A 72089-nucleotide genomic window follows, 5' to 3' on the forward strand; every position below is an offset into this window, starting at 1 on the left:
TCAGTTCAGGGGTATCACGGGCATTTCGCGTGTCGGGATTTCACAGGAGGTGGGAGTTTTCGCGCGCATTGTAATTTTGGAATAGCAAGGCGCGGGTTGAGATGGAGGGAGTTGTCGGAGCAGAACGAGGCAAAGATATATCTTAAATATTTCAGGCTAACAAGGCGCGGGTTGAAATTTCCGGACAAGCCTAACGTGTACTGTACCAAATCAATTCGCACTACAAATGTCATTCAAAACTTTGAATTCATGTTATGTTCAATTAAAATATTTCGCTACGTGTATAATGCATGCAACCTAGTACTCAAATGAACGTTTTAGTGCATTCCAAACGTATATACTACCGCTTCAATATGAACTAAATTTTAATTCGTTTCTCTATTTGAATAAGATCTACAACAATGATTGTTGTGAAGTCAAAGCATTTGAATTCGTTTCTCTGTTTTAATAAGATCTACAATCGTCATTATTGTCAAGTTAAACCATCGTTTGTGTATTATCTTCACAGCACACCACATGATTAGTCTCGAGTTACATATGAACTATGTGTACTATATGAACTCGAACTCGATTTTTTGAATCCATTTTATGTTGATTTTAAATCATAGTACATTTCAAGCTCTAGCTAGATCTTCACAAACTAAACCATGTCTCGTATGTATAATGTGTTTATCACATTATGTATGGTGCCCCGCCCCCTACGCCTACAAGTATTTAGATGTGAGTTGCAAACACCACACATTACCACAAATTCAAATATAATGTGAGAATGTTCAATATATAGTATTGTTTAGATTGTTCGATATTTAGTTGTAAGCTGCAAACGCCACACATTATCACAAATTCAAATAAAATGTGAGATTGTTCGATGTATAGTATGGTTTATATTGTTCGACATTTAGTTGTGAGTTGCAAACGCCATGCATTATCACATTATGGTATAACATGTGCAAAACCACAACACGTGTATCACCACTATATTCATGCATGCATATGTTTAAAACACTATGATCTCCTATTCAAATATATGAATCCACTTTCATATCAAATTATGATCTTTGTTAGTCTCTTACACCCACACAATCCTCTAACCTTTGTAGCTACCACTAACTTTCTCTCGTGCATGCACACGCCCTCCTCGCCCTCCCCCCCTCAGCATTCTATCCATCGCGCACATTCATTTTTTCTTTCTTTAGGTCGTTCTCCCACAGTCTCCACAACTCATTTCCAACACACACCGATCGATAAACCTCTCCAGCGATGTCTGCCTACAACATACACACGCACCTTCAATCTCCTCCTTTATGTGTCCTTGCCTCGTGTCTCTCATACGGTCCCACACACGTGTAAACTCTCGCCCCTCTTTTCATCGATCTCACAACCGCACACTCCTCCCCCTATCTAGCTAGTAGCTGGGCCTTTCGCACCACCTCCTAGCTCCATTCTCTCTGTCTATCCGTCTCGCCGGGCCTTATTTGCCTCTAACAAATGGGCGTACACCGACCGATCTCCCGCTATACATATAGCTAGCTAGGTCCTTATAACTCGTTTTTCCCCACGCGTCGATCGATCTACCTCATTAGTTATGTCTCTCCCTTCCTCCGACAAACAACAATTGATCTACCGATCTAGTTAGGTTTGCTTACCAAACACATGGTTCCCCTTCATCATCCATGATGTGTCCCGACAGATCTATCACGCACAGGCACACACAGAAACACATCCCCACTCTTATTGATAATATTGCAGTTCCACCCTCAGTTTGTCTAGTAGGCCTCTCCCACCATCTTCGAGAAGCAACTCCATCACCCATCCAGCATTCTACCCCTCTCCCTCTCTCTCTCTCTCCTCTCTCTCTCTCTGTCCCATCCTATTTCCCGTCCTTCAGTTATGTATGGATGTCGACTGATCTCCCTCAAGACATAGCTGGGTCTCTCCTTCTCAACACATATACGAGTCGTCCTACCTCTATAGTTAGGCCTCTGCCTACCCCTCCCCCCACCCCCTCCCACACACACACCGATACATCGAGCGCTCTAGTCATGTCTCCCTGCCACACACAAACTTGACCTGTGCCCTCTGACATTCCGGTAGCTAGGTCAGTCGCCCTATATCTTTGACTTGCACACACACACACACACAATTTCGATGGCTCTCTTCATCGATCTCGCACCCACCCACTTGATCCTCTCTTCGACTCTATCGATATCTATGACCCCTCCCTCTCTTCTCGTGGATCGCCCGACCCTCTATATATGATATGGATAGGCCTCCATTTCACACACATTGCATGCAAAATTTTGTTTGAGATGTCATCGACACATATTCCCACAAATACATTCACGAATCAACCTCCCCCTGTCAAGCGGTTTTCGAACATGCGTTTGAAGCGAGCAAGGCATTCTTTCACCATTGCGGAAGAATGGGTGTAGATGACATCGAACTCATCGCCGGTGATGGTTCTAATGTTGTACTCACCGCCGGTGATGGTTCTAATGTTGTACTCACCGCCGACCATGGAGATTTGGGACGCCATGGATTTGGGAGGAGGGTTAGGATTAGTGGAGCTGCCGTGATGTGAAATGAAGGGACGACTGGGAGCGAACTGGTGTAAGGTACTGTACTAGTAGAAGATGGGGACGAGTAGGGCGTGCGAACGGCATGGGGTTGCTGGCTTGCCCGGTGGATAAACGGCTGCAAGCCCCCAAAGAGTTCTCGAGAACTATGCGGGACCCACTAGATGTCATGTCTACTAGACCCATATCGTAGGCCTGACGGTATAGCTTCTGCCTGTTCGCACGCCATGCCGGCTTGTGTGTAACTTCAATTAATTTTGTCAACCGTCGCGCCTCCCACGACCTTCGCCTCCCTTGCGCGGTCGTGCCCTTTGAGACTTCGACCGGCTATAAATGAGCAATTTTTTTGCCTACTCCGCATGCATGATACTCCCTCTGGTCCTTTTTACTTCCGTCAACCATTTATGCTAAAAATATCAATATCTACAATACTGATTATAATGAGTATAAGAACTACTACTAACCCAAATAAGCACCTCCTGTGGGTTAGATTGTTTTTGGGTTAGTTGAGTTCAAACTAACCCAAACTAACTCTAACACATGGATCCAAACAGGGCCAAGGTTAGCTATTAGAGTACTACTACCTCCCTTCTAGTTTAAAGGGCTCGATTCAAAAATTTCACCTACTCTTAGCAAGATAGAGGCGGTGGAATAGTTTTTGTAGTTCTTCACAAAAAAATGAGTTTACCAATGCATGCATGAACACTAGTTACTCTAACCCCCCTCTCTTCTTTAATTCTTTGCCACATCAGCATGTTTGCTATTCCCGTGTGCATCATACCAGCTAAGATACCACAATTATGGCCAGCCTTAATCATCACATGCAATAATTTAGTGCACCTTGAAATATGAACATGTGTGGGGCGTGTATGTTGTTAATGACTTGAGACTATACCTAGCCCGGCATGCAAGATGAGACTTATTATGCACCATTCCCCATACCTGCAGGAGGCCCGTTCGTCTCCAAATCTTTTCCTCTCCATGTGTGGAAACAATATGCCTGCCAGACTCTCCTTCTCCCTCCGGCAGTCCCACCACTCCACCCCGTGTGGAAAAAATCTGCATGCATGACTCTTCTCCCCCCGCGCTCGTCCCATCCGTTGTGACCAGCAATATTTTCACCCCTTCCCTTCCCCGTAATTTACTCCAACAAATATGCCCACGTAGCTGTTACTTAACTGCAGGTGCATTGGGTCACTGACATATGGGCCCAACAGGGGTCTGGCCCACATGTCAGTGACGCAACTGGACCTGTAGTTAAGTCAGTGCAGCTCAGTCCATATCTTACGTAGGTGTGCCATTGCTCGCTATAAATACTGTGCCTCCCACGACATCACTATCTCCTCCCCCTCACGTTCACGTTCATCGCTATCTCCCCCTCCCTCTCACGTCGACCACCATGACATCGCCCCTCCCAAGCCCTAGGCGCCCCTCGCTGCACCACGCGGACGGTATGCGTCGTCGTTCCATTCCTTGCTGCCACTAGTCGAGGAGGACGCGTCGGTGCTCCGCTCCTCGCCGTGACGCGTCGAGGTGGACGCGTCGCCGTTCCGTTCCTCGCCGCCACTAGTCGAGGAGGACGCGTCGGCGTTCCGCTCCTCGCCGCGACGCGACACGTCGCCATTTCGTTCCTCACCGCCACTAGTGGAGGAGGACGCATCGGCGTTCCGCTCCTTGCCGCGACGCGTCGAGGTGGACGCGTTGGCGTTCCAAATCTCGCGAGCACGCGCGTCGGAGGACGCGTCGGCTCCTCGCTACAAGGAGAACGTCGCACCGCCCGCCGAGCCCCCCAGCCTTGAGGAGCTTTGGAAATAAATGGGTGTCGCCTTGTGGGAGGCTTTGCCTCCAGCAGAGCGCGCCAAAATAGAGGCAGAGAAGAAGGCCGAGGAAGAGAATCGCACCGCGGAACAAGCTGCCTGGGAGGCCTATGTCGCGTCCGAGAGAGTCAGGCAATTGGCTCTTTGGCAGAAGGCTCATGCGAGGGCCGTGAGGGTGGCGGAGGACGCCCGTGCCGACGCCCTGAGTGCAGTCGGGCCCAAGCGCCTCATCTACGCTTGGCGGTACGTGGACCAGGTGCACGCTTCCAGCGAGGAGTACATGTTGGCGCTGGATCACCACACCGGTGAGATCGCGCTCGCCCGCTGGCAAGCCGCCAATCAGCACCTCGCGAGTTGCGAGGCTGAGGAAGAGGCGATTGTGTCGGCGCGCTGGGAAACGGCCGCGCACCAGGGCACTCATGGCGCACCGCAAGCGCTCATGCGAGCGTCATGGCTTTTAGGAGGAGTATAATTTTTGTTTCGTAAGGCGATCTCATTAGTTTTGGGACGCAAATGATAAATCCCGACCGTTCAGGAATTATTAGCGTCCTTAATTAAGTATGTAAAAGGGAAAGTTTGGAAACCTTCTGTATTCGTACGCATTTTGCAAGTACGTGCATATAGCACAAACTTTACTATATACTATCGCACTACACGTCTCTCTCTATATATGCTTGCAGACTGTGCTACTCCCTCCGTCCAGGTCAATAAGTCATCTTTGGTTGTGCACCGTGACCAAGAAGGAGGGAAGACTTATACACCTAGACGGAGGGAGTACTACTATTACTTATGTACGTGCAAATGCACGTTTTAACATTACGATGTGGTTTTTGTAAAAATTGAAAAATAGCACTAGTCAAGCTTGTGAAACGATTAAATGCAAAACAAATGCAAAATTGCTCATTTGATTGTTTACTTTTAGCTTCCTTCTCTGTGGTTATTTCTCTGTCGTACTTTGTACGGAGTATCTCACTGGTCGGAAAGGCATGCAAATTCCCAAACCGCTTCCTACACCCTGTATCGAATTTTTTGCCTAACAAGTTGTGCCGTGCAACTGGAATTCCAACTTGAGTACTACTACTACTAGTAGGAGTACCAGGGGCCAGTTCTTTTAGGCTTCTAGATTAGTAATCCCATAACTACTACCGCCGTCCTGGTTTATTGGTCCCCATTGTAATCTGTGTCAAAATTTGAACATAAATTTAACTAATGAAATGTTAGTGCATGTCACATGCACTAACATTTTATCAGTTAAATCTTTGGTCAAAATTTAGCACAAATTACAATGGCGAGGAATAAACGAGGACGGAGGTACTACTAGTAGTAGTTTAGAAGCCCAAATAAATGAGTGAGGTGCCTTAATGTTAGTCTCCACTATGACTAGTCTTATGGGAAAAGTTGGGGAAGCCGCCAAAAGAACTGGCCCTAGGAGTAGTAGCTAGGGATACTAGGAGTAGTAGCTAGGGATCGAGTGTTCGAGATGAACTGGAGAAAGTAAATGCAGAGAGATGAAATGCGAAAAAAACGGAGGGATGTGATGGTTGCTTGTCCGTTTATTTTACCAGGCCACTTATTACTGGGAGTGGTTGGGTTTTGTGATATGACGGCTTTACTACCACGCCACGAGCGGGGTGAGACTCCCGTGCAGCGCCTCCCTCTACACTAGTACTACTACATCGGTCGTGGTTTATCCCCCATTGAATTTGACTAAAGATTTAACTGACAAAATGTTAGTGCATGTCAACAAAAACAATATCGTTGGATTCGTATTTGAACATAGTTTTCAATGATACTCCTATAATTTTAGGTGACATGCATCATCATTTATCGTACTATATATAATGTTAGTTCAATTTTTGGTCGTACTAATCTATAGTAAGGTGCCCGAGCGTTGCCCGGAAGAGTGAAATGCATTGATCGGGGAGTTATTTATTTTGACAAAGGATGTGGGGGTCATCTCATGTGTAACGGGTATCAATAGGTTTGTTCGGATATTATTTCATCTCTAGATCTCACAAACATCCGGGTGAAATAGATAAAAAAGTATCTTTTGCAAACAAAAGCGTTCAACTGTTCAACCTGCATCCAAAACTTGTGAAGAAATAACTCTTATTGTGCTTTGCAAGAAATGGTTCATCACAAGTCTTTCACCAGTACCGTAGTAAAAATTCATACACGGAAGATTCTAGACTAAACCATAAATGAATACACTTTTATTCATGCGTGATACTCCAATAGAGCAGCGGATTACATTGAGCGAAGACTAATGATCAACATTTAACTTGATAATGGAGATGTCCAGGTGAACCTCCTTGGAGTCCCCGTGCACATCGTTGGGGGTCAAATAATACCGCGCGTCTTCCATGTCCACATCGGCGGGAAGGTCCCAGCTCGGCAGAGTCCAAGTCAGCTTGACGTAGCCACTGTCACCGCCCACGTACCTCCGAGGGGTAGTAATAGTGAGCACGCACCCGTACATCGGCCTCGTGTCAGTGTCAACGTCAGCGGCGTCGCGCCTAATGCAAACTACAGAGATGTGACAGCGGCCTGCGCGGGCCTCGCCAATGGCCACGATCAAGAGGAAGACGCTGCCGTCCTCCTCCGAGACTAGCAGGCAGCGCTGATCCTCCAGCGACTCCTGCACGGTGAACGGGTAGCACGTCTCGTACTTGATGTTATTCGCCAAGGGCCAGTAGTGATTGCCGCACGCCTGCGTTAGGTGATGCACGATGTCTGCCGGCGAGCCCCAAAACGGCACTGGGCACTCATAGCAGTAGACGAAGGGCTCCTTGGAGGCATCGACCAGGCCGTCCATGAAACGGGAGTGGCTGTAGGGGACGTTCCGCCAGTTGAATATATGAGCAAGTTACTACGAGATTTACTACAAAATAAATCATGACGACTATAACAGAGATTAAACTAATCATGCGGACTAGTATAGTAGATGAACAGATCGAATCTAGGACACAGACTAGAAACATGAATTCTACCACGATTTCGAATAGGAAGGACAGAAACACATACGATGCAACGGGAGCAACACCATTGGCGTTGAGGTTGTCACCCATGTCGTTGAGTAAGAGGTTGCCGAGGTCGGGGAAGAAGTCGTCGTCGGTGAAGTCGTCGCTGCTAGCATTCGCGAGAGTGCGCTCCCCAAATTTCAACAGCGCCCGCCGAATGGAGCACAGGAGGGAGTGGCTGTAGGGGACGTTGCGGCCGCCGAATGGAGCACAGGAGTAGCCCGCGAAGCAGTAGCTGGTGCTCCTCTCTAGTCTCTATTCTTATCTCTACTACTCTTCTTTGTTTTTTATAATATACTAGTTGTAGTTGTCAAATCGAATAGTACTGCGCCGTCCACTGCACGCCCGGCTGAACACACCTCCTCGCCTCCATCAAACCCCTCCGCTAAACCCGCATCCAAACCGAGAAACCTACTCCAGCCCGCGGGAGGAAATTTGCCGGTTGCAGTTGGAGAATAATAGAGTCACGTCCAATCCATTTGAGTTAATTGCGTGTATGATTCTACCTCTATAAAAAGTTAATTGCATCCTTAATCTTGTATTCTAAGTACTCTGTGGGTTCCACTGTCAGTACAGTGTACATGACTTGCAGGCTGGCTACAGATTCGTACAGAAAGTTAAAAAGAAACAAATCCATGACTTGCAGGATTGGAGTTAGCACCGATGGCGGTTCGTAGTCGTTCCACGCTCGGGCATTGAAGTTTGTAACTATTTTAGATTAGAACATACTACTCCTCTGGTGCTAGTAGTAGAGCAGAGTCCTACTCCACTACTACTCTACTCAAGCAAGTTAGGGCATAGTAGCAGGTACTGTAGGGAGTACCAGTACTGTGATCACTCAAGCAAGTTGTCTGACTTCGATATGACCCTACGCTGCTGGTATGTGTCTCGTAAGTCAAGCGGCGTGCTGTAGTCATCATCACCTGTCCACTTCCCGCAGCACATATTCGCTTCTCCATCTTTGTCCGCTCTTCCATCCCCGCTAAGGCGCCTCCCCCCCTCGTCCAATCTTCCATCCCCGCTAAGGCGCCTCCCCCTGGTCCGAAACCCAAGCACTAACAATTGCAGAACCGAGCAGCGTCCGCTGAAAGAGTGGCTGGAATTCGCTCCCCACAGAGGTAATCAAGCTCATTGTTTCGCGTGTGGACAATCTCAGTACCATGCCGCTCGCCGCGTGCTCGTCGGGGCTGTACCGTTTTCTCAAAGCCCTCAGGCCGGAGCTTTTTAAGCCAGCTCCTTGCTTGCTGATGACGCCTGGTCTTCAGAAACGGCGTGTCACGCAGCATAACGATCGTAGGGTCGCGAGCATCAACCCCCTTGACTGCGATCCGATCCCCGTCACCCTCAACTACATTAACGATATGTACTGGGTCGGCATGAACATGTCTTGGATGATGCTCGTCGACGGTCGCGGCAGCTGGATGCTCGTGGAGGTCTACACCCGGCAATTGATCCCCCTTCCTTCGATTAACACTGCACTGCTTCGGCACCGCGGCCCAGAATACTCGGAATCTTACAGTAGCCAACATGATACCAAGTTTGATTTGCTAAAGGTTGTAATCTGCCAAGTGCCCACAAGATCTGCGAATTATAAAGACTTCAGGCTAATTGCGTTCTTCAACCGCGGTCTCGCCTATCTGACAGGTCACTACGGTAAGTGGATAAATCTGCACGTCCATCGCAGGATCATACATCCTCCATGGTTCTCTGATGCCATTGAACACAAGGGCTTCATTTACGCTGTCGACTCCTTCTATGGCTGGACGTATTGCTGGCCTACTCCAGTCATCGCTACAAACGGCCGTTACAGCAGTATGTTACTTTCCTATGATATCATGATGGCTTGCTTATATTACTGTCAACATTTGCTGAAAAAATATTCATGCTCATAACATGCTGTTCTTAAGATTGACTACATCAAGAGCCCTTTTTTATTTGACTCCAACTTTTTTTTGAGGGTTATTTGACTCCAACTTGATATGATGTTGTAGGCCGCCTGGTGTCCCTACCCTTCCTAATCCCAGAACCTTTCAAAGAAAAGCGGCATGGCAGTTGCAGGTGGTTCCTGGCTCGATCAGACGACGGCGAACGATTGATGATCGTTCGCACGTACCGGACGTGTTGTTTCGCGGAATACAATCACAGTCACTGCAAGGTCTTTGAGCAGGATCCCAGCTTCTCTGGGCCTTCAGGAATTTTTGACTGGAGGTTGGTAAGTAGCCTTGGTACACGCTCTCTGTTTGTCGGACTGAATTATCCGATTAACCAGGAGATAACCGACGGCAAGGATCATGATGGCAGCGCGGTTTCGTTCATCAGGCAAAACTGTGTGTACACAGCGTACCATGCGTCTCTGCATGCACCATACCCTGATATGTGCCGCCACGCTCTGCAGCCCAAAGTAGGAGAGAGGGTCGCAAGTATCAGACTTCGACCTGCTGGCTGGAGTTTCCCCCGTCAGGCACCCATCTGGTTCAAGCCGTCAGCCAATCTCCACAGCTTAATAAATAGTAACGTCTAACTGAGCCAGTTAGTTAGATGCGTACACTTGGTGTAGTAGGATCTTTATTTAGTTTGATGCATACACTTGTTCTTTTTTGGTAGCCCTTTTGTAATGATGGCTGATGTTTGGTTTGGAAGAGAGAGCTGCGTCTTCACTCTTCTGGCCTGCTTACTGCTTCTGTTGCACCCCCAGCCCTGGTTGCTGCTGCTGCTGTTTTCAATGTACAATCAGTAGTATATTTCGTCTGTTGGTTGAATAAATGTGTTGTTAGAACGACAAACACAATGTTTTGGAAGTCGTTGCACGGTTCGATCCTTTAGTGCCCCGTACCGTACGTAGCGCATACTATTTTTCGTACGGAACACATTTTCCACTTGTTGATAACATGCAGTCCACTGATGAAGGCCCAATAGAGAAGCCCATAATTAACTGGAAGGGAGGCTCTCACATGAATCCGGCCTAGGTACATGCTCATGGTCCCCTAAACATAAATAAGTAAATAAATAAATAAAGCTAAATGCTCATGCACCAGTTCTTTAAATTCACGATTTAACAGGAGGATATTATTTCCTATGATAGTGTCGTTACATTCAGTCGATATTATTCTTCGGCAAAGATAGCGACCAGTCTTCTTTCTCCCAGCATTTTCTTCCTGCAACCAGCGAACACATGCAAATCGTAGTCAACGTCGTAAATAGATCTGGTTCATTTTTATTTTTCAATAAGAATGTCCAACCCAGCCCAGCACATTGGCGACAACACTTTATCCTCCGCCTTGGTGCGCTCGCCGCGGCGCCGCCGTCCGGCCCTGTCAACATAGTTTTTTTTCGAAACAGTCCCTGTCAACATAGTGAATCGGGAGAGAAATGTAGTTGTGAGTATGACAGTACGGACCCACCAGGTCCACTCCCGAACACAAGCAAGCGCCTCTTTTACTACTCAGATGAACCCCTCGTTTTTTACTCTAATCCACCCTGCTGATATCTGGGACCCACATCATTTTCAACGTATAGTCAATTAACGACAGAATTGCACAACTTTTTTTAGTAGTAATTCGGAGGAGCAGGCTATAAACTGGGTTGTGCGGTCTCTGTGGCCCGTCTAACAACATGACCAGCCCAGCAGTTTTTTCTTTGGGAAAATAGGTAGCCCAGTATTTCTTTTTGAAGAATACCCAAGCTAGGCCTATTTGTTTTCTCTGACTTACTGGGCTGCAAATCTTTCAAGACGAGGAGGGATGCATTTCGGCCTGGCCAAAGAGTATGGTCAGTGTCTGTTAAAAGTAATATCAAAAGGGGTTGAAAATTCCAAAAAAATTATAGCAAATGGGATATTAGTTTCTTTTTTGTTTTTGTTCTTCACTGATATCTTATACGTATTTCATTGGATTTAACATGACATAGTACTAATTTATTTTAAATTTGTTTTAGTATGGCTACTAATTTTTGGATTAAGAATATTTTGTTCCCCAGCAAAAATTTGTGAATTTTCAAAATTTCCCACATATTTAGTTAATTTTTTTAACCCTGGTACTGACCAGAAAATGGGCAACAATTCTAAAAATGGAAAACGGGCTGCAATAAATTCCATATGAATTAGAAATGAGTAAAAATTATAAAAATAATAGCAAATGGGCTGTACACGCCACAGATTTCGAGGCTGACTTGTTTACGCAAGGCTTTGTCAGTCAACACACGATTCTAGCAGCAGTGACTGTTGGATGTTCATCCAACGGCCGACGTGCTTCTTCAATCTCTGATCTTCCTGCTCCAGCCGCCTAAACTAGCGCCGACGGGACTGCCTGCTCCCTCCTATTGTGGCTCGCTGTGATGCCGCGCAGGCTTCCCCAGCCCACCCTACTCCCTCTGCTGGCCTGGCCGCACGCAATCAACTGCATCCACTGCCGCGTCTTCCCTGGCTCCGCGTTGTCCCCTTCCTAGGCCTCGCCGTTGTCCACCGACTTGGTGCTCTCGGCGCGGCGTGGTCAATGTGGTCAACGACCGACTTCCATCGGAAGAGTACTGTACGTGGAGAGGCTGACAGCTGGGTCCACGGCCACAGCCCAGTTTTTTTGTGATTTGCCAAGTAAGTCGCTTTGTCAGGCCTATTGGGCTACAAATCTTTCAAGACGAGGAGAGCTTTCATTCGGATGGCCGAGAAAATGGCCTATCAGTAATGAGAAATGGGCTTTACATTTTTAAAACACATCAAACCGGCAATTAGTTTCAAATTTCTTTTTTTCATTTCGAGATTTTAAATTGCATTGATTTTTATGCGTGGACAATTTGTTGGATTTTATATTGATATATATTTATTTTTTAAATCAGTTTGGACGTGACTCGAAATTTCGGGATTAAAAACAGTTTGGACCGCACCGAAATATGCAAAATTTCGTATAAATTTTTAACCGTGGCCACAATATGGGCTGTAATGCTAACAAAAAGAAATGGGCTCCAAAAAAACCTTAAGAATTAGCAAATGGGCTGTAAATTATTAGAAATAATGGCAGATGGGTTGTATGGTGTTTTCCACAGATTTGAGGCTTTCCTAAAAAAAGGTTGACGCACAAGCAGTGACTGTTGGATGTCCATCCAACGGCCGTCGTGCTTCTTCAATCTCTGCTCTTCCTGCTCCAGCCGATCAAACAAGCGCCGGCGGGACTGCCTGCTCTCTCCTCCCCGCGGCCGGCTGTGCTGCCACGCAGGCCTCACCGCCCTACCATACTCCCATCGCTGGCCTAGCCATCCCTCTACTCACCCACACCTGCTGTTATTCTCCGACGACGGCAGACGAACCAGTAAACCCTCGTACAGTCGTACTCCCCTCCACATGGGAAACAACTGCTGAGTCTTCCATGCTCTGTGTCATTCCCTTCCTAGGCCTCACTGTTGATGTCTACTACGCAACCTTCTTGTTGTAGACGTTGTTGGGCCTCCAAGTGCAGAGGTTTGTTGGACAGTAGCAAATTTCCCTCAAGTGGATGACCTAAGGTTTATCAATCTGTGGGAGGCGTAGGTTGAAGATGGTCTCTCTCAAACAACCCTGCAACCAAATAACAAAGAGTCTCTTGTGTCTCCAACACACCCAATACAATGGTAAATTGTATAGGTGCACTAGTTCGGTGAAGAGATGGTAATACAAGTGTAATATGGATGGTAGATATAGGTTTTTGTAATCTGAAATTATAAAAATAGCAAGGTAACTAATGAAAAAAGTGAGCGTAAACGGTATTGCAATGATAGGAAACAAGGCCTAGGGTTCATACTTTCACTAGTGCAAGTTCTCTCAACAATAATAACATAATTGGATCATATAACTATCCCTCAACATGCAACAAAGAGTCACTCGAAAGTCACTAATAGCAGAGAACAAACGAAGAGATTATGGTAGGGTACGAAACCACCTCAAAGTTATCCTTTCTGATCGATCTATTCAAGAGTCCGTAGTAAAATAACACGAAGCTATTCTTTCCGTTCAATCTATCATATAGTTCGTACTAGAATAACACCTTAAGACACAAATCAACCAAAACCCTAATGTCACCTCAAGTATCCGTGGGTATGATTATACGATATGCATCACACAATCTCAGATTCATCTATTCAACCAACACAAAGTACTTCAAAGAGTGCCCCAAAGTTTCTACCGGAGAGTCAAGACGAAAACGTGTGCCAACCCCTATGCATAGGTTCATTGGCGGAACCCGCAAGTTGATCACCAAGACATACATCAAGTGGATCACGTGATATCCCATTGTCACCACAGATAAGCACATGCAAGACATACATCAAATGTTCTCAAATCCTTAAAGACTCAATCCGATAAGATAACTTCAAAGGGAAAGCTCAATCCATTACAAGAGAGTAGAGGGGGAGAAACATCATAAGATCCAACTATAATAGCAAAGCTCGCGATACATCAATATCGTATCACCTCAAGAACACGAGAGAGAGAGAGAGAGAGAGAGAGAGAAAGATCAAACACATAGTTGCTGGTACATACCCTCAGCCCCGAGGGTGAACTACTCCCTCCTCGTCATGGAGAGCGCCGGGATGATGAAGATGGCCACCGGTGAGGGATCCCCCCTCCGGCAGGGCGCCGGAACAGGGTTCCGATTGGTATTTGGTGGCTATAGAGGCTTGCGGCGGCGGAACACCCGATCTATTTTGTTCGTTCCCCGATGGTTTTAGGGTATATGGATATATATATAGGCGAAAGAAGTCGGTCAGGGGAGCCACGAGGGGCCCACGAGGGTGGAGGGCGCGCCTGGGGGGTAGGCGCGCCCCCTGCCTCGTGCTCTCCTTGTTGATTCCTTGACGTGTACTCCAAGTCTCCTTGATTGCTTCCGTTCCAAAAATAACTCACCCGAAGGTTTCATTCCGTTTGGATTCCGTTTGATATTCCTTTTCTTCGAAACACTGAAACAAGGAAAAAAACAGGAACTGGCACTGGGCTCTGGGTTAATAGGTTAGTCCTAAAAATAATATAAAAGTGTAAAATAAAGCCCATTAAACATCCAAAAGAGATAATATAATAGCATGGAACAATCAAAAATTATAGATACATTGGAGACGTATCAGCATCCCCAAGCTTAATTCCTACTCATCCTCGAGTAGGTAAATGATAAAAACAGAATTTTTGATGTGGAATGCTACCTAACATATTTATCGATGATATCTTCTTTATTGTGGCAAGAATATTCAGATCCGTAAGATTCAAAACAAAAGTTTAATATTGACATGAAAACAATAATACTTCAAGCATACTAACAAAGCAATCATGTCTTCTCAAAATAACATGGCCAAAGAAAGCTATCCCTACAAAATCATATAGTCTGGCTATGCTCTATCTTCATCACACAAAATATTTAAATCATGCACAACCCCGATGACAAGCCAAGCAATTGTTTCATACTTTTGATGTTCTCAAATTTTTTCAATCTTCATGCAATACATGAGCGTGAGCCATGGACATAGCACTATAGGTGGAATAGAATGGTGGTTGTGGAGAAGACAAAAAGGAGAAGATAGTCTCACATTAACTAGGCGTATCAACGGGCTATGGAGATGCCCATCAATAGATATCAATGTGAGTGAGTAGGGATTGCCATGCAACGGATGCACTAGAGCTATAAGTGTATGAAAGCTCAACAAAAGAAACTAAGTGGGTGTGCATCCAACTTGCTTGCTCACGAAGACCTAGGGCAATTTGAGGAAGCCCGTCATTGGAATATGCAAGCCAAGTTCTATAATGAAAGATTCCCACTAGTGTATGAAAGTGACAACATAGGAGACTCTCTATCATGAAGATCATAGTGCTACTTTGAAGCACAAGTGTGGTAAAAGGATAGTAGCATTGTCCCTTCTCTCTTTTTCTCTCATTTTTTTATTTGGGCCTTTTCTCTTTTTTATGGCCTCTCTCTCTCTTTTTTTAGTCCGGAGTCTCATCCTGGCTTGTGGGGGAACCATAGTCTCCATCATCCTTTCCTCACTGGGACAATGCTCTAATAATGATGATCATCACACTTTTATTTACTTACAACTCAAGAATTACAACTTGATACTTAGAACAAAATATGACTCTATGTGAATGCCTCCGGCGGTGTACCGGGATGTGCAATGACTCACGAGTGACATGTATGAAAGAATTATGAATGGTGGCTTTGCCACAAATACAATGTCAACTACATGATCAAGCAAAGCAATATGACAATGATGGAGCGTGTCATAATAAATGGAATGGTGGAAAGTTGCATGGCAATATATCTCGGAATGGCTATGGAAATGCCACAATAGGTAGGTATGGTGGCTGTTTTGAGGAAGGTATATGGTGGGTGTATGATACCGGTGAAAGGTGCGCGGTATTAAAGAGGCTAGCAATGGTGGAAGGGTGAGAGTGCGTATAATCCATGGACTCAACATTAGTCATAAAGAACTCATAGACTTATTGCAAAAATCTATTAGTTATCGAAACAAAGTACTACACGCATGCTCCTAGGGGGATAGATTGGTAGGAAAAGACCATTGCTCGTCCCCGACCGCCACTCTTAAGGAAGACAATCAATAAATAAATCATGCTCCGACTTCATCACATAACAGTTCACCATACGTGCATGCTACGGGAATCACAAACTTTAACACAAGTATCTCTCAAATTCACAACTACTCCACTAGCATGACTCTAATATCACCATCTTCATATCTCAAAACAATCATAAAGAATCAAACTTCTCATATGTAGCGACCCGACCCGGTAAGAGTCGAAGTCTTTGTGCTTACCGTGCTAGTCCCTGGATCGACTTGCTAGAACACACAGTACTCGATAAAATAACAGAAATAACACACATCTCTTTATTACATCGATAGTCCAGGAGCAATACATTTATTACAAAATAGGGCATAGAGCCAATAAGCAAATACTGCGGAAGCAAAGTAGTAAATGAGTCCAACTCCACGAGCAAGGTTGAGTGTAGAACATCGACCTATCGCACCTTAATCCTCGTCGGATATATCTTCAACGTGATAAGTTGCAGCCATATAGGTCAGTACATTGAATGTACTGGCAAGTCACATCATAAGAGTAAAGAACCTACTTGTACATGCAATTTGGCTGGTGGAAAGCTCTAGTTTAGTTTTTGCATAAAGCTAGTTTTTCCCTATTAGAAAAGATGTTATTCTACTACTACACATTTGCATAGGATGAGTTGGCAAATCCAACTTCATCCGTTCCCAAGTTTCATTTAAAACCCAACTGTTTAATTAAAGGTGAGGAGATTTCCCGACATTTTCACTACTAGATGCTCAACTTGTCCGTAACCCGGGACACGGCTAATCGATTAGGTTGACACTCTGCAGAGGTTGCGCACTTTTCCCCACAAGACTCGACCACCTCCATGATCGGAAGATCGAGACATAGTCTTTCAAAAATGTTCCCCCTTAACCCATGGATAGGCCGGTACACCTACATCATTCTACATCTGCTAGCCCATCCCGGAAGGGGTCACACTAATTACTCAACTAAGCCAGAGCCCATATTGGCTTATGGCTGCACATGTAAGCTTCTAGACATGAGAATACGATTGATCTCTTTGAGCCTGAGCGGACGGTCCACTAGTTTGGCTTGTGGCTGCACACGTAAGCTTCTAGACATGAGAATACGATTGATCTCTTTGAGCCTGAGCGGATGGTCCACTAGTGGTGCACCACCATGGATTTCCCATGCGTGCCCCACTGTACTTCGCCACCATTCCAACAAGTTTCCGCCCAGGTAGTTCATTAATTATCTTAGGTCCTATTTACTACATTGTCACTCATACTTTACAATGATCACTCCCCAATCCACGTCTACTTAGCGAAGCAACATAATGTAAAACGATGGCGACAATGTGGTAAGGTTCAAACCTACCTCAATGAACTACTGGGTGTAAGCATAGTCATACGGCATTAATTCGTACCATGCAGTCCTACCGCAAAGAACTAAGTGTGTAATAAAAACATAGGTAATGAAACATGATCAAGATGCAACTTGCCTTGGTACTGCTGGTTGAATTCTAAAGACTGATAATATTCTGCTTCGCACTCCGCGCAATTTATCGCAAAGAAGATAAACAAACATAAGCAAACATTTCAGAGAACCAAGAAGAACATGCAAAGCAAGAAGTCTCGTAAAAACCAAATGAACAAACAACACACTTAACTTGCACGAAAATATTCTAAGTGCAAAACAACATAGGTCTATGGTTCAAGAAGTGATGTGAACTATAGCGCATACTATGCATACTAGTAAAAATATTAATGGGCAGATCCTAGTGTGTGAAAATTATTGTGACAAAGGTCCAGGTGATAGGGTTTGGCTACGGTGACAGAATGCAAAAAGAATCAACTTAATCGGAGCTTCGGTTTGGGAGATATGGCCATTTGAAGTTCGAATTCGAATCTGAATAAATTCAAATTTGAATCTGACAAAAGTTTGCAAACAGGATACCACTGGATAGATCTAAACATGACGAAGAATTTGCAGCTGGTTTCATCGAGTTTGGATCTACGAGTAAAAAGTTGTGGCTACGCGAAGTTCAGGGACTAATCTGCTAATTACAGGGACTAAACAGAGAAGAAAACTATCGCAACCAAGTCCCTGGCCACGTGGCGGCTCGTGGCTGGCCGAGCAGCGTCCGCTGCGGACGCTATACGGTGAACGGCCGCTAAATAAGAAAAACAATGGCGGCGGCTAACTATAAAGAAAAACCGACGCTCGGTTTAAATAAAACCGCACGGTCTAAGGGAACCGTGGTTAACCGCGTACCTCTTCGCAAAAAAAATGAACCTAATCTAATCTGGGCCGCCCATGGTAGATCGAACGGGTGAGGGTGGGGTGGTGGCTCACAGTGGGTGGTGGTGGTGGCCGGCGACGATGAAGACGGCGGCGCGGCGTCGGTGATGGAGGGGGCGGCGGCTGCGGTGGTCCTCGTCGACGGGGAGGTGCGGCGCGTCGAGGGCGTCGGGAAGGTGATGTCGGCGTGCGTCGGCAGTGTCTGGACGGGGCGGCGCGAAGACGGCGGGGCTCGGTGCTCCGGCGTCGACGGTGCGGCGGCTCCGACGGGACCTAGGGGCAAAAATCGTGTCAAACGAATGCGCCTCGGCGAGCTGAGAAAATTTATAGAAAAGTGAGGGTCGGAGTGGTCTACGGGCGACGAAATGCTCTGGCGAGTGGCGCGGCTCCGGCGAGATGCGAACGGGCAGCGCGGCGGCTGTGAGCGGCGTGGGAAGAAGCGGGGCGGCGAGTATGGAAGAGGGGGTCGAGGGGCTTTTATAGGCGAGGGAAGAGGGCTCGGGGTCGACGGATAAGCATTATCCGAGCGCGAGGCGGCCGGCGGGTGCAGGCGGCGACGCGCTGATGTTTATCCCGCGCGGTGCGGGAGGTTAGGGACGGGCTAATGTGCGGGGCCCGCCTGGCAGTGGCAGCGAAAGGAGGCGAGCGAGGGCGAGCGCGGGCGGTCGACCAGTGCGGAAGGTTTCGGGCGCGCGGGTGGCCTTGGGCCGAAAATGGCCGGTGGGCTGGCTGGCCTGGCGCGGCTGGCTGAGCACGTGCGTCCCTGGCCAAACTGGTTTCGGTCCAGGCGGGTGAGTGCATGCGTGCGTGCGTGTTTTTTTTAAACCGAACACTAAAGTGGCCCTAAATAATTCAAATGAATTAATAAAAACACCACAATAATTTCTAAAATAACTATACAATATTTAGAGCCTAATGAACATTAACTTAAGAACAGAACATTTTGAAAATATTTTCCTAGTGCAATTAATGCACTTTTTGCAAATAAAATAAATACCAATAAACTCCAAAACTTCAAATAATATTCAAAATAAAATTTCCCACTCTTTTATAAGTTTGAGGAAGTCATCTTATCCCCTCTCATTTGTTTTTCTTGAGTGGAAAAATAGTATTTGAATATTTTAAAAACTCCAAAATGCAAAGAAATATGATATGCATTGAATTATTCTATTAACATCCAAATTTAATAAAAATTGGGATGTTACATCATAGTATTCAATGCACTTTATATGAAAGTTTTTATTATATCCCTCTTGAATGCCCATCATATTAGGACTAGTTTCATAACCAAAGCAAATTACCATGCTGTTTAAGACTCTCAAAATAATATAAGTGAAGCATGAGAGTTCAATAGTTTCTATAAAACAAGACCACCGCCGTGCTCTAAAAAGATATAAGTGAAGCACTAGAGCAAATGGCAAACTACTCCAAAAGATGTAAGTGGAGATCAATGAGTAGTTGAATAATTATGCAACTATGTGAAGACTCCCTAGCATTTAAGAATTTCAGATCTTGGTATTTTATTCAAACAGCAAGCAAAACAAAAGAAAATAAAATGACGCTCCAAGCAAAACACATATCATGTGGTCGATAAAAATATAGCTCCAAGTAAAGTTACTGATGAACGAAGACAAAAGAGGGGATGCCATCCGGGGCATCCCCAAGCTTAGGCTCTTGGTTATCCTTTAATATTACCTTGGGGTTCCTTGGGCATCCCCAAGCTTAGGCTCTTGCCACTCCTCATTCCATAGTCCATCGAATCTTTACCCAAAACTTGAAAACTTCACAACACAAAACTTAACAGAAGATCTCGTGAGCTCCGTTAGCGAAAGAAAACAAAACACCACTTCAAGGTACTGTAATGAACTCATTATTTATTTGTATTGGTGTTAAATCTACTGTATTCCAACTTCTCTATGGTTTATAAACTATTTTACTAGCCATAGATTCATCAAAATAAGCAAACAACACACGAAAAACAGAATCTGTCAAAAACAGAACAGTCTGTAGTAATCTGTAACTAACGCAAACTTATGGAACTCAAAAAATTCTACCAAAATAGGAAGACCTAGATGATTTGATTATTGATATGCTGCAATTGGAATCAGTATTTTATCACGTTCTGGTGATTTTAAACAATTGTTTTCGTGAACAGAAAGTTTCTGGAATTTTCAGCAAGAACAAATAACTATCATCCAAGAAGATCCTATAGGTCTTACTTGGCACAAACACTAATTAACACATAAAACCACATCTTACAAGAGCCTAGATATATTATTTATTCCTAAATAGAACCAAAAAGCAAGAAACTAAAATAAAGTTGGGTTGCCTCCCAACAAGCGCTAACGTTTAACGCCCCTAGCTAGGCATGATGATTTCAATGATGCTCACATAAAAGATAAGAATTGAAGCATAAAGAGAGCATCATGAAGAATATGACTAGCACATTTAAGTCTAACCCACTTCCTATGCATAGGGATTTTGTGAGCAAACAACTTATGGGAACAATAATCAACTAGCATAGGAAGGTAAAACAAGCATAACTTCAAAATTTTCAACACATAGAGAGGAAACTTGATATTATTGCAATTCCTACAAGCATATATTCCTCCCTCATAATAATTTTCAGTAGCATCATGAATGAATTGAACAATATAACCAGCACCTAAAGCATTCTTTTCATGATCTATTTGCATAGAAATTTTATTACTCTCCACATAAGCAAAATTCTTCTCTTTCAGGATAGTGGGAGTATCATAAGAGACTCGAATACTATAAATTGTTTCCACATTAAAAGAGTAATATTCAGAAAAAGGGTAATCATAACCATGGCAAGTTTTATAAATATAATCATCACTACTTTTTATAGCATAAGTTTCAACACAATAATCATCATAAGTAGCAACTTTGTTCTCATGATAATAAATTTGCATATCAAAACTTGGGAGACTAAAAATATCATCTCCATTAAACGTAGCATCCCCAAGCTTGGGACAAACATTAATTGCAGAAAATATATTCTGAAAAACATCATCTTCATCAAACATAGCATCCCCAAGCTTGGGCCTTTTCATATCATAAGCATAATCACTCTCATCATTAATAGTATGGATAGCACCAATAGTATAGCAATTATCATCATCACAATGAGTAATAGGAGCAACATCATTTGGGAGGGATACCTTTCTACCTTTGCTCCTCTGTCTTTTCTTTTTCTTCTTCACATCATGTGTGGGTTTAACCCTCTTTATTGAGCTCCTTATTAATGAGATTGGTTGGATAGAAGACTCCTCCTCGTTACCCGATTCATCATAAGAAATAATAGGAGGATATTGGGAAGTTTCTTCCCTGTCATTAGTATTCTCTTCACCTTCTATTTGCTTTCTTTTCTTTATGTAATTGGCAATATAAGGATTTTCAATGCAATTCACTGCACAATACATATAAATTTCTTCTAGATCAAAATCAAGAAGTTTATCACGGGCAAATACTGGAAGATAGTTAGTAATACGTTTCATTTCTTCATAGCGCATAAGCAAACTAAGTTCATTATGATGTGCAAGGGAAATCAAGTCATCACAATTTTTTGGAAACGATTAGATCATGAAACAATTTGCATTGGATAGTTAAATGACCACGTTCATTGCAAAGTTCATAAGTACGGCTAAGAAAATTTAAATTTTCACCACAAACATCTAGCCTTTCTTGCAACCATTTAGTTTCTAAATACTTATGCCTCATGCAAAATCTATTTTCCCTAATTGGTGTGTACTTGCAAACTCTATGCACTCCACAAAAGTCGACATGCTTATAAGAGACATTTTCATCATGACTAGTGCAATCATCATTAGTACTATGGATATTCAAGGAGTTCATACTAACAACATTGCAATCATGCTCACCATTCAAAGATTTAGTGCCAAACATTTTAATGCATTCCTCTTCTAACACTTTGGCACAATTTTCCTTTCCATCATAGTCACGAAAGATATTAAAAAGATGAAGCGTATGAGACAAAATCAATTCCATTTTTTTGTAGTTTTCTTTTATAATATAAACTAGTGATAAAACAAGAAACTAAAAGATTCGATTGCAAGATCTAAAGATATACCTTCAAGCACTCACCTCCCCAGCAACGGCGCCAGAAAAGAGCTTGATGTCTACTACGCAACCTTCTTCTTGTAGACATTGTTGGGCCTCCAAGTGCAGAGGTTTGTAGGACAGTAGCAAATTTCCCTCAAGTGGGTGACCTAAGGTTTATCAATCCGTGGGAGGCATAGGTTGAAGATGGTCTCTCTCAAACAACCCTGCAACCAAATAACAAAGAGTCTCTTGTGTCCCCAACACACCCAATACAATGGTAAATTGTATAGGTGCACTAGTTCGACAAAGAGATGGTAATACAAGTGCAATATGGATGGTAGATATAGGATTTTGTAATCTGAAATTATAAAAATAGCAAGGTAACTAATGATAAAAGTGAGCATAAACGGTATTGCAATGATAGGAAACAAGGCCTAGGGTTCATACTTTCACTAGTGCAAGTTCTCTCAACAATAATAACATAATTGGATCATATAACTATCCCTCAACATGCAACAAAGAGTCGCTCCAAAGTCACTAATAGCGGAGAACAAACGAAGAGATTATGGTAGGGTACGAAACCACCTCAAAGTTATCCTTTCTGATCGATCTATTCAAGAGTCCGTAGTAAAATAACACGAAGCTATTCTTTCCGTTCAATCTATCATAGAGTCCGTACTAGAATAACACCTTAAGACACAAATCAACCAAAACCCTAATGTCACCTAGATACTCCAATGTCACCTCAAGTATCTGTGGGTATGATTATACGATATGCATCACACAATCTCAGATTCATCTATTCAACCAACACAAAGTACTTCAAAGAGTGCCCCAAAGTTTCTACCGGAGAGTCAAGACGAAAACGTGTGCCAACCCCTATGCATAGGTTCATGGGCGGAACCCGCAAGTTGATCACCAAAACATACATCAAGTGGATCACGTGATATCCCATTGTCACCACAGATAAGCACATGCAAGACATACATCAAGTGTTCTCAAATCCTTAAAGACTCAATCCGATAAGATAACTTCAAATGGAAAACTCAATCCATTACAAGAGAGTAGAGGGGGAGAAACATCATAAGATCCAACTATAATAGCAAAGCTCGCGATACATCAAGATCGTATCACCTCAAGAACATGAGAGAGAGAGAGATCAAACACATAGCTACTGGTACATACCCTCAGCCCCGAGGGTGAACTACTCCCACCTCTTCATGGAGAGCGCCAGGATGATGAAGATGTCCACCGGTGAGGGATCCCCCCTCCGGAAGGGTGCCGGAACAGGGTCCCGATTGGTTTTTGGTGGCTACAGAGGCTTGCGGCGGCGGAAATCCCGATCTATTCTGTTCCCCGATGGTTTTAGGGTATATGGATATATATAGGCGAAAGAAGTCGGTCAGGGGAGCCACGAGGGGGCCATGAGGGTGGAGGGCGCGCCTGGGGGGGTAGGCGCGCCCCCCTGCTTCGTTCTCTCCTCGTTGATTTCCTGACGTGTACTCCAAGTCTCCTGGATTGCTTCCGTTCCAAAAATAACTCTCCCGAAGGTTTCATTCCGTTTGGACTCCGTTTGATATTCCTTTTCTTCGAAACATTGAAACAAGGAAAAAAACAGGAACTGGCACTGGGCTCTGGGTTAATAGGTTAGTCCCACAAATAATATAAAAGTGTAAAATAAAGCCCATTAAACATCCAAAAGAGATAATATAATAGCATGGAACAATCAAAAATTATAGATACATTGGAGACGTATCAACCGTCGTCCACCGCCCTGGTGCTCTCGGCGCGGCCTGGTCAACGTGGTCAACGACCGACATGCATCTGAAGTGGACTGTACGTGGAGAGGCTGACAGCTGGGTCCACGGCCGCACGCAAGGAAATGCCTCCTTATTACGCGCAAAATAATGATTCCTCCACCTGACATCTGGGACCCACCGAAAGGGCCTCTGTATTTCGCAAAAAAACGTTACTGCCGCTGACAGCTTGGACCCACCAGCTATATCTTCGCACGCAAGGAAGTGCCTCCTTATTATGCACACAAAAATGAATACTCCCCCTGCTAGCTGGGACCCAGTATAGTGGTAGGCTGACTTGTGGGCCTACTAAGTTGACGGGGACGGAGGGCTTTGTTAACTTAGTCAATATGCACGATTCTAGCTCCAGTGACCGTACGATGTCCATCCAACGGCCGTAGTGCTTCTTCAACCTCTGGTCGTCTTGCTACAGCCGCCCAAACCAGTGCCGGTCGTGCCTCGTGCTCCTGCCTCCCGTGGCCGGCTGCGATGCGGTGGAGGCCTCACCGCCCCCTACTACTCCCACCGCTGGCCAGGCCATCCCTGTACTCACCCACACCCCCTGTTATTCTGCGGCGACGGCAGCCTCACACCACGACGAATCAGTGAACCCTCATACTCCTCTGCGCGTGGGCATCCACTGCCGCGTCTTCCCCGGCTCCGCGTCGTCCCCTTCCTAGGCCTCGCCGTCGTCCACCGCCCTTGTGCTCTCTGCGCGGCCTGGTCAACGTGGTCAAGGAACGGCTTCCATCGGACGTGGACTGTACGTGGAGAGGCTGACAGCTGGGTCCACGGCCGCAGCAAGGAAGTGCCTCCTTATTACGCGCAAAATAATTATGCCTCCACCTGACAGCAGGGACCCACCGGACGGGCCACCGTATTTCTTGAAAAAAACATTTCCCCCTGACTGCTGGGACCCACCAGCTACATCTTCGCACGCAAGGAAGTGCCTGACAGTCGGGACCCACCTGGTCGAAGCGTACGTAGCGTTGTCATTCTGGTCGCGAACGTGTACTTACATACTGGTCCATGTAGAGGCGCGCACGTGTCGTAGTAGAGGCGCGCACGTAGCATGTACATGTACGTACAGCGGCAAGTGTGCAAGAAAGAAAATATGGCCACGTACGTACATACGGGCAGGATCTCGAACGCCTACTCGCGCATACGTACGGCCAGGGCTCGTGTACATGGCTGGGTCGGAACGGAGAAACTGCGTCGTCGTGTTCATGGGGAGCCAACCGGCTGGGTCAGAACGGAATGCGTTGTCGTGTTCATCGGGAGGGCTTGGACGGAACAGCTGATGGAAACGAGGCTTGGCGTACCGCAGAACGGAGGAAACGGCCTTGTGTTCGACCGGCCACGTTCGAAACGGGATCCTGTTCATCGGGAGGGGTCTGGCGTACCGCAAAACGGAGGAAACGGACCTCCTACGGTCGAAACGGGAGTCCCGTTGATCGGGAGGGGTGTGGCGTACCGCAAAACGGAGGAAACAGACTTGTGTTGGAGCGCTACGGTCGAAACGGGGGTCCTGTTCATCATGAGGGGTGTGGCGTACCGCAAAACGGGACTCCACGGGCTATTGTTCATCTCCACCGTCGACCCCCTCCAGTCTCCACGGGCTACTGTTCATCCACCGTCGACCCCCTCCAGTCTCCACGGGCTACTGTTCATCCACCGTCGACCTCCTCCAGCCTCCACCTGCGACTGTTCATCCACGGGCTCCTGTTCATCCAGCCTCCACCGCGCGCTACTCCACCGGCTACTGTTCAACCCGCCCTCTCCACGGGCTCCTGTTCAACCACCCCTCCACGGGCTACTATTCATCCAGCCCTCCACCGTCTACTGTTCATCCTGTCCTCCATGGGGTGGTCCTGTTCATCCTGCCCTCCACGGGGTCCTGTTCATCCAGCCCCAACCGGCTCGATCGATCGGGGTCTTGTTCATCTAGAGGCAACACCACGGGGTCCTGTTCATCCACCCCCACCGGGAACTGTTCATCCAAACCCCCCCAGGAACGCTCACTGCTCATCCAGAGGTAGCATCAATCGGCTTCAGTTAGCAGCAGTAGCGAAGGAATCGCTCGATTAGGTTCAGTTAACAGCCATCGATCGATCACTCGGGTTCAGTAACGCGTAGCCTGCAGTGCAATCGCTCGGGTTCAGTTAGAGCCCAACGCCTCGCACCCACGTGCGTGCGTGTACGAGAGAAACGCGCATTGCTCGGCCCCGACCACCCACCGTAACCGGGAACGCCCCGATATTTTCCTCGCCCTCGCTTCTACCACGGTTTTTTCCGTCATGGACGGCCCAAAGAATGTCATGCAGCTGCGTCTCCGGCCCGCCCAGGACGAAAAGCCCATTTTCTGTCAAGATTTTTTGTCATAGAAGTAGGACCCCACCACATCTATGATGATACCTGGTTTTGTCACAATTATCGTCATAGAAGTGTCATAAGTATGACAGAAAAAAATTTCGTTCGGCCCAAAATGTCACGGATGTGTCTTTTTTTTGTAGTGCGACAACATGTCGATTATCCTTGGTAGACCCTTCTTGAATACTGCAGGGGCTGTTATTGATTGCAACAAAAGCAAGGTCACTTTTCATATTAATGGTAATGAGCATACGGTGCACTTTGCGAAGAAACAATTCCAAGTGAATGGTATTAATGTTATTGAAAAATCTCCGACAATCACTATTGGAAGTTTTCAAATACCTCTACCTACTGTCGAAAAGAAATATGAAATTCTTATTGTTGGGGACATTCATATCCCCATTGAGGTAACTTAGTGATTTACGAAAGTTCTTCGGTTTCATGCTAATCGAAAGTGGTTGTTAATAAGACCTGATCAACCTTTTTAATGAATCATTTTTGAGCGGTATGAAGTTGATGAATTTAGTAAGCACTACCTTCTGTCCCTACCTTTTGTTCTCTGTTTTTATTAGTTAAATAAAATAAATACCATGTTTTGTCCGTTTTCTGAATTTCCCGTGCAATAAAAAATGACCCAAAAATAAAAGTTCTCAGAATGCCCTGAAAATTTTTCTGAATATTTATGATTTTTTGGTGCAAATAATACCGGAGGGAGGTGCACCAGGTGGGCACAACCCACCTGGGCGCGCCAGGACCCTCAGGCACGCCCTGGTGGGTTGTGGTCCCCACGTGGGCCCCCTCACTTATCTCTTTAGCCCACATCATCACTTACCTCCAGAAAAAAATCCCCATTGCTCTCTCTCTCTTGTGTTCTTAAGCTCAAACCCGCGGATTTCGATCTCTTTGCTCAAAGCTCCGTTTCCGAAACTGTTTCGGGGATTGTTGCTTGGTATGTGACTCCACCATTTGTCCAATTAGTTTTTGTTTTAGTGGTTTATACTTTGAATAATTAGCTACTCTTGGTGCTGCTGTAGATCTGCTTGCATGTTCAATTCTTAGTGTTCTAAGTAGTTTGAATGCTTGCTATTGCCTCTATGTATCCCTATGAGTAGTTGCTATCAATTTTGTGAAGTTTTGTTGAGAAAATTTTGTGAACTAAAAATTCAGATTTTTTTCAGAGGAAAAATTGTACGTGGACATGAATATCTTCAGGAAGTTTGGCTCAAAGAAGAACTGCAAGGGTGTTATTGGGGAGTCTTCTGGCAGTGATCTCCGTCCTCGGAGGTTGGCGGAGGTACGGCCGTGCGAATGGGCGCACACCCCGTTCCCGCAAGAGGCTGGAATCCATGAGGAGTTCATGCAATACATTGCTAATGCCGGCCTCAAGGACTTCATCGCAGATGAGTGTGACCAACACCAAATCCTCACAAACATCTTTGTTCAAAATTTTACTTTCCTGCCTAGAAATAATCCTCCTGAAGTGAGCTTTGACTTATATACTGAAAACCATCAGATTCCACTTACTGAATTTTGTAACATATGCATGATCCCGTCCGATGGGAGCTTGGCTGAGCCTAGGCCAGCCGAGTTTGAGGCCTTTTGTCGCACTTTGGTAGTGGGTGATGAGAGAAGAGTGTCGGCCATCACTGCCGCTGGCTTACATTTTCCTGCTGTTCATTACTTTGCACTTTTTATTACCAAATGCTTGCTTGCTAGGGAGAAGGTGGGTGCACTTAGCTCACCAGACCTTGCTGTTTTACGTCGTGCACTTGAGGGCGACAACATGTATAGCTTGGGAGCTATCGTGGCTCGTTGCCTGCACCTTAATAAATCCCAGGGTAAAATACAAGGTGGGATTTTTGCTACTCATTTGGCGGCTCACTAGATACGCCCTCATGATTACCCTCTGACCAAGGTTTACCTAGACCGAGCAGCCATGGATCACCATCACTTTCTTGCACATGATTGTCCTGATATTGCCATTCCTTATAACCTGGTCTATAGTGTTACAACTCATGATGTTATCCCCTTGCCTGCACCTGCTTTATTTGATTCTGCTGCCAGGGGCGGATATAGGATTATGCCTGCAGACATCATCGCCTACTAGAACGCTCACGCTGCTGCAGAGGCTGCACAGGTACCACAGCAGTGGGATGAGTGGATGCCCTCTCCTCAGGATCCCTACTACCCTCCAGGCTACTGATCGATTACCAAGTTAGGCCAAGAGCCTAAGCTTGGGGGAGTACGTGTTTCTCACGGACATTATATTCATGTTCACATACCATTCTGTCTGTTGGTGTTCACACTTTTTCATTGTATTATCCATGCTTAGAGTTTTTTTTTCTTGCCTTCTTCTTGTGTGTTTGAAAAACTTTAGAAAACCCAAAAAAATTAGTTGTAGTAATTTAGTTTCTATGCATGCTTAGTACTAGCACTAAAAAGAAAACCCAAAAAGATTTCCTTGTTCTTGTTTTGCTTGTTTGGAGCTTTCCCGTGTAAATTGTTTTTCTCGTTTTTGCTTTTCCCTTTTATTTGCTTGTTCGAGAAAACCAAAAACTCCAAAAATATTTCAATGTGTTTCTCTGAATTTCTTTTATTTTTATTCAAGTCTTACCGAGGAGAAGACCACGATGAAAATGTTGAGTGGCTCTCATATGAATAATTGTTGAACTAATGAAGAGCCCATTTTACCTTGTCTTCTCCTATTGAATAAAATGTTTTACAGATTCCAGCTTAGTCCACGGCACTCTTCCACTATTATTATTTTCATATCATTCGGTCGTGCAAGTGAAAGGCAATAATGACGATATTCGATGAATTGGCCGTGGCAAAGAGAAACTGGTATGAACTCGACTTATTCTGTTTGTGTAAATATGTTTAACCTAGTATCCATGCTTCAACCCGTTATGATTAAACATGTTTGCAATGACAATTAGAGATTATAGTCTCTCATGCCATGCATAAGTAGCTAGGAGTGGATAATGATTTATCTTGGATATCAACATAGCGTTAAAATGATTGTGATGTAGTATGATGATATGGTATCCTCCTCTGAATGTTCGAGTGGCTTGACTTGGCACATGTTCATGCATGTAGTTGAATCAAAACCAAAATAGCCTCTATGATATTTATGTTCATGGTGTTCATATCCTACTCATGCTAGTGTCCAATATTACTTATGCATAATGCCTGGTTATGATCGTTGTTGCTCTCTAGCTGGCCGCTTCTCAATCTTCATTGCTAGCCTTCGCCTGTACTAAGTGGGAACTCTGCTTGTACATCAAAAACCTTGAACCCAAAGTTATTCCAGATGAGTCCACCGTACCTACCTATAACGGTATTACCATGCCGTCCTAAGTAAATTTGCATGTGCCACCTCTAAAAACTTCTAAAAAAATTATCCTTTTTGTGTGCCTGGATTGTTCATGGAACGACAGGAGGTGGTCGATATCTTCCGTGCTAAGCAGGTTATTCTCAGGTCGAGTGTTTATTCAGTCGCCATCGCACGAGAAAATGGGCGGTAATAGGGATTCCCAGTCCCGAACTCAAAAATGCAAATAATTAAAGAAAACTCCCCCGGGACTGATGTTGGTATGGACGGCACCCGTTATTTTGGACAAGCCGTGGAGTGTGATTGATGGTGGAGGGGGAGTAAACCTTCACTTTTATCGCTTGGGAACCGCCACTAGCGTGCTTAGCATGGAAGATGTTGATAACTGATAGTCGTGAAGTGAATAAGAAGGGTGCATGTCTCAAAATAATCATTTATCTCTATTTTAAAAATTGAGCTATGGCACCACTGCAAATCACTGCTTCCCTCTATGAAGGGACTTTCTATTTACTTTTATGTTGTGTCACCACCTTCTAAAACAAGCGCCAGAAACTGAGTAGAGCACAGCTGCCATGATTTATGCATTGTATGTAGCTAATGTTGGGTGCATCATGACTGGATCTTTTCTACCATGAATTACAATGTTTAGTCGCTGCTTGAACTTTGGAGGTGCTCTGCATTTATGTTTTGCGGTCTCGGAAAGGGCTAGCGAGATACCACTATTGTCATATTATATCATGGTTGTTTTGACAACGTGTTGCTATTTGAGATATCTTATTATTGCTCGCTAGCTGATTATGTCATTGATATGAGTCATTATAATCTTTAAGAGTTATTGTTGACATGGTTAGTTATAATGTTGGCTGAAAACCTGGGTGCTGTTTAAGCTTATTTATGCAAACAAGAGCAAAAGAGTTCGTAAAAGTTTTTCTTTCTCACTTTCAGTTTATCAACTGAATTGCTTGAGGAAAAGCAAAGGTTTAAGCTTGGGGGAGTTGATACGTCTCCAACGGAGGTGCTTGTCATCAGCCACGACGAAGCCTCTGGCGGGGCCGGCCAGGACCCGCTGCAGGCCGCAATGTGGAACCTGTCCGCGCCCATCGCGGCGGACGCCAATGGCGAAATGCTGGAAGCATGACGCATTGCGCTCCTCGAAAGCGCCAGCAAGCTGAAGGCCACGAGGCGCCTCACTAAAGCCTACCAGCACGAGATCGACCGCGCCGTCGGCGGCACCCCGGCTGCTGGCGAACCTAGCCGTGTGGGCATGGTACGACAACGCGGCGCGGCCATCTCCAGCATGTTGGGGGCCGACCGCCCGGTCTATGCCACGCCCATGGAGAACCTACGCGCTGCCCAGGTGGTGGCAGTCGAGCTGGACCACCTCGAAGGTGACGAGCGTCACTGCTTGACGGAGCGCGTTCAGCAGCTCCTCGACGCGGCCACCGCGCAGCAGGTGATACGTCCCCAACGTATCTACTTTTTCCCACGCTTTTCCTCTTGTTTTGGACTCTAATTTGCATGATTTGAATGAAACTAACACCGGACTGATGTTGTTTTCAGCAGAACTACCATGGTGTTGTTTTTGTGCAGAAATAAAAGTTCTCGGAATGGAATGAAACTTCACGAGGAAATTTTATATAATAAATGAGAATTTCTGGAGCCAAGACCTACCGGAGAGGGGGGCCTGGGTGGGCACAACCCACCAGGGCGCGCCCCCTCTCTTGGCGCGCCCAGGTGGGTTGTACCCACCTGGTGGCCCCGCAGACCTCAACCCTGACACTATAAATTCCTATTTTCAGAGAAAAAAATCAGGGAGAAAGAATTATCACGATCCACGAGACGGAGCCACCGCCTAGCCCTGTTCTTCCTCGGGAGGGTAGATCTGGAGTCCGTTTGGGGCTCCGGAGAGGGGATCTTCATTCTTTGTCATCACCAACCCATCTTCATCGCCAATTCCATGATGCTCCCCACCGGGAGTGAGTAATTCCTTCGTAGGCTCGCTGGTCGGTGAGGAGTTGGATGAGATTCATCATGTAATCGAGTTAGTTTTGTTAGGGCCTGATCCCTAGTATCCACTATGTTCTTAAATTGATGTTGCTATGACTTTGCTATGCTTAATGCTTGTCACTTTGGGCCCGGGTGCCATGAACTCAGATATGAACCGTTTATGAATTCATCATTATATCCGTGTTTTAGATCCGATCTTGCAAGTTATAGTCACCTACTACGGTTATGATCTGACAACCCCAGAGTGATAACAACCGGGCCCACTCTCGGTGATGACCGTAGTTTGAGGAGCTCATGTATTCACTATGTGTTAATGCTTTGTTCCGGTTCTCTATTAAAAGGAGGCCTTAACATCCCTTAGTTTCCAATATGGACCCGCTGCCACGGGAGGGTAGGGCAAAAGATGTCATGCAAGTTCTTTTCATAAAGCACGTATGACTATTTACGAAATACATGCCTACATTATATCGATGAACTGGAGCTAGTGTCGTATCGCCCTAGGTTATAACTGTCTCATGATGACTATCATCCAACAAGTCACCGATCCAATGCCTACGAATTTATCTTATATTGTTTCTGCTAAGTTACTACTCCTATCATCACTGTTACACTTGCTACAAAATTACTGCTATCACTGTTACTGTTACCGTTGCTGTTGCCACTACTATCAAAACTATCATATTACTGTGCTACTGATTACTTGCTGCAGATAATTAATCTCCAGGTGTGGTTGAATTGACAACTCAGCTGCTAACACCTTCAAATATTCTTTGGCTCCCCTTGTGTCAAATCTATAAATTTGGGTTGAATACTCTACCCTTGAAAACTATTGCGATCCCCTATACTTGTGGGTTATCAGCAGGAAGCCGGCCGCCGCGTGGTAGAACTCGGCGCGCATGCCAAGAATCACCCCCTCCCCCCGCCGCCAAGAGCAAGGCGCGACCTCCCAGACGCCAACAGGCGGCGCCCGCGACAGACGAGACCAAGAGCCGGCTGCTAGCCGCAGCCACACACGCATCACCATCAAGCGTGACCAAGACGGCCGCCCACGAGCAGTGGAACGGCGGGATGATCGTTTGCCTCCCCCGCGCAGGGAAAGGCGCGTCTCCCCACCGCCTGTTGAGCACCCGACTCTCGGAGGCCGCCTGGGCCCCCGTGAAGGAGTCGGAGAGAACGACGCTTGCCACTGGATCGACCGACTGTCCCGGTCCCTGGCAGTAGAAGAAGAAGATGCAATCGGCCCACCTTGTTTTGGCCCCCACATTCGCCATGAGCCCTTCCCCAAAGGGTTCTCGCTCCCTCGAGACACTTCCAAGTACAACGGCTCCGTGAAGATTGGCTGGTTGACTACTCCACCGCAGTCAACATAGCAAACGGCAACAAGCGCGTTGCCGTGAAGTACGTCCCACTCATGCTTCAAGGCATGGCCCGGACATGGCTGAACAGCCTCAAGCCCTACAGCGTCAACAGCTGGCTGGACTTCACCGAAGTCTTCATCCGCAACTTCACCAGCACCTACAAGCGGCCGCCAAAGCCTCGCCAGCTCTCTCTGTGCGTCCAAGGCCCCACCGAGTCCACCCGTGACTACTTGACGTGATGGGACGAACTACGCAACTCCTGCGAAGGGGTGCACGAGGTGCAAGCCATAGAGTACTTCACCGTCGGGTGCAGAGAAGGCACCCTACTCAAGCACCGACTCCTCTACGATGAGCCGGCCACACTCGACGAGCTGTTGATCATAGCAGACAAGTACGCCATTGCCGACTCCTCCATGAAGTCAGAGCTCCAGGTGGACGCGTCCGGGAAGGTGCTCCCTCCGGCTCCTCGGGCACCGGCTGGTGACTCCAGTTGGTGCCAGCAGCAGAACGACAACAAGCGCAAAGCCCCACAGCCAGCTTCCACCAGCCGGCAGGTGGCCACTGTTGAAGACCAGAAGATGGAGGGACAACCCGGCCCCAAGTGTCAGAAGGGCGGCAAGCCTGCTTGGCTGCCCGCCCTCTCCTATGAGCAAACCCTCGATGCTCCCTGCAAGTTCCACAGCGGCGCGAAGCCGTCCAACCACACCACCCGGAAGTGCCACTGGCTCACCCGAATCGCCAAGGGCGAAGGACTGCCGCCTCCTCCTCAGCAGTCGGTGGCCCGTCCGGTCGCCGCCATCCAAGATGAGTTCCCTGAAGAACACGAAGCCTAAGTCGTCTTCACCAGCGTGGCCGACGACAGGCACAACCGGAGTCAGCAGCACCGAAAGGTGAATGCCGTCACTTCTGAAGTCCCAGAGTTCATGCACTAGTCCGAGAGGCCAATCAGCTGGAGCCGTGCTGACCACCCAGAGGTGATGCCTTCTCCGGGTTCCTACACCCTGGTGTTGGATGCCACCTTTTCAACGGAGAGGGGAGCTGCTCGTTTCTCCCGAGTCCTGATAGACGGTGGTAGCAGCATCCACATCCTTTACCGTGACACCATGGAGAAACTACACATCAAAGAGAAGCAACTCCAGCCCAGTCGGACTGTCTTCCATGGCATTGTACCTGGCCTTTCCTGCTCATCAATTGGCAAGATCAAGATAGATGTTCTCTTCGGAGACAAGGATCACTTCCGCCGAGAGCCAATCTGGTTCGAGGTGGTTGACCTGGAGAGCCCCTACCACGCGCTCCTTGGCCGGCCTGCTCTGGCCAAGTTCATGGTCGTACCACACTACGCCTACCTCAAGATGAAGACGCCGGGTACCAAGGGCATTATCACCATAGCCCGCGACTACAAGAAGTCGGCCGCCTGTGCTACTGCTAGCAGCCGGCTGGCTGAGTCCCTTGGGATTGCTGCCGAGAAGAAGCTCCTTGACCGGGTTGTGGCCATGGCCCCCAAACAACCGGACCTGTCGCCAGACCCCAAGGAGTCAGAGACCCAGGGCTCCTTCCAGCCGGCCAAAGAAACCAAGAAGATACCCTTGGACCCGGACCACCCGGAGAGGCACGCTAACGTGGGGACCAACCTCGATAGCAAATAGAAAAGCGAGCTCGTCAATTTCCTCCGTGAGAATCGGGACATCTTCGCATGGTCTCCCAAAGACATGTCGGGTGTTCCGACGGATTTCGCCGAGCACAAGCTACATGTCAGATCAGATGCAAAACCAGTCAAACAACCCCTCCGCCGCCTGTCAGAAGAGAAGAGAAGGATTGTTGGTGAGGAGATCGCCCGCCTGCTAGCAGCCGACTTCATTATGGAAGTGTTTTTTCCAGAGTGGCTTGCCAACCCAGTCCTTGTACTGAAGAAGAACAACAAGTGGCGCGTGTGTATTGATTACACCAGCCTCAACAAAGCCTGCCCCAAAGATCCGTTTGCTCTGCCCCGAATTGATCAAGTGATAGACTCCACAGTCGGATGCGAGCTATTGAGTTTTTTGGATGCCTACTCAGGTTACCACCAGATCAAGCTGAACCCGGCCGATCGGCTGAAGACCGCCTTCATCACACCATTCGGAGCCTTCTGCTACCTGACCATGACATTCGGCTTGAGAAATGTCGGTGCCACTTTTTAGCATTGCATGCAAAAGTGCCTCCTCAAGCAACTCGGCAGAAATGCCCACGTCTATGTAGACGATATTGTGGTGAAGACGGAGAAGTGCGGCACCCTCCTGGAAGATCTCAAGGAGATCTTTGATAATCTGCGCTGTTTTCAAATCAAGCTCAACCCAGAGAAGTGTGTCTTCGGAGTCCCAGCCGGCCAGCTCCTTGGTTTCCTTGTCTCAGAACGCAGCATCGAGTGCAACCCTATGAAGATCAAGGCCATTGAGCGGATGGAGAGACCCACTCGGCTGCGTGACGTCCAGAAGTTCACTAGGTGCTTGGCATCCCTCAGCCGCTTCATCAGCCGGCTAGGTGAGAAGGCTCTTCCCCTGTACCAGCTAATGAAGAAAACCACTCACTTCGAGGGGAATGACAAGGTGGACGAGGCTTTCCTCCAGCTCAAGAAGATGCTGACCACGCCGCATGTCTTCGCGGCCCCGACTGCTAAGGAGCCCATGCTCCTCTACATTGCCGCTACCAGCCGGGTGGTCAGTATAGTGATCGTGGTCGAGCGCCCAGAAGACGGCAGAGCACAACCGGTCCAGAGGCCAGTCTACTACCTGAGTGAGGTGTTGTCAGCCTCGAAGCAGAATTACCCCCACTACCAAAAGATGTGCTACGGCATGTACTTTGCCGCCAAGAAGCTCAAGCCATACTTTCAAGAGCACCCCATCACGGTTGTCTGCATCGCCCCGCTTGCTGAGATCATAGGAAATAGATGCTTCAGGCCGGGTGGCCAAATGGGCCATCGAGCTGGCTCCCTACACCATCTTCTACCAGCCACGCACCGCCATCAAGTCCCAAGCACTGGCCGACTTCCTCGTCGACTGGGCCGAGACCCAGTACCTGCCGCAAGTGCCGGATTCTACCCATTGGCGGATGCACTTTGATGGATCAAAGATGCTCACCAGTCTGGGAGCCGGCATCGTCCTCACCTCTCCCAAAGGCGACAAACTCAGATACACATTGCAAATTCACTTTGTCGCCTCCAACAATGTGGCCGAGTATGAGGCGCTCGTACACGGACTCCGACTGGCCAAGGAGATTGGCCTCCGCCGGATTCTGTGCTACGGTGACTCGGACCTGGTGGTCCAGCACTCGTCAGGCGACTGGGACGCCAAGGATGCAAACATGGCGAGCTACCATTTCCTCGTCTAGCAAATCAGTGGATACTTTGATGGGTGCGAGTTCCTTCACGTGCCACGAGCCGACAACGAGCAGGCAGATGCCCTGGCACGGATTGGCTCCACCCGCCAAGCAATACCAGCCGGCGTCTTCCTCCAGTGCCTCCGCAAGCCGTCTATCAAGCCCTCGCCGGAATCAGAGTCTATCTTCGTGCCGGCTGCCCCCGGAGCAGTCGGATCCGACTCGGGGGCTGCAGCAGTCGGCTTGGGGACTTCGGCAGGCGGCTCGGGGACTGCAGCAGTCGCACCCGGCCCAGGGACTTCAGAACCCAGCATGGCGGAAAGCTTTGGCAACAAGTGATCTTGAAGCCGCGTGGTGACCACACTCGCCTTGGTGGATATCTTTGAGGATTGCTTGGCCTTTCTCTGGCTCCACGCAGCACTGGTACACACCAGTGACACTGCGCCTCACAAGTTCTCTGTTGACAATGGTGTATGCTGCTGCCCGATGTTGCACTTGTCGGGCCGAGATCTCATCAGTCGGCAGCTCTTTGTTCACCAGAAAGTTGAGCATGGGCTGCGCCCATGAAGGTGCTGCTATTTCTTCGACTGCCAGAACTGCAATTTGCACGAGGGCGATTGGGCTGGGAGGCGGCGGGTTGGGGTCGGCTGCCGCTTGCTGAGTCGATGAAGTCCCCAGGCCGACTGCTGTAGTCCCTGGGCCGGGTGCGACTGCTACAGTCCCCGAGCTGCCTGCCGAAGTCCCCGCGCCGGCTGCTGGGGTCCTTAAGTCAGATCCGACTGCTTCAGGAGGAACTGGCACGAAGATGGAGTCTGATTCTAGCGACGGCTTGACAGACGGTTTGGGGAGGCGTTGCAGGGCGACGCCGGCTGGTATTGCTTGTCGGGTAGAGCCAATCTGTGCCAAAGCATCGTCTTGCTCGTTGTCGTTTTGTGGCACATGGAGGAACTCGCACCCTTCAAAGTATCCACTGAGTTGCTAGACGAGGAAGCGGTAGCTTGCCATATTTGCATCCTTGGCGTCCTAGTCGCCTGACGACTGCTGGACCACCAAGTCGGAATCACCATAGCACAGGATCCGGCGCATGCCAAGTTCCTTGGCAAGCCAGAGCCCGTGTATGAGTGCTTCGTATTCAGCTACGTTGTTGGAGGCGGCAAAGTGAATTTGCAGCACATATCTGAGCTTGTTGCCTTTGGGAGAGGTGAGGACGATGCCAGCTTCCAAACCGGTGCGCATCTTGGAACCATAAAAGTGCATTCGCCAATGGGTGGAGTCCGGCGCTGGCGACAGGTACTGGGTCTCGGCCCAGTCGACGAGGAAGTCGGCCAGCGCTTGTGACTTGATGGCGGTGCGAGGCTGGTAGTAGATGGTGTAGGGGGCCAAATCTATGGCCCATTTGGCCACTTGGCCGGAAGCATCTCGGCTTCCAATGATCTCGGCAAGCGCAGCAGTGCAGACAACAGTGATTGGGTGCTCTTGAAAGTACGGCTTCAGCTTCTTGGCGGCGAAATGCACGCTCTAGCACATCTTCTGATAGTGGGGGTAGTTCTGCTTAGAGGCGAACAACACTTCACTCAGGTACTTGTCGGGTAACGTAGTAATTTCAAAAAAAATCCTATGCACACGCAAGATCATGGTGATGCATAGCAACGAGAGGGGAGAGTGTTGTCCATGTACCCTCGTAGACCGAAAGCGGAAGCGTTATCACAACGCGGTTGATGTAGTCGTACGTCTTCACGATCCGACCGATCAAGTACCGAACGCACGGCACCTCCGAGTTCAGCACACGTTCAGCTCGATGACGTCCCTCGAACTCCGATCCAGCCGAGTGTTGAGGGAGAGTTTCGTCAGCACGACAGCGTGGTGACGATGATCATGTTCTACCGACGTAGGGCTTCGCCTAAGCTCCGCAACGATATTATCGAGGTGTAATATGGTGGAGGGGGGCACCGCACACGGCTAAAATATCGTATATCAATTGTGTGTTCAGAGGTGCCCCCCTGCCCCCGAATATAAAGGAGCAAGGGGGGAGGCCGGCTGCCCTTGGGGCGCGCCAAGGAGAGGGGGGGAGTCCTCCTCCTAGTAGGAGTAGGACTCCCCTTTCCTAGTCCAACTAGGAAGAGAGAAGGGGGAAGGAAAGAGAGGGAGAGGGAGAGGGAAAGAGGGGTCGCGCCCCCCTCCCCTAGTCCAATTCGGACTCCTCATGGGAGGGGGCGCGCCACCTCCTGGGCTGCTACCCTTTCTCTCCCCTCAGGCCCACCAAGGCCCAATACTTCCCCGGGGGGTTCCGGTAACCCCTCCGGCACTCCGGTTTTATCCGAAACTTCTCCGGAACACTTCCGGTGTCCGAATATAGTCGTCCAATATATCAATCTTTATGTCTCAACCATTTCGAGACTCCTCGTCATGTCCGCGATCACATCCGGGACTCCGAACAACCTTCGGTACATCAAAACATATAAACTCATAATATAACTGTCATCGTAACGTTAAGTGTGCGGACCCTACGGGTTCGAGAACTATGTAGACATGACTGAGACACCTCTCCGGTCAATAACCAATAGCGGAACCTGGATGCTCATATTGGTTCCTACATATTCTACGAAGATCTTTATCGGTCAGACCGCATAACAACATACGTTGTTCCCTTTGTCATCGGTATGTTACTTGCCCGAGATTCGATCGTCGGTATCTCGATACCTAGTTCAATCTCGTTACCGGCAAGTCTCTTTACTCGTTCCGTAATACATCATCCCGCAACTAACTCATTAGTCACAATGCTTGCAAGGCTTATAGTGATGTGCATTACCGAGTGGGCCCAGAGATACCTCTCCGACAATCGGAGTGACAAATCCTAATCTCGAAATACGCCAACCCAACAAGTACCTTTGGAGCCACCTGTAGAGCACCTTTATAATCACCCAGTTACGTTGTGACGTTTGGTAGCACACAAAGTGTTCCTCCGGTAAACGGGAGTTGCATAATCTCATAGTCATAGGAACATGTATAAGTCATGAAGAAAGCAATAGCAATATACTAAACGATCGAGTGCTAAGCTAACGGAATGGGTCAAGTCAATCACGTCATTCTCCTAATGAGGTGATCCCGTTAATCAAATGACAACTCATGTCTATGGCTAGGAAACATAACCATCTTTGATTAACGAGCTAGCCAAGTAGAGGCATACTAGTGACACTCTATTTGTCTATGTATTCACACATGTATTATGTTTCCGGTTAATACAATTCTAGCATGAATAATAAACATTTATCATGATATAAGGAAACAAATAATTCTTTATTATTGCCTCTAGGGCATATTTCCTTCAGTCTCCCACTTGCACTAGAGTCAATAATCTAGATTACACAGTAATGATTCTTACACCCATGGAGTCTTGGTGCTGATCATGTTTTGCTCGTGGAAGAGGCTTAGTCAACGGGTCTGCAACATTCAGATCCGTATGTATCTTGCAAATTTCTATGTCTCCCACCTGGACTAAATCCCGGATGGAATTGAAGCGTCTTTTGATGTGCTTGGTTCTCTTGTGAAATCTGGATTCCTTTGCTAAGGCAATTGCACCAGTATTGTCACAAAAGATTTTCATTGGTCCCGATGCACTAGGTATGACACCTAGATCGGATATGAACTCCTTCATCCAGACTCCTTCATTTGCTGCTTCCGAAGCAGCTATGTACTCCGCTTCACACGTAGATCCCGCCACGACACTTTGCTTAGAACTGCACCAACTGACAGCTTGTCAGGACCCCGATTCTAAGACACACCGATCTAGCCTGTAACACCTCATATCACTTTGAGGCCTCACGCACGGTATTCCCACGGGTGTCGCCTTACCATGGCCCGGGACCGTTTGCGCCTTTTGGCTCACGTATATGATAGTGTCGCTAGCATCCATATGACAGAGAACCCGGGCCGACATGGCTAGTCGTGAACCCAAAGTGGCACTAACTTACGGGGACAGGCATACATGAATCAACATCGAGCATGTCGGTCAGCAGCGTGAGAATCCGGGCTGTAGCACTGGGCTAATAGGACTCCGGGAATCCGGGCTGTAGCACTAGGCTAATAGGACTCCGGATGTCACCGCGTGACATTTCCCCGAAGGGACAGACACAGGAACGAAGTGAAACACATGCCGGCCAGTCAAGTGTTCCGGAGCAGTAGTGCTGGGCTAGCAGGACTCCGGGGAACCGGGCTGTAGCGGACTACTATGGCTCATGGAAGCACAAGACTACATTTCCCCATAAGAGAGGCTACCAAGGATAAACAACTAGGTTGTCGGATCCCACACATACCAAGCATTTCAATCATACACGCAATATGCTCGATATGTGTAAATACAACATGGCATCACAACATAACTCTACGACTCAAGTATTTATTCATTAGGCTCCGAGGAGCGAGATATTACAAACATGGGTCTTATGACCCAACATTCAGAGCATACAAGTCAAACACATGCGGAAGCTTAACATGTCTGAGTACAGACATCTACAAATGAAAAAGGCCAAGAAGCCTGACTATCTACCAGATCCTGCCGAGGGCACAAGATTGTAGCTGAGGTATCAAGCTAAACATCGAAGTCCACATGGAACTACTAGCGAGACTGACGTCTCTCTGCAAAACATAAAATAAGCAAACGTGAGTACAAATGTACCCAGCAAGACTTACATCAGAACTATCTACATATGCATCGGTATCAACAAAGGGGGGTGGTGGAGTTTAACTGCAGCAAGCCAGCTTTGACTCGGTGGCTATCCTAACTACGACTGCAAGTAACTCTTTTGAGGTGGCACACATGAGTCCACATATTCACCATATCAATACTCCACTATGGATCCGCTCCCGTCTCCCTACGAGAACGCCATCCATAGCACTCACGCTTATCTTGCGCATTTTAGAGTATCCACTTTCACTTGTTTATGAACTGTTATAGGCAACCCAGAAGTCCTTTACCGCGGACACGGCTATTCGAATAGATGATGTTAACCCTGCAGGGGTGTACTTCGTCACACACGCTCTCACCACTTACCGCCGTTTACACGACATGTACTCGGCAACCTTCAAGCGGAAGCCCAACAAGGGTGTCGGCCACAGCCTACCTAAACACTCAAGTCTCTAGTCCAAGTTTATCGCCTATTCAGGTTCCATCCGCAGGGAGTCCGGCCGAGGTTTCCACATACGGCCCCGAACGATGTGTGCAGGGTTCCCGAGACACCAAACGGGCGCCCGGTACACCGTGCCACGTGCCTACCGCATCACAGCCCACCCCTCGGGTCAGCGCTGCCCACGGCCTCCAGCATACTACAAACACCAAAAACTACTTGCAACTCCTGGACAGAGGACAAGGGTGATTAAGAAGCCGAGAGGGTCCATTGGTTTCGGGCCCAATGCGTGGTAGTAACTGTATCATGGATCACAAACACAGAACTCAGTTCCTGAGGACGGCTTCAATGAGACAACCCACCATGTACTCCTACATGGCCTCTCACCGCTACTGTCGTGGAATTGTCACGGCAGATGTCCTCAAGCTAGGACTTAGTCGTGGAGCCATCGCCGCTAGGAAGCTTGAAGGGGTTAACGGGACAAGGAACACGAGGGTTATACTGGTTCGGCCCCTTACGGTGAAGGTAAAAGCCTACGTCCAATTGAGGTGGTATTGATTAGGGTTTCGATGACCAGGGAGCTTAATTGCTATGCCTGGCTCTCGACGAGATCTTACTTGTCCCTAAACCGCTGCCGGGTCGTCCCTTTATATAGGGAGGCTGACGCCCAGCAACTCTCAGAGTCCCGGCCGGCTCATAAGAGTGTCCGGCTCGGACTCTCAACTATTCTTGCCTTACACTACAAGTTCTACCATAATAATGATTGTAACTACGGGCCTTAAGCCATATCCGGGTCTTAAGCCCATCTTTGGCCCACCGTCTCCAGGCTTGGCGCCGGGCTTCTGGCAATGACCATTATGAGTAACCCGGCCCCTCCTGGCGGGTGACTCTAAGGTCTATATCCTCAACATTAGGCCCCAGATTGATTTGAGCCGGCTCATGTCAATCTTCAATCCCTTCGACAGAAAAATCTCCGGCTTATAATTGTGTGAAGGCCATAACCCGGCGTGACGTCATCCTCTGGACTCCGGGTAATCCGCCGTGACGTCATCTTCCATTAAGTCCGTTTTTTACTCCACCAGATCCGCAACGGATCTTATCTTTACTGCCATCCCGAAAATCGAGGCGTTTCATGGGGAGATAACCACGCCGTGGTCTCCTCGTTTCTCGCGCCCACTTATGAGCTCGTCCTTATAAATAGCCCGGTCCGTCGGTCCTTCAGCCACCCGTTCTTCCTCCTCGCGCCACTGTTCCTCCGCTCAAGCTCTGTTGCCGTCGCCGCCGCGGGTCTCCTCCTCCTCACCAACTCCGGCCGCTGCATCAACCTGTTGTGTCCAGAGAAAACGGCGGCGACCTCCGCGACTCACCAGCACCTGTAAGTTCTGACTGCCCCGTAGAACAGATCTGCAGTAGGTTCATCCTGTTCTTCCGTGTTCTTCGCCGCCGCCCGCGAGTTCTTGGTAGTTTTCCTTTTTACTGCCTCTTTTTGATCTTAGGATAGTATAGAACCAGTGCGGCGGCCGTTTAGTACTCATTTCAAATGCAAGTAGACCTCTTTTTACTGCATAAAGGCCTCGTTCGAGCTCAAGAACTTCTCCTGCGTCTGTTTTTAGGTCTAGAAACTTTCCTTTTGACCGACCATTTTGATCCAAATTATTTACTGCAATGTGTGAAACTTGTTTTCACCACACTTAGTAAAAAACTGCACTCATTGAGTCATGGCGGTTTACATTTCCGGTTTAAAGAAACCACGCGCCGTAGAACCTTCCGACTCAAAGGAGACCATGCGCCATAGAATTTTCTGGCTCATCTGTGATAAGGCCGTAGACAATCGAATTACTCTCAATACTTCGGGCGGCTTAAATAACCCGGTGCACTTAGATATATGTCATTAGTCCCCTTCATAAGCCGCCACTTTAACATTGAACTGTAAATTTCCTCCGGCTTATAATTAAACCGGACGTTTCCTTTTATCATAGGCTGCCGACTTTCACCATGCCTCCCAAAGCTCCTAAAGCCTCCATCACTTGCAATTGGATGAGGTCCAATGTCACCAACGAGACTTTAGCGGATTTTGTCAAGTCAGGTTACCTGCCCAAGAAGGACGTCATGTCCTACCGTGCCCCCGACCCATCAGAGGAGAGACCACAGCCAAGGGACGGGGAGGTGGTCATTTTTGCGGATCACATGAGCCGGGGCTTCGCACCGCCCGGCTCAAAGTTTTTTAGAGACGTGCTGAACTTCTTTGACCTGCGGCCACAAGATATAGGACCCAACTCGGTGTCCAACATATGCAATTTCCAAGTGTTCTGCGAGGTTTATCTTGGAGAAGAGCCCAGCCTGCTGCTCTTCAGAGAGCTCTTCTACCTGAACCGCCAGAATGAGTGCGCCAACGGGCCAAGTTTGGAACTCGGCGGAATCTCCATTCAGCGACGGAGAGACTGCCTCTTCCCTTACGCCGAGCCGCCGAGTCACCCAAAAGACTGGAACCAGACGTGGTTCTATTGCCAAGACACGTCGCCGGCTGACGAGAGCCCGCTGCCCGGCTTTCGCCCTTCACGTCTGGAACCAACTCACCCTCTGTCTGACAAGTTGACTCAGGCGGAGCGCCAACCTCTGCTCCCCACCATAAACAAGATCAAGGCTCTCCTGGGCAATGGTCTCAACGGAATCGATCTGGTCCGGGTCTGGATCTCGTGGCGGGTGATCCCATTGAGCCGCCGCCCCGGCTTAATGTGCGAATACACGGGCCGAAAGGATGACCCCCAGAGACACAGTCGCAACGATCTTCCTGAAGATGTTGCTGAGGACATGACCAAGGCTCTCTTGAACGAGAGCTTGGCAGACTGCGGGAGGACCGGGTTAGCCCCCTTCTGCAAGATCAACCCAGCCCCAGCAGTAAGCCGCTGATTTGAACATTTTATCTCCGTCTGCAGATAACCTTCATCTGAATCTTTAAGAAATCATCATTGTATTTTTCAGGCTGATGACAAATTCTGGAAGGTCAAATATGACCACGAGGCGGCCAAGAAGGCCAGGAAGGCGAAGAAAGCCGCCAAGAAAGCCGCTCCCCGCAAGAAGGGAAGTAGGCCTACTGCTTCAGAGCTGATGCAATTAAGCGACAGCTCCGAGTCAGAGGTAACCCCTGAACCTGTAAGCTCTTGTTATATCTGCTATTTATTTCTGTCCACCTTACCAATACTGTTCACCAACAGGATGACACCGGCGCAAGTAACCCGGTGGTTGAAGAGGTAATGTCACTTTCCTCCGACTCGGAGCCCTTGCCAAGGCTGAAAGTCCGAAGGGTAACCCGGAAAGTAAGCTTTTCACATCCTTTAGCTTATCAAGATCCTCAATTTATTTTGAAGCGACAGGTTCATGAAAGCCGGCGGCACACCCGGACCAACAAAGACACTGACCTCTCCTCCGGGTTACCTGACGCATCGAAGAAACGCCGGACCGAGGTGATCTCAAAGTTGTACCCTTTTCATCCTTTGGCAGGTGTTATACGTCAACCGCTCAACTCTTCTGACTCAAATTATCAGGAAACTTCCCCCTCTTCTGGCGACTCTATGCAGTCGAATCTGCCGGCTTTCAAGACCGTGCCCGGGTAATGATGATCACCTCATGTTGTATTTTGTCTTTACTTACACTTTTGTGCTTAACCTTTCTGTCTTTTCAGTGCCCAAGCAAAACTCAGCAAAAGGGCGAAGAAGAACAAGCCGGCCGATGAGCCGGACTTGCCTGAGCCGGAGATAGCCGCTCAAGAACCGCCAGCTGCCTCTGCTCCTGAGGCCGCTGCTCCAACCAACAAGCCCATAGCAGAAGCTTCTGCTAACCCGGAGGCCTCCAGCTCGGCTCAACCAGCAGATGACCCGGATGTAGTAATCACCCGGACGGAATATGTTGAGCCGGGGAGACCTACTGCGCTCGCCAAGTGCTCCGCTAAGGAGGAGTTGTTAGGGCGCCACCGGGCCAATCTGGACCTCACCGATTATGCCAATCGGAGCATCGGAGAGGTCATCTCCGGCTATATCAACCAAGTGCACAAGAGCCGGGACTTAGAGATCGCCATGGTGAACCAGATTCAGCAGAAGTCTGAGGTATCACTCTTCTGTCTTCTTACTTACTGCATAGTTACCTTTACCATGCTAGCCCCCAAGTCGACGACTTATGATTGAATATGTTGTAGACTTAAGTTCCGGCTTACTTCCATGAACCGGAAATTTGTAGATAGGAACGTTCGATACGCATTAGCCCCCAAGTGCCAAGTGTCTGCTTGGAAAATGCTTGGGACTTTTAAATTTGCATAGTAACTTGTTCATGCTATAACCCGGAAATTATGCAGGCTGCTGGCAAGAAGTTTGAAGCTGACATCGCTGATCTCAAGACCCGTCTGAAGACGCAAGAGACGGAGACCCGGAAAGCAAACGCCAAATTTGTGTCCAACATTGCTGCGCAAGAAAAGCTAAAGACAGACTTTGATGCTGAACGGAGAGCTTGGGCCGAAGAGAAGGCCACTCTGGTGAGCCGGGCCGAACAGGCGGAGAAGGCTCTCTCAGAGAAGACCGCCGAACTCTCCGGCTTAAAGCGCCAAGTGTCCCAGATGGTTGCCGCAATCTTCGGTAAGTCATCTCACCAGCTTTCATTAAGTTTAGAATCTGTATATCTCATAACTCATCCTTGTCGGCGGCTTATCTTATTCTGTTAAAGAGGTCCCAGAAGCGCCAACCTCAACCAAAGTGTGGTAACCAAGCTGAAAGCCGTGTACACCCTGGTGGAGCAACTCTACACCGGGTCACAGCGTGCTCTGGCTCTGGTGGCCCTATCCAACGAGGTGCCGACTCACCTGGCTGAGGTTCTTCGCCGGCTCGCCGTTCTTCCTCAACGCATCCAAGAGCTGCGACGGGCCTCTGCAAGAGCCGGAGCCATAGCGGCTCTAAGCCGGGCTAAGGCGTTCGTTCCAGAGCTAGACCCGGCGGACATCGCTCTAGGCTACCCCAGTTTGAAGGAAGACGGCACCGCCTTCGACCAGAAGGACTTCGCAGCTTGCGTGAAGATCGTACGCCCGGTGGCCACTCTGATTGGCAATGATATAGATCTGACTAAGTATCAACTGGGTTACGATGCAGAGAATCAGAGGATCCCCACTCCGCGCTATGAGGCCCTCAGCTTAATCCCGCCGACTCGCAAGCACACCTTCGCCCCGGAGATTGACCCGGCGGGGTTAATTGACGAGGAAGCTCAATTCGAAGCTCTGAGCGGCATCGACTGGAAGTCGTCGACTTTCCAGACCTTGGGAACAGCCGGAGGAGAAGAGAGGGATGAGCCGGAGACTTCAACCCAGCAAGCGTCGTAACTCTGTAGACGATTTATGTGAAACAATGCTTCACCCTTTTGGACTCAACGAGTCTTGTAATAGAATAGGGTCAATACTTTAACTGTGCCGTGCCATCGTGCACGTGCTGAATGTTGAATCCTTATGAAAGTTGCTTCCTTATATGTCTCCGGGTTACAGTTGACCAGTCATATTCCTTCAGCTGAAATAGTTGTCTTTAACTACCCTGCATGAAAAGACAAATCACAAGTCTCGAGGCGGCTTACCGCATGGAGAATCATAGTCTTATGCCTATAAGCCGGAATGTGATTCACCAAAGACTGGCCCTCAATGACGTCCTTGATATAATCGTAACAACACACCTACCAGCCTGCAAGCACACTGTCGGCTTAGATAACCCGGGCTATGAGGTTGGTACCTCAATTCCGGTTTACCAGTCTTAATAACGCCAATTGTGTTCGACTAGTTCTGCAAATCAAAGTTAAGCCGGCAAAGTGCGACCCGGCCGTGCATACTTGACATAATCAGAAGAACTTGCTACAAGTCAGAAAAACTTAGCTCACACACAGTAGGACATGTTCATCACCATTCCAATTCATCCCCGACGAATCAGACCTGACACAACTCTAAGCATAACAGGCATGACAAACAATCATGAATGAGTAGGCACATCAGGGCTCAAACAACTCCTACTCATGCTAGTGGGCTTCATCTATTTACTGTGGCAATGACAGGTCATGCAGAGGATAAAGGGGTTCAGCTACTGCAGCAAGTAATAGATGAATCGTTGTTGTCCTAATGCAGTAAAGGAGAGCAGGAGCGAGAGAGTGGGATTGTATCGGAATGAACAAGGGGGTTTTGCTTGCCTGGCACTTCTGAAGATATTATAGTTCTTCATCGGTGTCATCGAACTCATCGTCGGAATCACGGCTATCGAGAGGGGACAAACACCGGCAACAGAGAAGGAAACACAATCAATGCAATTCACAATATGATGCATGATCATGACATAGCAAAATGAGTGTGTTGGGCTAATGCAACTACAACCAGATGGGTTTGAGCCATTTTGAACCAAAGATTCAACCCCAAACTCATCTTATGAATTTATATAGTGCTTTATCATGTTTTGATATAAACAGCAGGGTTAAGTTGCTTTAACATGCATGAAACCAGTACAGATGGATAGATTGGATTTTTTTGATCATTTCTCATATATAAATTATTTCATTTCGAGTTACAGATTAATTTCTATGAATTTTAGAAGTTTTGGGCATTTTCTGGAATTTCCTGTATAAAAATAATTCCAGTAATTAAATTAATGCGTCAGCATTGCGTCAGGGTGACGTCAGCTGGTCAGCGGGGTCGTCCAGGTCAAACCTGACGTGTGGGACCCATACGTCAGTGTCACTGTTAGTAAACTAACTAATCTAGAATTAATTAAAAGTTAATCCAGGTTAATTAGCAGGCGGGCCCCACTTGTCATTGACTCAGGGGAGGGGGTCAGCCTGGGTCAAACGGGGTCAACTCGCCGGCGTTTAGCCACCGGCGAGGCCAGACGCGGCGGTGGGGTGCGGGATCCGTGCTCCGGCGACCAAATGGGCGGCGGAGAGCATCTACACGCAGCTGGGAACGAGCCGCATCGATTGGTGGTAGTGGTGGAGCTCGGGGTCGCCGGAATCGACGCCGGCGACGAGCTGTGCGGCTGCCGGGGTACGGGTGTAGTCGAACCCGTCGCTAGAGAGCACGACGAGGGGCGTGCGATGGTGCTACGGGCTCCTGGCGATGCGGTGAAGCTAACGGCCATGGTGGTGCGACCGTTGGATGGCCGGAGCCTCGTCGGCGACGAGGCTCGGCGGCGGCGCGTGCGGGTGAGCTACGTGCAGTTGCTACGGAGCTCGAGAGCTAGAACGAGAAGGGGGAGAAGGTAGCGGAGCTCACTGCGGTCACGTAGAAGCAAACGGCGCGGTCGGGGGCGGGCTGACGACGTCGGGAGGTCGCCGGCGATCTCGGAGCAGAGGCGGCGAAGTCGAGGGTGTAGGGGGCGATGCAGGCCGTTCGGTGTTGCCTGACTCGGCTGAGAGGACGAGGGCGTCGAGACGGAGCTGCTGGACAGCACGGGAAGGCGAGGGGAGCATGGTGGCTGCGAGGTTCACGCTGGCGCGAGCTCGGCAGCGTTGGCCATGGCGGAAGCGAGGCGAGGGAGAGGTGCAGGGGCGAATGGGGGTGCCGGGGCGGTCGAGCGGGCGACGGAGGTCGACCAGCGCGTCCAGCGGCACGGGCGGCAAGCAGGTGGCGCCGTGGCGAGCTCACGCACGCCGGCGTCACCTCTCTGCCTGCTCTGGCAAGAGGAAGCAGCTGACTGGCGCGGGCCAGCACAGTGTTGGGCCGACCAGTGGGCTGCCAGGTGAGATTCTCTCCCTCTCTCTTTTTTTCTAATTTAAATTGTTTTTCTATTTTTCTGTAAGTTTGTTGCATTATTAAAAATACTTAGGCATCTCCTAAAATCACCAAAATGCACATGGCCACTATTTAGAATTTATATGGCATGGAACATTTTAGTTTGGAATTATATGAGCACTTGAAATATTTTATATTATTTAAATGCCCAAATTCAAATAGCTAATGGATTAATCCAGTGACCTTAAGATGTCCTAGAAATTTGTGCATCACTTTTGGCAGTGGTTTAAGACCAAGGCAGAGATGATGAACATTTTAGAAGGGCATTTCAGGTTCATTGAAATTATTTTTTTAGTAAACCCTAGTTGTTAACAGGGGGTGCTAGGGTTTCTGTCTTCCCCATTTCAAGTTTCTGGAAAAAAAGAAACATGATGCAACACTCTAATGCATGAACTAGCTAGGATGTGATAACTCACCCCCACTAAACAAGAATCTCGTCCCGAGATTTAAGACGTGAGGTGAGAAGACAGAGGGGATGCAAAGCTAACGCGATCTTCATGATCCAGGTTGCACTTCATAAGAACGTTGATTCGATCATCATATTTGTCTCGACGTCTTGCTTTGAGAACTCCAACCGACAAGACAACAAGAGGAAAGGGAAAACTCTAGAAGGATCAATCTTCTCGAATATCGAACAACTCAGGATCAACTCATAGAGGGAGGCATTGAAACATCTCTCGAGCTGAGAGGCAAAACATGCACCAGGAGGGACGGAAGAAACAATTTGACGAGGGTTTCAAAGTAGCGAGGAAAAATTGCCATGATTCCATAACGGGGCACCTTGGGGAAGGTGACTCGTAGAATTATTCCCTTAAGCGGCAAAAAGAATTACTTTTGATACAAAGATCATTGAAACTCTCTAAAACGGCCCAAGGAAAATCGCAAACGATCATTTGAAGGAGTTCGGAGAAATGGCATACTCAGATCGGAAAGGAAACTATGGTTATGGAGCAACTCGGCAAACGGAAGGCACATTCCCGTTGATACCGGGGATATAACCTAGTGTCTGAGTATGCTCTCCAGAACTTGAGCATTTCCATATTCATCAAGGTTTTACCAACATCCGTGCCGAGGATCCTGGCAACACATCATACTACCACGATGAACGGTGATGGAGGATGTAGGTGCAAAGGAGGACAACACTTTCTCAGATTTCACCTTAGCGAAGCCAAGGGAGCAAAATCTGGATGATCGACCGAGAGACATTTAGCACTCCGCTTCTAATGTTCTCCTTGATGTTCTAGCGTAACCCATTAGATGTGGTTTGGTATCTTGAACATCAAGTAGTAGGTCGGACTTTGGGAGCACAGGAATCCATAAGGAATAACTACTGGAATAAATCCTAAGAAATCCTTATGGGGAGGTGGCCAACTTACTTAATCAAGATACTACCATAATAGGTCTTCCGGCTGGGTGTGCTGGCCACGACATCCACTTTATCGGTTATCGAGAGACCAATATTATAATTCTTGGAAAATGTTCCAACCATCATATCTGCCCGAGATTCAGATCTGGTTGGTGTCAGGATATTCCAGACTCATCAAGTCTAGAAGGAAAAATGGAAGTTTGCAACACAAATGGACGAGATGACGTTGCGAGATTCTCAGGGGATGAACTACGATAGCAAACTCCAAAACATGAGCTGGTTCTGCTACATACATGTGAGCACGTTGTCCCAGACAAGCATGATCACATGGTAGTCTTATAATAAAACACTGGCGAGTTCAGGAGGGGAACCATCATCGCAGATAATGAAGTTCTCAATTAAGCCCGGGTTAGCTCTTAAAAGGAACTCCTTCTCCTGGAACAAATCAGTCAGTGGCTTGGTGTGCTAGGAATACATATGGAGTGAAGGTTGCAAGTCTTCAAACCACGGTATACTTCGCACACATGCATGACTGACTTGGGATGATTCCAGTGGAAGCAAATCAAACTTTCTCGAATTCACGGCGGCAACTTACATCCAATGCACGTGAATTAGAGGAAGTCACTTCTTTCATCCAACATATGCTTCATGAACGGAACACAAAGATAATGCCTATGAAGTTTCCAATACTAGCTGGATGTTCAACACGAGTCATGGAAAAGGTAGCAGTGTTGCTGATGGGCTCAAAAACAATTCATCCAGGTTTCCATGGAGATGGAATTCCATAATTATGTGAACAAGTGATAGCATTGGTCAGACCCAAAAGATATAATGGTGTATGCTCGAGGGATCAACCACGAGTAAGACAACATTATGAACATCATTGGTTCTGATTTGATTTGATGATAGCCCATACTCAAATCAAAGTCTTGATACAACAATAGGTCCAACAACTGATCACAGGGACCAATCGATGAAGATATCATCTATCTTCAACACACGCAAATATATCCCTTGAAATGAACTAAGCTGGCAAGCTTTTATCTTCCAACTCTCCAAGTTATTGTTTGGCTTAACCAACTAGCTCAGGGGTATCCAACACGGATTCTTGGAGAAGGGGTGGTTACAGAAAACCAACTTGCTCACAACTCAACATAGCGGACAGGTGACAACCTGGTGATACTTCCGAGAAGATATTCGGAAAATCACGATCCACCGGTATGTTACTAAGCTCGAGAACAATCTTGCTTTTAAGGGCAGGACGATATGATCAATTAGGCAAGGATTGACACAATCCTAACTCTTGATCGAAAGGTGCACCAGGGAAAATGGACTAGGTAGCATGATCCATCTTAGGATGATGATTCAATAACCAACATGCTAAGAATGAGAATATTGTCCATTAACTACCAAGCAACGGAGTTGCTAGGAGTATTGATTTCACACATCACAATTCGCTTGTCGGTATTCCGGTTATAATAACACAGAGACCGAGGAATGAACGATGATGGCGAGGAGTATCACTAAATCAAGAATTCATAAGAGGTGGTGCAATTCTCATGACACTCTTGACATAAAGATGGTAACACTCCAAGGTAGAACAGAACAAAACTGGATTGGCATTTGATCTGTGGAATACAACTACTTTGACCCCATCCTAGAAATGGACGAGGTACTGGAGTTTGTTTCTCCTAGTCATTCCGGAGTGGAATGGCTTGGCGGACCATAAGAGTAAAAGGCATCGATGAACAAGGATGCACAAATACTCGTAACTATCAACTGATACACGAGGGCCGGAATACAACTAGAGAGGGACAACTCAAAGGAACATATATCTTTCTGAGTTGTGGATGCATAGATTAGTATGTCGAACGAGTTCAACATATTTCTTCCGGATAACCCATGCAGGAGAAGAAGGACTGGCAGATTCACAATTTGAATGGAGAACTCGTCAAGAGCACTCTAGTTGTGATCTTTTGGTTCAAGGGAACTTTTGCCATAAGTAGTTCATGGTATTTGGAAGAAGGAGATACCACGGACCTCGAGGACTAATGCAAAGGTTACTAATATCCTAAAGGAACTAGCAAACACTAACAACATGAAGTAGGGTGAATCTCGGGTTCAAAACCCAGGAGTAGAATACCTACTAACTAAATGGCATCACGGGATGCTTTCGAGAATAATGGCCAGAATCATCACACTGGGGATGCAGGCATTGCTAGATTACTGAGTGGTCCTCTAAGACACCTAGGGTCATAATAATAACTCCAACATATATGTCAAGGCAACAGAGTACCTCAACTCAACGATTAGTGTGGTTAATCTGGCCCAAAGGAACATCGAGAACGGAAAGAAGGGATTGCAAATGCTTCAGACTGTTTAGAAACCTGGGATAACTCGGACAGCATAACGGCTGTAAATGCTCAAAAAGAATTGAGACATCCTGCAAAATGGTGGCATAACCACTCAACAACATCATACCAAGGTTCCAAGTCCAACTAACAACACACTGTAGTAGTAGAAACTGAACTGGGGCTTAAATCCAACAATCCTATGAGTCTACGGATTAGTAACACGTGATCCTGATAGAAAGATGAGAAGCCTAGTTCTTAATACCCGTAGAAGAGAAGAGGGTGACTCAGATCAGAAGGGCATAAGGTAAAGGAGTAAAAAGAGTCTTACATTCCCTCCCACAATCAATTCCCTTATATAACTAAAGCATTTCTAGACTCAACTTCGACCAGTTTGGCTTGGTAATCCTACAGGCATTCAGGCTCTGATACCAACGCTGTCAGGACCCCGATTCTAAGTCACACCGATCTAGCATGTAACACCTCATATCACTTTGCGGCCTCACGCACGGTATTCCCACGGGTGTCGCCTTACCATGGCCCGGGACCGTTTGCGCCTTTTGGCTCACGTATATGATAGTGTCGCTAGCATCCATATGACAGAGAACCCGGGCCGACATGGCTAGTCGTGAACCCAAAGTGGCACTAACTTACGGGGACAGGCATACATGAATCAACATCGAGCATGTCGGTCAGCAGCGTGCGAATCCGGGCTGTAGCACTGGGCTAACAGGACTCCGGGAACCCGGGCTGTAGCAGGCTAGGCAGGACTCCGGATGTCACCGCGTGACATTTCCCCGAAGGGACAGACACAGGAACGAAGTGAAACACATGCCGGCCAGTCAAGTGTTCCGGAGCAGTAGTGCTGGGCTAGCAGGACTCCGGTGAACCGGGCTGTAGCGGACTACTATGGCTCATGGAAGCACAAGACTACATTTCCCCATAAGAGAGGCTACCAAGGATAAACAACTAGGTTGTCGGATCCCACACATACCAAGCATTTCAATCATACACACAATATGCTCGATATGTGTAAATACAACATGGCATCACAACATAACTCTACGACTCAAGTATTTATTCATTAGGCTCCGAGGAGCGAGATATTACAAACATGGGTCTCATGACCCAACATTCAGAGCATACAAGTCAAACACATGCGGAAGCTTAACATGTCTGAGTACAGACATCTACAAATGAAAAAGGCTGAGAAGCCTGACTATCTACCAGATCCTGCCGAGGGCACAAGATCGTAGCTGAGGTATCAAGCTAAACGTCGAAGTCCACATGGAACTACTAGCGAGACTGACGTCTCTCTGCAAAACATAAAATAAGCAAACGTGAGTACAAATGTACCCAGCAAGACTTACATCAGAACTATCTACATATGCATCGGTATCAACAAAGGGGGTGGTGGAGTTTAACTGCAGCAAGCCAGCTTTGACTCGGTGGCTATCCTAACTACGACTGCAAGTAACTCTTTTGAGGTGGCGCACACGAGTCCACATATTCTCCATATCAATACTCCACTATGGATCCGCTCCCGTCTCCCTACGAGAACGCCATCCATAGCACTCACGCTTATCTTGCGCATTTTAGAGTATCCACTTTCACTTGTCTATGAACTGTTATAGGCAACCCAGAAGTCCTTTACCGCGGACACGGCTATTCGAATAGATGATGTTAACCCTGCAGGGGTGTACTTCGTCACACACGCTCTCACCACTTACCGCCGTTTACACGACATGTACTCGGCAACCTTCAAGCGGAAGCCCAACGAGGGTGTCGGCCACAGCCTACCTAAACACTCAAGTCTCTAGTCCAGGTTTATCGCCTATTCAGGTTCCATCCGCAGGGAGTCCGGCCGAGGTTTCCACATACGGCCCCGAACGATGTGTGCAGGGTTCCCGAGACACCAAACGGGCGCCCGGTACACCGTGCCACGTGCCTACCGCATCACAGCCCACCCCACGGGTCAGCGCTACCCACGGCCTCCAGCATACTACAAACACCAGAAACTACTTGCAACTCCTGGACAGAGGACAAGGGTGATTAAGAAGCCGAGAGGGTCCATTGGTTTCGGGCCCAATGCGTGGTAGTAACTGTATCATGGATCACAAACACAGAACTCAGTTCCTGAGGACGGCTTCAATGAGACAACCCACCATGTACTCCTACATGGCCTCTCACCGCTACCTTTACCAAATCGTGTTCACACACTTAGCTCACACACAGTAGGACATGTTCATCACCATTCCAATTCATCCCCGACGAATCAGACCTGACACAACTCTAAGCATAACAGGCATGAAAAACAATCATGAATGAGTAGGCACATCAGGGCTCAAACAACTCCTACTCATGCTAGTGGGTTTCATCTATTTACTGTGGCAATGACAGGTCATGCAGAGGATAAAGGGGTTCAGCTACCGCAGCAAGTAACAGATGAATCGTTGTTGTCCTAATGCAGTAAAAGAGAGCAGGAGCGAGAGAGTGGGATTGTATCGGAATGAACAAGGGGTTTTTGCTTGCCTGGCACTTCTGAAGATATTATAGTTCTTCATCGGTGTCATCGAACTCATCGTCGGAATCACGGCTATCGAGAGGGGACAAACACCGGCAATAGAGAAGGAAACACAATCAATGCAATGCACAATATGATGCATGATCATGACATAGCAAAATGAGTGTGTTGGGCTAATGCAACTACAACCAGATGGGTTTGAGCCATTTTGAACCAAAGATTCAACCCCAAACTCATCTTATGAATTTATATAGTCCTTTATCATGTTTTGATATAAACAGCAGGGTTAAGTTGCTTTAGACATGCATGAAACCAGTACAGATGGATAGATTGGATTTTTCTGATCATTTTTCATATATAATTTATTTCATTTGGAGCTATGGTTGAATTTCTATGAATTTTAGAAGTTTTGGGTATTTTCTGGAATTTCCTGTATAAAAATAATTCCAGTAATTAAATTAATGCGTCAGCATTGCGTCAGGGTGACGTCAGCTGGTCAGCGGGGTCGTCCAGGTCAAACCTGACGTGTGGGGTCCACACGTCAGTGTCACTGTTAGTAAACTAACTAATTTAGAATTAATTAAAAGTTAATCCAGGTTAATTAGCAGGCAGGGCCCCACTTGTCATTGACTCAGGGGAGGGGCTCAGCCTGGGTCAAACAGGGTCAAACGGGGTCAAACAGGGTCAACTCGCCGGCGTTTAGCCGCCGGCGAGGCCAGACGCGGCGGTGGGGTGCGATATCCGTGCTCCGACGACCAAATGGGCGGCGGAGAGCATCTACACGCAGCTGGGAACGAGCCGCATCGATTGGTGGTAGTGGTGGAGCTCGGGGTCGCCGGAATCGACGCCGGCGACGAGCTGTGCGGCTGCCGGGGTACGGGTGTAGTCGAACCCGTCGCTAGAGAGCACGGCGAGGGGCGTGCGATGGTGCTACGGGCTCCTGGCGATGCGGTGAAGCTAACGGCCATGGTGGTGCGACCGTTGGATGGCTGGAGCCTCGTCGGCGACGAGCTCGGCGGCGGCGCGTGCGGGTGAGCTACGTGCAGTTGCTACGGAGCTCGAGAGCGAGAACGAGAAGGGGGAGAAGGTAGCGGAGCTCACTGCGCTCACGTAGAAGCAAACGGCGCGGTCGGGGACGGGCTGACGACGTCGGGAGGTCGCCGGCAATCTCGGAGCAGAGGCGGCGAAGTCGAGGGTGCAGGGGGCGATGCAGGCCGTTCGGCGTTGCGTGACTCGGCTGAGAGGACGAGGGCGTCGAGACGGAGCTGCTGGACAGCACGGGAAGGCGAGGGGAGCACGGTGGCTGCGAGGTTCAGGCCGGCGCGAGCTCGACAACGTCGGCCATGGCGGAGGCGAGGCGAGGGAGAGGTGCAGGGGGCGAATGGGGGTGTCGGGGCGGTCGAGTGGGCGACGGAGGTCGACCAGCGCGTCCAGCGGCGCGGGCGGCAAGCAGGTGGCACCGTGGCGAGCTCGCGCACGCCGGCGTCACCTCTCTGCCTGCTCTGGCAAGAGGAAGCAGCTGACTGGCGCGGGCCAACACAGTGTTGGGCCAGTGGGCTGCGAGGTGAGATTCTCTCCCTCTCTCTTTTTCTAATTTAAATTGTTTTTCCATTTTTCTGTAAGTTTGTTGCATTATTAAAAATACTTAGGCATCTCCTAAAATCACCAAAATGCACATGGCCACTATTTAGAATTTATATGGCATGGAACATTTTAGTTTGGAATTATTTGAGCACTTGAAATATTTTATATTATTTAAATGCCCAAAATCAAATAGCTAATGGATTAATCCAATGACCTTAAGATGTCCTAGAAATTTGTGCATCACTTTTGGCAGTGGTTTAAGACCAAGGCAGAGATGATGAACATTTTAGAAGGGCATTTCAGGTTCATTGAAATTATTTTTTTAGTAAACCCTAGTTGTTAACAGGGGGTGCTGGGGTTTTTGTCTTCCCCATTTCAAGTTTCTGGAAAAAAAAGAAACATGATGCTACAGTCAAATGCATGAACTAGCTAGGATGTGACACAGCTCCACCGTTCAATGTAAATACGTATCCGGTTTGCGATTTAGAATCGTCCGGATCAGTGTCAAAGCTTGCATCAACGTAACCACTTACGATGAGCTCTTTGTCACCTCCATAAACGAGAAACATATCCTTAGTCCTTTTCAGGTATTTCAGGATGTTCTTGACCGCTGTCCAGTGATCCACTCCTGGATTACTTTGGTACCTCCCTGCTAAACTTATAGCAAGGCACACATCAGGTCTGGTACACAGCATTGCATACATGATAGAGCCTATAGCTGAAGCATAGGGAACATCTTTCATCTTCTCTCTATCTTCTGCAGTGGTCGGGCATTGAGTCTTACTCAATCTCACACCTTGTAGTACAGGCAAGAACCCTTTCTTTGCTTGATCCATTTTGAACTTCTTCAAAACTTTGTCAAGGTATGTGCTTTGTGAAAGTCCAATTAAGCGTCTTGATCTATCTCTATAGATCTTAGTGCCTAATATATATGCAGCTTCACCGAGGTCTTTCATTGAAAAACTCTTATTCAAGTATCCCTTTATGCTATCCAGAAATTCTATATCATTTCCAATCAGCAATATGTCATCCACATATAATATCAGAAATGCTACTGAGCTCCCACTCACTTTCTTGTAAATACAGGCTTCTCCAAAAGTCTGTATAAAACCAAATGCTTTGATCACACTATCAAAGCGTTTATTCCAACTCCGAGAGGCTTGCACCAGTCCATAAATGGATCGCTGGAGCTTGCACACTTTGTTAGCTCCCTTTGGATCGACGAAACCTTCCGGTTGCATCATATACAACTCTTCTTCCAGAAAACCATTCAGGAATGCAGTTTTGACATCCATTTGCCAAATTTCATAATCATAAAATGCGGCAATTGCTAACATGATTCGGACAGACTTAAGCATCGCTACAGGTGAGAAGGTCTCATCGTAGTCAATCCCTTGAACTTGTCAAAAACCTTTCGCAACAAGTCGAGCTTTATAGACAGTAACATTACCATCAGCATCACTCTTCTTCTTGAAGATCCATTTATTTTCAATGGCTTGCCGACCATCGGGCAAGTCAACCAAAGTCCATACTTTGTTCTCATACATGGATCCCATCTCGGATTTCATGGCTTCAAGCCATTTTGCGGAATCTGGGCTCACCATCGCTTCTTCATAGTTCGTAGGTTCGTTATGGTCTAGTAACATAACCTCCAGAACAGGATTACCGTACCACTCTGGTGCGGATCTTGATCTAGTTGACCTACGAGGTTCAGTAATAACTTGATCTGAAGTTTCATGATCATTATCATTAACTTCCTCACTAATTGGTGTAGGTGTCGCAGAAACTGATTTCTGTGATGATCTACTTTCCAATAAGGGAGCAGGTACAGTTACCTCATCAAGTTCTACTTTCCTCCCACTCACTTGTTTCGAGAGAAACTCCTTCTCTAGAAAGGATCCATTCTTAGCAACGAATATCTTGCCTTCGGATCTGTGATAGAAGGTGTACCCAACAGTCTCCTTTGGGTATCCTATGAAGACACATTTCTCCGATTTAGGTTCGAGCTTATCAGGTTGAAGTTTCTTCACATAAGCATCGCAACCCCAAACTTTAAGATACGACAACTTTGGTTTCTTGCCCAACCATAGTTCATAAGGCGTCGTCTCAACGGATTTCGATGGTGCCCTATTTAGAGTGAATGCAGCCGTCTCTAAAGCATAACCCCAAAACGATAGCGGTAAATCAGTAAGAGACATCATAGATCGCACCATATCTAATAAAGTACGATTACGACGTTCGGACACACCATTACGCTGTGGTGTTCCGGGTGGCGTGAGTTGCGAAACTATTCCGCGTTGTTTCAAATGTAAGCCAAACTCGTAACTTAAATATTCTCCTCCACGATCTGATCGTAGAAACTTTATTTTCTTGTTAAGATGATTTTCAACTTCACTCTGAAATTCTTTGAACTTTTCAAATGTTTCAGACTTATGTTTCATTAAGTAGATATACCCATATCTGCTCAAATCATCTGTGAAGGTGAGAAAATAACGATATCCGCCACGAGCCTCAGTATTCATCGGACCACATACATCTGTATGTATGATTTCCAATAAATCTGTTGCTCTCTCCATAGTTCCGGAGAACGGTGTTTTAGTCATCTTGCCCATGAGGCACGGTTCGCAAGTACCAAGTGATTCATAATCAAGTGATTCCAAAAGTCCATCAGTATGGAGTTTCTTCATGCGCTTTACACCGATATGACCTAAACGGCAGTGCCACAAATAAGTTGCATTGTCATTATCAACTCTGCATCTTTTGGCTTCAACATTATGAATATGTGTGTCACTACTATCGAGATTCATTAAAAATAGACCACTCTTCAAGGGTGCATGACCATAAAAGATATTATTCATATAAATAGAACAACCATTATTCTCTGATTTAAATGAATAACCGTCTCGCATCAAACAAGATCCAGATATAATGTTCATGCTCAACGCTGGCACCAAATAACAATTATTTAGGTCTAATACTAATCCCGAAGGTAGATGTAGAGGTAGCGTGTCGACGGCGATCACATCGACTTTGGAACCATTTCCCACGCGCATCGTCACCTCGTCCTTAGCCAATCTTCGCTTAATTCGTAGCCCCTGTTTCGAGTTGCAAATATTAGCAACAGAACCAGTATCAAATACCCAGGTGCTACTGCGAGCATTAGTAAGGTACACATCAATAACATGTATATCACATATACCTTTGTTAACCTTGCCATCCTTCTTATCCGCCAAATACTTGGGGCAGTTCCGCTTCCAGTGACCAGTCTGCTTGCAGTAGAAGCACTCAGTTTCAGGCTTAGGTCCAGACTTGGATTTCTTCTCCTGAACAGCAACTTGCTTGCTGTTCTTATTGAAGTTCCCCTTCTTCTTCCCTTTACCCTTTTTCTTGAAACTAGTGGTTTTACTGACCATCAACACTTGAGGCTCCTTTTTGATTTCTACCTCCGCTGCCTTTAGCATTGCGAAGAGCTCGGGAATTGTCTTATCCATCCCTTGCATGTTATAGTTCATCACGAAGCTCTTGTAGCTTGGTGGCAGTGATTGAAGAATTCTATCAATGACGCTATCATCCGGAAGATTAACTCCCAGTTGAATCAAGTGATTATTATACCCAGACATTTTGAGTATATGCTCACTGACAGAACTATTCTCTTCCATCTTGCAGCTGTAGAACTTATTGGAGACTTCATATCTCTCAATCCGGGCATTTGCTTGAAATATTAACTTCAACTCCTGGAACATCTCATATGCTCCATGACGTTCAAAACGTCGTTGAAGACCCGGTTCTAAGCCATAAAGCATGGCACACTGAACTATCGAGTAGTCATCAGCTTTGCTCTACCAGACGTTCATCACTTCTGGTGTTGCTCTTGCAGGAGGCCTGGCACCTAGCGGTGCTTCCAGGACGTAATTCTTCTGTGCAGCAATGAGGATAATCCTCAAGTTACGGACCTAGTCCGTGTAATTGCTACCATCATCTTTCAACTTTGCTTTCTCAAGGAACGCATTAAAATTCAACGGAACAACAGCACGGGCCATTTATCTACAATTAACATAGACAAGCAAGATACTATCAGGTACTAAGTTCATGATAAATTAAAGTTCAATTAATCATATTACTTAAGAACTCCCACTTAGATAGACATCCCTCTCATCATCTAAGTGATTACGTGAACCAAATCAACTAAACCATGTCCGATCATCACGTGAGATGGAGTAGTTTCAATGGTGAACATCACTATGTTGATCATATCTACTATATGATTCACGCTCGACCTTTCGGTCTCCGTGTTCCGAGGCTGTAACACCCACGATGCGGCTATATCTCCCACGTGTCGAGGCACGACTTAGAGGCATAACCGCATAGTGGTTTTGTCGCAAGAAGGGTCATCTTCACACAATCCCATGTAATGAACAAGAATGGGATAAAGAGTTGGCTTACAATCGCCACTTCACACAATACATAATAAAATCATACATCATTCAAGATACACACATAGGTCCGACTACGGAACCAAAAGAAAAGAAGACAACCCAACTGCCAGATCCCTATTCGTCCCAACTGGGCTCCACTACTGATCAAAATGAAAAGAAACAACACAACGAACAAGATCTTCGTCGAGCTCCCACTTGAGCTCAGTTACGTCACCTGCACTGGTCTCATCGGCACCTGCAACTGTTTTGGAAGTATCTGTGAGTCACGAGGACTCAGCAATCTCACACCCGCGAGATCAAGACTATTTAAGCTTAAAGGAAAGGATGGGGTAATGAGGTGGAGCTGCAGCAAGCACTAGCATATATGGTGGCTAACATACGCAAATAAGAGAGAGAAGAGAAGCAACGGAACGGTCGTGATCTAGCAATGATCAAGAAGTGATCCTGAACCCCTACTTACGTCAAACATAACCCTGAAACCGTGTTCACCTCCCGGACTCCGCCGAGAAGAGACCATCACGGCTACACACGCGGTTGATGCGTTTTAATTAAGGTCAAGTGTCAAATTCTCTACAACCGGATATTAACAAATTCCCATCTGCCACATAACCGCGGGCACGGCTTTCGAAAGATAATACCCTGCAGGGGTGTCCCAACTTAGCCCATTATAAGCTCTCACGGTCAACGAAGGATAAACCTTCTCCCAGGAAGACCCGATCAGTCTCGGAATCCCGGTTTACAAGACATTTCGACAATGGTAAAACAAGACCAGCAAAGCCGCCCGAATGTGCCAACAAATCCCGATAGGAGCTGCACATATCTCGTTCTCAGGGCACACCGGATTGTCCAAGCTTCCGGTAGGCCAGCCCAGAGTTGCCCCTGGTGGCCACCGGCGACTGACAGGTTGGACCAACACTCAGAGGAGCACTGGCCCGGGGGTTTAAAATAATGATGACCCTTGAGTCTGCAGAACCCAAGGGAAAAAGGCTTAGGTAGGCAAATGGTAAAACCAAGGTTGGGCCTTGCTGGAGGAGTTTTATTCAAAGCGAACTGTCAAGGGGGTCCCATAAATCACCCAACCGCGTAAGGAACGCAAAATCAAGGAACATAACACCGGTATGACGGAAACTAGGGCGGCAAGAGTGGAACAAAACACCAGGCATAAGGCCGAGCCTTCCACCCTTTACCAAATATATAGATGCATTAATAATATAAGAGATATTGTGATATCCCAACATAAACATAATCCAACATGGAGCAATCTTCAACTTCACCTGCATCTAGCAATGCTATAAGAGGGGCTGAGCAAAAGCGGTAACATAGCCAAACAACGGTTTGCTAGGAAGGGTGACAAAGGTTAGAGGTTCATGGCAATTTGGGAGGCTTGAAGAGCAAGTGAATAGGTAACGCGGCATGGCAATAGAGCGAACGGCTAGCAAGCAAAGATAGAAGTGATTTCGAGGGTATGGTCATCTTGCCTGAGATCCCGCAAGGAAGAAGAACGAGTCCATGAAGAAGACAAGCGGACGTAGTCGAACGAATCCTCACAACTCCGGAAAGAAACCGAAGCTAACGAGAGAAGCAACCCGGAAAGAGACAAACAACATAGTAAACAACCACCACATACACATGGCATGATGCAAAAACAAATATGATGCATGTCCGATTTAAATATGCATGGCATGGCAAAGTGCAACAAACAATACTACAAGTTAAGTGGAGCTCAATATGCAACGAGTTGCATATTGACGAAACACCACATTTAATTATTTAGTTCTCTCTTGTTTATGGACCCAACAATATTAAATGTTATTAACCCTGGCAAGGGGTGAAGCATAAGTAAACTAACTATTTAAGCAAGTTAAATGAGGCTGGAAGCAAACAACAACAATTCCGGAAAATCCTCATGTCCATATATTGGGATTGGTACTGTTCTGCCATAAACGCAATTTTAATATTGTTAAACAGCAAAATGAAGTGCACCAAGTTAATCTATGCATTTTTCTACCCCATTTACATATATAATTTATTAAAATCCGAGTTACGGTTATTTAGTTATGAAATAAATCATTTTAACATGTTATTTGAGCAAATTTAAACAAACAGCATTTTAGACAATTTTAACATGGGTGAAATTGGCATATTATTAAACTACACAAAATTCTAAGCATTTTACATGTTTAAATCATGTTAATCCGATGCACGGTTTATTAGTTATTAATGCATGAACGAGAGGGGTTTTCTGTAAAACAGTAATACTCTGGATAATAGAGAAATTCACAGATCCTGAAAAAAAAAACATCACATGGGCCGAAACTTGCTGGTCCAACAGCACAGGAGAGGGCTGCTCACATTGGGCGAATAGGCCGAAGGGAAAGCGGAGCGGTGGGCCAGCGGATCTGGGCCGCGGGGATGCAGACCACGCGGACGCGGTCAACGGTGACGGACGAGGCACGGGCAGGCCGAAGCGGGGCTGGGCCAGCCGAGAAGCGGCAGCGGCTGGGCCCTGCGGGACCGATGGGCTTGGCGAGATGGTGGCTGGCGACACAGTCAACACGAGCGCTGCGGCTCGATCTGGAGCATGGGACTTGGCGCTGGGGTCGTCCTCCTTGACCGAAGCGGAGCAGGAAAACGGCCAGGGACATGAACGGCACGGGATCCCGGCGAGGTTCGTCGGGTCGGGCTGGTTCCAGGCGGCAGCGGCAAGCTTGTTCATGAGCAGAGAGAGAGAGACAGTCAGAGGAGCAAGAGAGCCAGGAAAAGGGAAAAAAGGGCGCGAGGCAAGGAACCTGCTGGTCCGGCGGCTCTGCTCGGAGAGGTGGCCGGCGGCGTTGCACAGTTGAGGAGGTCTTGGTGGCCTTGGCGAAGCAGGGGAGGTCCGGGCGCCGGGGAACCACGACGGCGGGGCAGATCTTGGCAGAAAAGAGGTCGGGGACGACGAGCTCGGGCATCCATGTTGTCCTCCTGACGGCGCGCAGGAACGATGGGGCATGGGTCTCCGGGCGACGGATCTGGCGGAGAGAAAGGAAACGGCGGGGCATGGCCTGGCCGGCCGGCGCGATGGCTCAGGCAGGGAAGGGCGGCTAGTCTCAGAGCAACGGGGCGACGACCATGGCGTTGGGTCCCTTCTAGAGAAGGAAGAGGCGAGGGAGATTAGAGAGGTTGAGAGAGAGTGGAGCACGGGGAGCAAAAGAAGAGAAGGCAGGGGCGTGGCGACCTGATGCAGCGGGTGGTGGCTCCGGCGAGACCCGGTCGCCGGTGGCCAGGCGAGGGCGCGACGCGAAGATGGAGGTCGATGCCTCGATCCGATCTGGATCGAGCGATGCGGGAGGCTCCGGTGCTCTCGTGGTCGTCCGATCTAAGATCTGGCGGTCCAGATCGAGTGGAATTGGCTGTGGTGGTTGGCTGGATCTGAAGGGAGGTGGGAGGAGGCTGTGGAATCGAGGGAGGGGGTTCTCGAGAGGATTTTCTGGATTGGCGGCGGGATGGGACATCTCCCTAGAAGTTAGGGTTTGCCCATATGGACTAGGGGTCTTTAAATAGTGAAATGAAGGGGTATTTGGATCATCTGATTAAAATCAGACGGTTGAGATAAAATGCTAGGGGATTCCAAATCAGAAATCGGAGATGTTTTAGGGATGATCCGAAACTAACGGTGATGACTGAGCGGGTCGGGTTCGAGAAAGTTTCGGGCGCGCGCGAGGGGTCTGAGTAAAATGTAGAGAGGTTCAAACGATCAGACAAGAGGGAATCGAAAACCCGGTTAGACTCGAATCAGTCAACGAAGGCAAGGGGAACGCGGCAACTACGAGCAACTAAAAGTTTAAGAAAACATGCCGATGCAATGCGTATGATGTGATGATGAATGCAACAAGCAAAATAAAACACACGGCAACAACAAGAAACATGGAAGTCGTCTGGAGCGTCGGTCTCGGGGCGTTACAACACTCCACCACTACAAGAGGATCTCGTCCCGAGATCTAGGACGGCACCGGAGAAAAGCGGTAGAGGAAGAGGTAAAACAAATTGCTTCTCTGACAATTGAATGAAACCAAAGAACCTTGAGAGGTTAATAATTTAAAGAAGTATACAATGGAGATGAACGCGATTGCAACCACTCCGTTAGAAAAGAGAAACAAGGAACATTGCGAGAACCTTGTAGGTTGAAGGACATGAAACAAGTGCTTAACGGATCAAAAGGAATATGAAAGCACACCGGTAGAAAAGAGAAACAAGGAACACCATGTGAACCTTGAGGTTAATCGACACGATAGATATTTAAACCACTCCGGTTAAAACAAGATAGGGAAGGAATAAGAATGATATAATTTGGGCAGCACTCCGACTGTAATTGGAAGGAATTGAACATGAACTTGACAAGATGAGAGGATACTCGATGAAATTACCAACACATTGCCTCCGGAACTAATGAAAGAATGACACTAGGGGTAAGAAAAATTTCAGGCAGCACTCCGGTTGAGGAAGGAGACAAAACTTGATAAGATGAGAGAACTCGAATGAAAACACGACACTCCGGCTAAACGGATAAGAAAGGAAAAATTACATTATCTTGACAAAACAAGCTGATTGGTCGAAGAGAGCAGCATCACAATGCCTCCAGGACAAACGAATAGAAGATAGATCGTCGGAATAAGATAACGGAGAAGAAAATGATAACTTCCACCACATTGAATTAGGGAAACGTCCTTCCAAGAAGGTTAGAACGGAGTTGTTGGAAAACCAACAACGAAAAGAACAAGCTTGTAGTGGGCTTATGGAAAACTTCTCAAAATTATGAGGTGACAACCCGCCACTAGCGGAAACAATTTCTTGCTTGAGATCAACGAAGAGAAGAAAACTTCTGTCGCCGAGAGGATAGGGGAAAACTTGGATCATTGTTAGACACCACAATTAGCAACATTCCTTAGGGAAGGCTTTAGGTGAAACATGACACAAGATAACTCCAACAAAGAGATTGGTGGATTTAAAATATCTCATTCTTGACAACATGTGAATCATGAAACAGGAAAGGAAGTTGTGAAAATGACATAACACCACCTCAAAAGATAAGAGGGGAAGAATTGCACTTCGGAATGCAATATGAAGAATGCTTAAACTCCTCAAAACAAAACATGTGTTGAACACCCTGTTTATTTTAGTGTATAGCTTGACGGAACATAACTTCAAGAGAAATCTTGAAGAACAATTGAAAAATGAAAGGAATCCTTGACGAACCGCCATGTAGAGCCTCCATGAAGAACTCCGGTAATAAAATAATGATCAAACGAAAGGGAAAATTGAAAATAACTCCGGGAGAAACCTTGCGATGATTAGATGGAGCTTCGGGATGATATAACCGATAAAACTTGGAACTCCGGAAAGAAAAGATGAACAACTTGGAACCGAGGATTTGATATCATGAACGAACTCCGGAAGAAGGAATTAATCACTTGGAGGAAACAAGAGTAAGAATTACATTACGCGTATCCTTCACCAATTTAGATTGATGACAAGCAACGGGTCTTGCATACTACTTATTCTCGTAGAAAGGATTAAGATAGATATTGCGCAAACTAGTGAAGGTCTTCATCGAAACACCGGTAGGATTTGGAAACAACGAATAAATTGATATGGTAACGGGGGAAGAGTAATCTTGAACGAACCACCGTAAGAATTGGAAATGAATGAAGAAAAGAGAACGAATCACCGTAAGAATTAAAGAACGCGCGAAAATACTCGAGGGAATTTGATACATGAGAACGAATAGGTCACGAGCTGACTAGAGGATACTTGAATGATGCACAGGGAGAATATGGAGATGACCGAAGAGACATCAATTTAGAATAATTGGAGAACGAACCTGAAAAACTTAGAACGAAGAAATCTTCTGAAATGATGGCCTTTGGAGAATCAAACTGAAAAGACTCATGAATTGCTTGGATGGGTGAAAAGAATTCTCGCAATCGAAAACAATTATGAGAGGATGGCATAAGCTAGAACCATGAATCTTCAAGAGAACGGACCAAGATTTAGGAGAAATTCTTCTTCGGTCTTCACATGTTGAGAATGATGACGAGAAACACCACCATGAATTATTGAGGCACTCCGGAATGAAAAATTAGAAAGGTTGAACCAACGATGAAAAGAATTTGAAAGATCTTGGAGAAAGACATTTGACTGATGATAATTCATTCTTACGTCAAACTTTGCAATGAATTTTAGAAACTCTGGGAAAATTAGAAGAGTCAGGTAAGATCCTGGAACAGACCTGTGGGTTAGGGCCCACTCAAGAGAAACACCGTTGAAATGATAAGTTGAAAAGGAGATTGCACCGGTTGAATTAAATGGCTTGAATGAGATAACAACCTCAAAATAGCTTGAGTGAATTGAGAATGGGAACTTGAATCCTCTGGGATAACTTCAGCACTCCGGAACAATTGAATAGCAAACGGGGAATGATTAAGAGATGAACCAACATACGAAAACACTTGAAACGAGGAAGGGAATATGATCAACACCGAAAGCTTGAATTGAATCCACCGGAGAAGAAAAAGAATGAAGAATGAAAAACTTGAAGTTACGTGAGCGTCTTCATGGAAAATCACCGGATAAGAACATTGAAAGAAAAGAATGAAGAGACTTTGCATCAATAAAATGGATACTTGGTTAAGAAATCTGAGTCCTTGAAGAAAAAGGGTGGGAGGGCGGGAAAAACAAAGGCAACTTGGGTCGGATGAAACGAACACCGTTGAGAAAACTTAGAGTTGATCTTTCGCATGGGGAGAATGATGGGATCATCTTGAAGAGAAACACACCAGTTGGAAATAGAATTAAGATGGCAATCTCGATGATCAAGAAGGATTAATATTCACATAGAAATATGAGAACACCGTTTAGGGAAGGTATGGATTCAACATTTGACTTCGAAGCAACTTGAATACCACAACTTAAAACAAAACAAAGGGTTGGCTTGCGGAATAAGCCGGAACAAACATCTGATAGATATTTCGTCCGAAGTTTTCGTGGTGGGGCCCACACGGGCTCAATCGTACAGCACCATCATGTACAAGGCTGTGCACATGACATACGAAGCGTCCCCGAGTCGGCAAAGCCATGGACTCTTTAAGACACAACGAGACCACTGTAAAATCAACCGTATACAGGCGGACCACTAGACGTCGAACCCCAATCTCATATCATACATCTGTCGGAAAGATATCCTAAGAGCTACTTGAATTCCCACTTATAAACTCCCGAAACTTTCTGGTTATGCAATCTGGTGTTGGGGATACAGGGGACACAAAATATATCACCCAAACTAACAATACCTAGATCCAGCTGTATCCATCCGTCAACACATAACCAAGAAATCTTCGGAAATCGTTTACCTCAACCTTCGAAAAACATCCGTTATACAAGTTATGGCAATACTCCCGAACTCCCGCCCCAGTACTGGGTGGCGTCGAGGTGATCTCACCAACAACTGCATAAAAGAGATTTCGATGTCGGCGAAACTCAGGTATTCCAGAACTGCAACGATAAAATTGTGACGACAACACCTCGGAGCTCAACTCCCCGGGACACTGCCACAACCCCTAAATGACAGGAGGCACCAAGAACAATGTTCTCGTCACAAAACCATCGGAACGATTCCAAGATACCCGCGTGATCCTAAAAAAAAAATTAGTGAAATTTGAGGAGAGAATAGTCAAAACTTCTACGTCAGGAGGCCTCACCAGAGCAACGAAGGGACAGAGGACTAAAAAGAATCCTACTCTCCGATATATATAATCCTAAAACTCAAAACATTTTTTTCTAGACTCAACAACGCCAGCGATTCGATCAAGCAGGGGGCTCCTAAGTCGGGGATGGCTCTGATTACCAACTTGTAACACCCACGATGCGGCTATATCTCCCACGTGTCGAGGCACGACTTAGAGGCATAACCGCATAGTGGTTTTGTCGCAAGAAGGGTCATCTTCACACAATCCCATGTAATGAACAAGAATGGGATAAAGAGTTGGCTTACAATCGCCACTTCACACAATACATAATAAAATCATACATCATTCAAGATACACACATAGGTCCGACTACGGAACCAAAAGAAAAGAAGACAACCCAACTGCCAGATCCCTATTCGTCCCAACAGGGCTCCACTACTGATCAAAATTAAAAGAAACAACACAACGAACAAGATCTTCGTCGAGCTCCCACTTGAGCTCAGTTACGTCACCTGCACTGGTCTCATCGGCACCTGCAACTGTTTTGGAAGTATCTGTGAGTCACGAGGACTCAGCAATCTCACACCCGCGAGATCAAGACTATTTAAGCTTAAAGGAAAGGATGGGGTAATGAGGTGGAGCTGCAGCAAGCACTAGCATATATGGTGGCTAACATACGCAAATAAGAGCGAGAAGAGAAGCAACGGAACGGTCGTGATCTAGCAATGATCAAGAAGTGATCCTGAACCCCTACTTACGTCAAACATAACCCTGAAACCGTGTTCACCTTCCCGGACTCCGCCGAGAAGAGACCATCACGGCTACACACGCGGTTGATGCGTTTTAATTAAGGTCAAGTGTCAAATTCTCTACAACCGGATATTAACAAATTCCCATCTGCCACATAACCGCGGGCACGGCTTTCGAAAGATAATACCCTGTAGGGGTGTCCCAACTTAGCCCATTATAAGCTCTCACGGTCAACGAAGGATAAACCTTCTCCCAGGAAGACCCGATCAGTCTCGGAATCCCGGTTTACAAGACATTTCGACAATGGTAAAACAAGACCAGCAAAGCCGCCCGAATGTGCCGACAACTCCCGATAGGAGCTGCACATATCTCGTTCTCAGGGCACACCGGATTGTCCAAGCTTCCGGTAGGCCAGCCCAGAGTTGCCCCTGGTGGCCACCGGCGACTGACAGGTTGGACCAACACTCAGAGGAGCACTGGCCCGGGGGTTTAAAATAAAGATGACCCTTGAGTCTGCAGAACCCAAGGGAAAAAGGCTTAGGTAGGCAAATGGTAAAACCAAGGTTGGGCCTTGCTGGAGGAGTTTTATTCAAAGCGAACTGTCAAGGGGGTCCCATAAATCACCCAACTGCGTAAGGAACGCAAAATCAAGGAACATAACACCGGTATGACGGAAACTAGGGCGGCAAGAGTGGAACAAAACACCAGGCATAAGGCCGAGCCTTCCACCCTTTACCAAATATATAGATGCATTAATAATATAAGAGATATTGTGATATCCCAACATAAACATAATCCAACATGGAGCAATCTTCAACTTCACCTGCATCTAGCAATGCTATAAGAGGGGCTGAGCAAAAGCGGTAACATAGCCAAACAACGGTTTGCTAGGAAGGGTGACAAAGGTTAGAGGTTCATGGCAATTTGGGAGGATTGAAGAGCAAGTGAATAGGTAACGCGGCATGGCAATAGAGCGAACAGCTAGCAAGCAAAGATAGAAGTGATTTCGAGGGTATGGTCATCTTGCCTGAGATCCCGCAAGGAAGAAGAACGAGTCCATGAAGAAGACAAACGGACGTAGTCGAACGAATCCTCACAACTCCGGAAAGAAACCGAAGCTAACGAGAGAAGCAACCCGGAAAGAAACAAACAACATAGTAAACAACCACCACATACACATGGCATGATGCAAAAACAAATATGATGCATGTCCGGTTTAAATATGCATGGCATGGCAAAGTGCAACAAACAATACTACAAGTTAAGTGGAGCTCAATATGCAACGAGTTGCATATTGACGAAACACCACATTTAATTATATAGTTCTCTCTCGTTTATGGACCCAACAATATTAAATGTTATTAACCCTGGCAAGGGGTGAAGCATAAGTAAACTAACTATTTAAGCAAGTTAAATGAGGCTGGAAACAAACAACAACAATTCCGGAAAATCCTCATGTCCATATATTGGGATTGGTACTGTTCTGCCATAAACGCAATTTTAATATTTTTAAACAGCAAAATGAAGTGCACCAAGTTAATCTATGCATTTTTCTACCCCATTTACATATATAATTTATTAAAATCCGAGTTACGGTTATTTAGTTATGAAATAAATCATTTTAACATGTTATTTGAGCAAATTTAAACAAACAGCATTTTAGACAATTTTAACATGGGTGAAATTGGCATATTATTAAACTACACAAAATTCTAAGCATTTTACATGTTTAAATCATGTTAATCCGATGCACGGTTTATTAGTTATTAATGCATGAACGAGAGGGGTTTTCTGTAAAACAGTAATACTCTGGATAATAGAGAAATTCGCAGATCCTGAAAAAAAAACATCACATGGGCCGAAACTTGCTGGTCCAACAGCACAGGAGAGGGCTGC

The sequence above is a fragment of the Triticum aestivum genome, chromosome 3D (genome assembly GCF_018294505.1).
Source record: "Triticum aestivum cultivar Chinese Spring chromosome 3D, IWGSC CS RefSeq v2.1, whole genome shotgun sequence".
Classification (NCBI taxonomy): Eukaryota; Viridiplantae; Streptophyta; class Magnoliopsida; order Poales; family Poaceae; genus Triticum; species Triticum aestivum.